The sequence below is a fragment of the Bidens hawaiensis genome, unplaced genomic scaffold (assembly GCF_021521415.1).
Source record: "Bidens hawaiensis isolate Kalapana, Puna unplaced genomic scaffold, B.hawaiensis_p1.1 tig00030873_1, whole genome shotgun sequence".
NCBI lineage: Eukaryota > Viridiplantae > Streptophyta > Magnoliopsida > Asterales > Asteraceae > Bidens > Bidens hawaiensis.
The window spans coordinates 124,931-197,019 of record NW_027495177.1 but is presented as its reverse complement, the minus strand read 5'-3'; the positions used below and the strand labels follow the sequence as shown (position 1 = coordinate 197,019).

Below are 72,089 nucleotides of genomic sequence, written 5' to 3'. Positions count from 1 at the left end.
GCCATGACGAGACACTATTTCATTTATATAAATTTGCGCAAGTCTCTCAGTGTTAAAAGTATTCCTAATTGGAATAAAATGTGCCGATTTGGTTAACCGATCCACGATTACCCAAATCGCATCATGACCTCGGGGTGTCTTGGGGAGATGTGTCACAAAATCCATTGTGATCTGTTCCCACTTCCATTCCGGAATTTCCGGCTGTTGTAGCATTCCCGAGGGTTTCTGGTGTTCCGCCTTAACTCTCGCACACGTCGTACACTTGCCGACGTATGTGGCTATATCCTTTTTCATTCCTGGCCACCAGTAAAATTCTTTCACATCCTTGTACATTTTATCTGATCCCGGATGTATGGAATATTTCGATTTATGTGCTTCATCCATGATCAAATCACGAAGGTCATGGAGGGTCGGGATCCAAATCCGATTTTTGAAATAAAGAATTTCGTCCACACGCTGTTCGAAATTCTTCTCATTCCCGTAAAGTCCTTCTTTATCCAATTGGCCCTCTTTCAACGCCTTGCGTTGAGCGACTCGAATCATATCTGAAATGTTCGACTGGACTATCATCCCCAAGGCTCGCACACGTAGTGGCTTGACTCGATCCTTCCTACTCAAGGCATCGGCTACAACGTTAGCCTTGCCGGGGTGATATCGTATGTCACAGTCATAGTCACTCAGCAACTCGACCCATCTTCGTTGCCTCATATTCAGTTCTTTCTGATCGAATATGTGTTGCAAACTTTTATGATCAGTGAATATGGTGCACTTTGTACCGTAGAGATAGTGTCTCCAAATTTTAAGTGCAAAGATGACTGCTCCCAGTTCCAAGTCATGAGTAGTGTAGTTTTTCTCATGAACTTTTAACTGTCGAGACGCATAGGCTATGACCTTTTTATTTTGCATTAACACGCACCCTAACCCTTTACGGGATGCGTCACAATATACAACAAATCCATCGTCTCCGTCGGGGAGACTTAAGATTGGCGCTTGGCACAATCTTTGCTTTAGCGTTTGAAACGCCGCTTCCTGCTCTTCACCCCAATCATATCTCCGATCCTTTTGAGTCAGGAGGGTTAAAGGTTGGGCGATGCTGGAAAAGTTCTCTATAAATCGACGATAGTATCCAGCTAAGCCTAAGAATTGGCGAATTTCTTTCGGAGATTTAGGCGCTTGCCAATTCTTAATAGCTTCAACCTTACTCGGATCAACGTGTATTCCTTGGTGGTTTATAACATGACCGAGGAATTGCACCTCTTGTAACCAGAAGTTACACTTGTAGAATTTTGCATATAACTTCTCCTGATCCAAAAGCTCCAAAATTAACCTCAAATGTCGCTCATGCTCTTCTTTACTTTTTGAATATATCAAAATATCGTCAATAAATACAATGACGAATTTGTCGAGGTAAGGTTTACAGACTCGGTTCATGAGATCCATGAATACCGCCGGCGCATTTGTTAGCCCAAAAGGCATAACTAAAAATTCGTAATGGCCGTAGCGAGTCCGAAACGCGGTTTTTGGGACATCCTCCTCTTGAATTCTAACTTGGTGGTATCCCGATCTAAGATCAATCTTTGAGAAATAGCTCGCACCTTGTAGTTGGTCGAACAAATCATCGATTCGGGGAAGAGGATACCTATTTTTGATGGTTAACTTGTTCAATTCCCTGTAGTCAATGCACATTCGAAGGCTCCCGTCCTTCTTTTTCACAAATAGTACAGGTGCACCCCACGGGGAATAACTGGGACGTATAAACCCCTTATCCAACAATTCCTGCAACTGGTTGGATAGTTCTTGCATCTCGGACAGTGCAAGTCTGTAAGGGGCCTTAGCAACAGGGCCGGCTTGAGGTAATAAGTCGATTCTGAATTCGACTTGTCGGGTTGGCGGTAATCCAGGAAGTTCCTCTGGAAAAACTTGTGGAAATTCGCGCACCACGGGAATATCGTCCACCTGTTTTTCCTCAGAATCAGCGGCCGTCAGGCTCGCTAGATACGCCACACATCCCTGACGTATATATTTCAACACCTTGAGGTGGGATATAAATGGTATCATGGTGCCGGATTTTTCTCCCTGCACTAATACCTCCTCGTCATCCGACACCCGGATCTTGACGGTTTTCTTTTCACAGTTTATTTCTACCCTATTACGTGCCAACCAATCCATTCCCACTATCACGTCAAAACTACCCAATTCTACCGGTAACAAGTCAATCAGGAAGGATTGTTCGCTTAGAATAAAAGGGCAATTCCGAACAATCCGATTAACTATCATGGTTTTACCGTTAGCAACCTCTACGGTGTAGGGTTCTATGTTTTCACCAATAGGAAGGTTTGCTATCGAAAGGAATCTAACGGAGACAAAACTTCTATCGGCGCCTGTATCAAATAATACAGAAGCGTAATGATCAGAGACGAGGAAGGTACCTGTCACTACGCTGGGGTCCTGGCGCGCCTCGTTCGCTCCCATCACAAATGCCCGGCCTCGCGCCGGATTGGACGACGATGGCTGACCCGCGAGTTGTCTCCCGTTTCCTCCCTGATTCAGTTTCGGGCAGTTCCTTTTGAAGTGATCCGTGCCGCCGCATTCGTAGCAAGCACGGCTAGTGGTCACCATCTGGTTTCCTTGCGTGTTCTGCTGTCGGGCTGGTTGAGTTCTAAATGGTTGCGCCCGAATAGGTTGTGGTTGACGGTTCAGATTGTTCAGATTTGTCTTACAATTTGGTGCGTAGTGTCCAACCCTGCCACACCGGTGGCACACCACCTCCTTGCACACGCCACTATGGTGATAACCACATTTCCCGCATTTAGGAAACGTTCCCCTCTGCGGTTCTTGCCTTCCGCCCGAACTAGTCATGGCATAGCTCTGGGCAGCGGGCCTAGCTCGTTTGTTTTGCTGCTTCTCTCGGATCCTATTGTCATACGTACCTCGCTTTCCCCCAGCCGACTCTCCCGTCGCCTTTATCGATCCGCTCCTTAAGAAATCATACGTGACAATACCAGCCTGTGTCACTGCACCCTCATACGTCTGGTGCCCTCCCGCGTTAACTATACTCCTCACTACTGGAGTAAGTCCCCAAATATAACATTCCACCCTTTTTGACTCTGGGGTGACCAACCACGGCACTAATCGTGACAGTTCATTAAACCGGTTGGTATATCCCAAGTGGTCCGCCCCATGCATCTCTAGGTTCCACAACTCATGTTCCAGTTTCTGCAATTCATTCTTTGGGCAGAAATGTTTCAAAACAAGATCCTTAAGCTCTGCCCATGTCATGCGGTTTGTCGCCGCCTGACCTCGAGTCTGTACTATGGTGTTCCACCATGTCAAGGCATGGTCTGTGAACGTACAGGTGGCGTACTTAACGACACAATCATCGGGACAGTTGCTGATATTTACCACTGATTCTATTTTCTCTAACCATTTCACTAAACCATTCGGTCCTTCCGACCCGTTAAATTCTAAAGGCTTGCATAACATAAAGTCCTTGATTGAACAACCCCTGGATGGTCCAGTGCGGTTGGTCTCTACAGTAGGGATTGGGCCATTACTGTCGGTAGCGACCACCGTAGGCGGTGCGTCAGTACTCGGCATAGTGTTGTCATTCCTTGGAGGATTAGCGTTTTGTTCCCCATCATTATTTATGGGCGTTTGATTGCTCGGAGGGGTTGGATTGGTCGAGTTATTAATACTGGCGGCGATGCGCGATACTATATCCGGTATCGCCGCCTCCAACTGTTGAGCAATCAAACGGCTCACATCTACTTCCGATACTTTCGTTGATCGTTTCGGTGCCATTCTACACAATCATCAAAGAAATATATATAATCAATACCATCTCAAAATATAAAACACAATACATACTTCATTCATTAATAAACATTGATTCATATTACACAAACATCAATTTACATACTTTCAGTCAACATTACACAACTAAGATTTAATACAAAGGGCCTATGTTGGTATCATCCTCGACATAACCCGCAATGGGTCAGTGCTTGAATGATACCCAAAAGTATCGATAATGATACGCCCTACAAGAGACCCCCTATGGGCCAGTGGTTGTACTATAACTAAACAAGATTCACTCCGTGTTAGTATCACCACTAACTACTTACACGGAGTATCAAAAAGCGGTTCAAGATTCTACTATCAACACATCTACACATGGTGGTAAACCAACCCCACCATCACCGCCACCAGCGCCACCAACACCGCCACCATAACCCGCATTCGGGTTTCCATCCGCTCGATCAACCAGTGGGAGTATGAGCACTCCCTCTTTAACTGGTTGATAGCATACTGGTGGTCCAGTATGTTGTCCCCTAGGTACGCCCGCCGCTGAACCCCCACGACCAGGGCAGCAGAGTGCTCGTTCACCTGCTCGGTGAGAACACGTAGCCACCCCGTCAAGTCCCGTTCCTGCCTTGGGAGACCCCACACAGGTAGGGTTGCAGGCTCGGGCTGAGGGCGGGAAGACTCGCCCACATGGTAAGTGGATCGGGGTGGGGTAACAGTGGGCGGAATATATGGGGCACTGATCCGCGCCGTGAGGCGAGGACCGCGCCTAAGGGGAATCGGGCCAGTCTGTGGTGCGGGCGGGGTAGGAGACCTGGTAACCCTAACAGGGGAGGGTATACTAGCACTCCTAGCTGGGGTGGTCTGCCTAGAGGCACTAAGACTAGCCTCTGAAGGCTCGGAGCTGGGTACTTCACTTGGGCTTCCAGAGGCCCCGGAACTGACCTCTTCCGGGTCCTCTTCCGTCGACATACTAGGGTTTCTTTCCATTATTACCTGCACACAAGTTAACAAACATATAGTCTTTTCCATAGTGTAATTCATAATTAAATAAATCATGCACTACTTATACAATTTAGCCACATAATAATATTATTATACATTTACACATATGTTGCCAGTTTTACCTATTTAAGTCCCCCGTGACTTCCCCTGAATTCACTCGTGCAGACAAGTCTGTTATTATGTTCCGGACCATAATAACCCACTTGTCCATCCAAGTTCATCCCGATCTCGTCACAATATATTATTAGTTGATATTCAGATCCTATAATACTTGAGCTACTGGTTATATTTTAGGTATCTTTTAAAGACATCCTAATTCTTTATAACCAATGGCTCTGATACCAAGTTCTGTAACACCCCGTAACCGCAGCGGAAACGTACACGGGATGCAACAGACACATCTGATATCAACAGCATTGCTTATAAAGAAAACACCACTACATTAATTTATAACATATTACATTGTTGCGAGTTGCGTTACTGTCTAGGTGTTACACACATATATTACCAATAAAACATTAATAAGTTCATTACAAAACATAGAGCAGCAAGCTTCCAACAGGTAGCACAGATATTTAAGCACATATCAATCATTCCAACTTGGGCATACCTAGAAAACATGTAAAGAAAACGGGTCAACTACGAATAGTTGGTGAGTTTCACTAATTTAAATAAACACTGACAAATCATTTTTAATAATCATTTATTAACCATATAATCATGCTGGGAACTAAGTTACCCCAGAACATTTCCAATAACTTTCTGGGAACTATGTTACCCCAGAACAATAATAACCCCTGGGAACTATGTTACCCCAGAATAATAATAACCCCTGGGAACTATGTTACCCCAGAATAATAATAACCCCTGGGAACTATGTTACCCCAGAATAATAATAACCCCTGGGAACTATGTTACCCCAGAACAATAACAACCCCTGGGAACTATGTTACCCCAGAATAATAACAACCCCTGGGAACTATGTTACCCCAGCATAATATCAACCCCTGGGAACTATGTTACCCCAGAATAATATAACCCCTGGGAACTATGTTACCCCAGAACAATAATAACCCCTGGGAACTATGTTACCCCAGAACAATAACAACCCCTGGGAACTATGTTACCCCAGAACAATAACACATTATAAACATTTTATATATTCTATGCATCAGTCCATATATATATAAATGTACAAGTATTTCCATACGATCGGTATGTACTTAAATACTTTAAATAAGACATGTTTTCCGCCCCGGGAAAATATAATTAAAACAATTCATTAAAAGGGGCTCGTGAAAACTCACCTTTGGTGAGTCGATGAGTAATATAAGGAACAGCTACGTGCCTGGATCTGTAATATAATATCTAGCCATTACTATACAATTCTCATAACTTAAATATGTATAAATCGGTACATCTGGGAACACTGTTAACCCAGTACTGTACTCGATTCGGGGACAATGTTAACCCCGTGACACTTCTAAGGACTCAGATTATGACATTGCTTAGAGTTTGATAGTCAATTAAAGTGATGAAATTATAGCTCGGTTTGACACCCCGTTTTGGCCGTGGGGCCCGTTTCCGGTCTTTCGGTGCCGAAAACGGTAAAATCGGGTAAAATTACCCAAATCATCCGAATTATTTTCGGATGATTTATTTTTACTTAAGTTACTTAGATTTATGAAAATAGTCTATTTTAAAGTTTTCGTGTACCAGTCAGCTCGCTTATGCGAACTTTGCCGGTTTACACGTTTTAAGCTTTAAATAATTGTTTTTATGTTCATTTTAGCACAAATAATTACCCGTTTAGTCTCGGGTCTTGAAATTTTACTCAAAACTTATTTTGACAGAAAGAAAATTTTATAAAATTTTCCAGATTTATTTTCCTATATTTGCATTTATTTACCTATTTTTAAATCTCATTAAAAACACTAAAAATATCAAAAATATCAAAATACTTTAGAAAAATCCCAATTTTTTCTGGAATGATCCTTGTCATTCTCATAACTCTCTGGAATTTTTCCAGATTTATTTTTGTAAGTTTACATATATTTATCTATTTTTAAATCTTTATAAAATACTAAATATGTCAAAAATATCAAAACACTTTAGAAAAAATACCAAATTTTTCTGGGATGATCCTTATCATCCTCATAACTTTCTGGAATTTTCCCAGATTTATTTTCCTACATTTACATTTATTTATCTATTTTTAAATCTTGTTAAAACACTAAATATATCAAAAATACCAAAACACTTTAGAAAAATCCCAAGTTTTTCTGGGATGATCTTTATCATCCTCATAACTTTCTGGAATTTTCCCAGATTTATTTTCCTACATTTACATTTATTTATCTATTTTTAAATCTTGTTAAAACACTAAATATATCAAAAATACCAAAACACTTTTAGAAAAATCCCAAATTTTTCTGGGATGATCTTTATCATCCTCATAACTTTCTGGAATTTTCCCAGATTTTAAAACTTATTTTTCAAGCCATTTTCACCCAAAACCGAGCTAGAAAGCCCTAGAACTCGTATCACCGAAAAGCCTACTTAGACTTTTCCAACTGAGCTCAAATTTTGTGGGTGACTTTTATATGTTATAAAAAGCTTATCTTAAATTTTCCGGAATTTTTCATCATGTTTTGCTATTTTTCACTATTTTTGGCCAAAACCGAGCATTAAATTCACCAAATATTCATCTTTTATCCAAAAATTACCAAAAATTCACAGATCTCATATTTTCATGTGTAGATCATCTCTGTGAAATTTCGTGACCCAACTCTAAGTACACAACAATCTGTCCATTTTTCATAAACACACAAAAACCGAACTATCTTGTGTTTTCTAGCTTTTGATCGCAAGGATCTCGGTTTCTAGCCTTTGCTAGCCGCTAGATACAACACTTTCAAGCACAACAACACCACACCAAGCAAACTTTACCAACAATCAAGCCATTTCTTTCCTAGTGTCGGTTTTTATGTAAAAACAAAGATTCTAACCGTAAAAATCTATTCTAAACACTTTTAACTAATTACTTGGATCAAGATCCTTTGTATAACTTGTATACATCCTTTGATCACACAAGAACCGGTTCCATCTCGGGTTTTCACCCATTTGTCACTTGGAACCTTTTTGTTCTTGCAAAACAAATCAAACCAAGTAAATAATACCAAAGATCATGTATTATAACATGTTTATACCTTCAAAATCTTGGTTAATACTTAAAGGAAATGGATGATCTTGCAAGAACCCTTGAAGGAGTTAGAGATTTTGAGAGAATTTGTTGTGTTTTTGGGTGTAAAAGAAAAAAATATGAAGTGTGTGTGTGTTTGACCATATGGCCGGCCATGTGAGGGGGTGTGGGGGGCCCCACATCTCAAACCATGGCCACATATCTAGATTACAAAATCTGGATAGTGTTGTGGATAATCTGGTTCAGTTCGTTTCTCGTTTAAACTCGTAATTCGGCTTAAAACGAGCCTAAAATGGTTGTTTTTCGGGTTAAAATAAAATTTATATAAAACTGATTTAAAAACTTTAAAAAAAACTTATCCCATGACATTAAAACATCATATTATTAATAATTACGCATCTTTTTCGGCTTGATTGATCGTCTCTTGCTTGGTTTGGTGTTAAAGGTTTCGTTTAGCGTACCGACGTACCATTAAATCGAAATCCTTTTTCTGTGCTATAATTCACCTATCCCGAAGCATTAATACTTCGTAAATATCACTAAACATTATATACATCGTCTATAATGAAATTCCCGATTCGTTCGGGTTTCAATAATCGTTCATTGGTTAATTGTAATTCCAATACGATTCACTATATAATCGAGTATGATTCGTACTATGAATCATATATACTCGTTTAAACGTACTATAACCCATATAATCAGTATTAAATGACATGTAAATAGTATATTCCGGCTAGGGTATACCTGGATTTGCCGGAATCGTTACAATTGTCAAACACAGAAACTGCTTCCCCTATATACACAGGGTGGCATGTTCTGAGACCAAACAACAACTTTCCAACTCCCACACATGAGCGGAACAAAAGGAGCTCGCATTGAGGGTCCCGCAAATGCGGGAGATAGCTCATCAACTCCACAGCTCGCGAAGCCCTTTTCATAGCTAGTTCACTGATGAACCCGGCATCCCGGCTAATGGCTCCACCGAGGAGTTTCACACCTAGCACCGGTATTCCAATCTCACAGGGAAACACCCCTTCCTGCACCTTAACCCCATTGCACGACGGCCAAAATACTTCGGTTTTCTTAATATTAAGTTCAAGGCCCAGGCGGGGACCCTCCGACCTGATAATATCTAAAGCTTTGGCAACCTCTTTAGAGTCCCCAATAATTGTACCATCATCTAGGTACCAAGCATGAAAGAGAAGCTTACAGGAACTCTGGACTAGATGAATAAGTGGGTGCAGAACTAAGGCGAAAAGAAGAGGTCCCAAAGGGTCCCCCTGCTGAACCCCAGTGGTGGACCAAATGTGGTCATCCCCCACATATAGCCTGGCCGGTTGCCCATATAAAAAGTTCACACATAAGGAAATAGATGGACATCGGGCCCGATCCTCATTCAGAAGGGCAGTCCTATCCACCAAGTTGAAGGCATTACAAAAATCAATTGTAAGAATAGCCAATGACCCATCAGAATGGAACTTACTTAAAAACCTGTTCGTGCTATGAAGAACGGCCTCTGCACCACTAGGGACTCCCACCCCAAACTGAAAGTCGCACAGGTATTTAGTAATATCTTTCCCAACACCCCTCATAGCCACCTTAGAGATCAATCTTCTCCAAATGGCACCTACGGCAATGGGTCTAATCCCATTGTCCGGTTTGAGCAACGGTGTGAGAGGAGCCGACGCAATGAACTCTGCCAAAACCCTTGGGCATTTCCCCCCCCCCCCCAAACATAAATTAACCATCGCAGTAGTAGCCTTTAGTAACCCAACAACGATCGGCGACCCCTCTCCACAAAATGCATCCAAAATATGTTGTGCCCTCAATCCATCTCGTCCGCATGACGTCCCTTTAGGGAAGGATTTAATGCATCCAAGCACACAATCCTCATCAACAACAAGAGGAGGCTCAGAAAGCAATGAAGCAGGCATAACCAGCGGGGGCAAATTGGGATGCTTAGCCACTAACGCTTTCAAAGTGTCATTGCCGAAAGGTGCAACCCCTGAAGAGCATAATACTTTAATGGCGGCAGTAAAATGCCCGTCCGCCACTTTTCGTAAACATTGTTTCAAATTGGCGCATACCGCAAGATCATCGTGCTTAGCGAGAGGCTCCCCATGACTCGAGTTCACCCCTATAGGTGTGGCAAAAAGGGATAAAATAAGCGCATCAAAACCATCCTTAGTACCCCAACTTGTTAGTGCTTGTTGAATACTCTGACATTGCAAAGACTTTCTATTAACGGACCTGCGCTTCTGACGTTTAGAAGGTCTGAAAACACGCAGCGTGCACCGCGGTAACAAGAAAAGTTTCACCCATGCCTCAACAGAGTCTGGCATAGCAACCACCTTACCCAGAGCCGCAGTTAACGCTTGAGCAAATGCCATACGACAACTATGAGGGATGCTCTTAACAGTTGTGATAGGAAGAGAGAAGACGCGGTCAAGGAGAACCTCATCCACCACTATCCCTCCCAAGGGAGCAACATCCCTCATAACATGTGGTTTATCAATCCCCACAATAAACTCCTCCACAGCTCCCACACCCTCATTGTACTTGGTGACTCCATCAGCATAATGACACGTCCGTTTAAGAGCATTTGGACGCATACACACCCCACATAGCCACTGGTCCGAGGCCTTAAAAGCCTCCCCAACCGAAATAAATAAATCACAATCCGTGGAAATGGCGTCCCGTAGGGTCCCTTTCCGCTCATCCGACGAAAAATGAAGTCGTTTGATATGCGCCATTAACCGAGAGATCCCCCTTGACCCCGCCCGTCCATCCGGGAAACAATGGAACCCCCTAAAAGGACATGGCCAAACACCCACCGAACCCACACTATTTTCTAGGGTCTTAGACATAGCACCCTCATCAATTAATCCACCACGAGAAATGATGTCGAACCGACAACCATGTCCGCCTCCCGTGCCCACCTCCCCCGATGGGGCTCCTTTGACAATCTGAGCCCTTAAGAATCAAAACTTTGTTTTTAGTCGGATTGGGTTTGCTATCCAAAAGGGGGTTGCGGCGCAGCTTGTTGCCCGCTTACCTGCCACTTCATTGTAAATCTTTTGGATGTTTCTATGAAATATAAAAGGAGCGAATCATTCAAAGTTTCGTATGAAATTGATTTCCTCAATTCTCCTTTGAAAATTGACTCAAATATTCTATCCTCATAATTAAAATTTGCATTGTCCTTAATGCAGGGAGAAGGACACGACTCAAAAGAAAATAAATTAAAAACAAGGCCTAAAAATATATAAATTGAAGAAAAACAAAAACCTAAAAATAAAACTTAAAAAAATAAAACAAAATACAATGAAAAAAACTTAGCTGGTAATAAGCAAGACTGTCAATGCGCCAGTCCATTTCCATGAATGCGTTCCTTACTCCTCTCGGCATGCCTAAATGACATCAAAATACAAAATCTAGAAAGTAAAGTTACTTAAGTGCCTTTTTGGAAATCACCAATACCAACCCATTTTTCCCAACCTGCAAAGTTAGAATATCAATAACAGTACAAACCATAAGAATAAAAAAAACATCCTAAAAAGAAAATAAACACACAAAAGATACATCTCCTATGAAGTTGCTACGTCCCCACACTTATTCCCCCTCTTACTCTTCTTCATCTTCACACTCATCTTCACTCGCCTCAAAAGTGTGGTACGACTCTGCACTCTCAAATTTGCGTGATCCTGTCATATAAAACGATGCTCCGTAACCATAACCACCCGATCCACTCGGACCCCGCGCACCCTTGTTGATTTTCTCTCATAATCACGATGGTCAATACTTAACCCATTCATCATATGCCTCAAAGTGTCATCCTACCTTTGTTGATTTTCTCTCATAATCATTCTCAAATCATCACATTGCTTGGTCATGTACCCCAGTATTTGATCAAATCCCGACTCCATCCGATCATATAACAAATCAAATGTAAGTGGCTCAGAACGGGGCTCTCTAACCGGAAATCGCATACCCGGCCTCTCTAAACGATGCAAAGACCTTTGATGACGGGTAGGAAGTTCAGCTCGCATAGCTGCGGCGGCTTCAGATTCTGGTGGTGGGTGCACATGTGGACCGACTTCTACTTCTTCCCACGCTAATGAGTCATAAGGCTTTAAAATCCCGGATGACCTCAAATCATTAACACCAATAAATTCCACCTCGGGTCCATTGCTCAATACTCTTGTTTATACCTCGTAAAAACCCCCAAATTTTGAGCAATCAATGTAACATATGGGCCTATATCATGCTTGGCCCTCTTTTTCGTACCATCTCTTCTCCCACGATGAAATGACCAGGCCAACACACTTGCCAAATTAGCTGGCCTCCGCTGAGCCATGACCAATAAGCAAAATAAATCCAACCAACTAATCTTATTATCACCTGAACCTCTCCCAATCAGTGTGGTCGCTAAAATATGGTGAACGTACCGGGGAACCGGGTCACGAATCTTTGAACTAACCGTACTCCCAGAAAACAGAGAACTTGTTATCGTATCCCAAAACGCAGCCAAATCAGTGTTCGCCAAACTCTTAGGTTTCGGGTTTTCTAAAGCATCTCTTAGACACATTTGAAACTCTGGCAACTCAACCTCCTCTCTTGTATAAAAACCACTTGTCACTCCAAAATCGGCAATAGACATCTGATACATGGTACAACCCAAAGCAAAAGATACCGCATTCGACTGACAAAAATTCCCATCCTTGTATTGGAAAGTGCATAAAAACTCCAACGTCAGCTCTTTATACTGCGATACATAAAGACATAACATTTCTTTAAACTTCGGGCCCAAAAGTTCTTCAACCCGTTCCCTTTGACCAATAACATCCAACAACATCTAATCAATAGTTTTAAAAGTAAGCAAATCAGTATCCACAAGACTTTCCAACTTTGAGTACTCATTTGAGTCTTCTAAAAAAAGAAGTAGGGCTCTCACGAATATTCGAACTCTTTCATTTTAGGATCACAATTCCTTCTTGATAACTGATATCCAATCTCTTTGGTGTAGCAATCACAACCTGTGTCGGCTCACCACCTGGGCGCTGAACCGCACCTCGTCTATGTTTACCCGCTCTTTGTGATGGATGATCCTCACTTGACATCCTAAAAACACAAAAAACAGACAAGCAAACAACAAAGCGAATAAGTAAACTAAAAAGTAAAAAATAAAATCTTTTTGTAAAATATTTTTTTATATATTTTTAACTGAAAAAATAAAACTTTTTTTTTGAAATCCGGGTTACAAAATATTTTAAACTGAACTCGTCCGAATGGAGATTGAGTACGAACGAGCGGCCATTTGATCAAATAAAGTCAACGGATATTCCAAACTAGAAAACAAAGTTAAACTAGATAACCAACATTACAACAAGGACTCAATGTACAATACCTCCTCCCGATACTTTAATTGTCCCAATTAAGCCTAAACGCCATACAACTGAACATTGAACCAAAAACGAATGGAAAACCGAATTTTGCAAAAGATATGTTTATAATAACTAGTCGGGATTAACTCTCAGCACTTGTCACATTTCATGTACTAACAGACTCCCCCTTAACAATTCCTGGAGTTCGTTAAGCTTTAGTCCTTGTCGCTTTCAAATGATCTTCACGTGTGTCTTTATACAGGTAGCGCCATACAGACAATACACTACCAGACTCCCCCTTGGCGTTAGCAGTATGTCTCCAATTTTTATCAGCATGAATCTTGTAAACACGATAAGCATCTTCACTCCATTTACTCGAATACTTTGCCATAGCTTATATTCACCATCTTGAGAAGATTTAAGGATTGAATAATCATCGTTTAGTCAAAACTGCAGTCAATAAACACATTCCATCAATAAACTATATAGCTTTATCTTGATTTCGCATTTGAGCATAAAATTGAATGAATAAAAATGTGTAATGAAGCAGTAAATGGGATCATAAGTTGTAAGAATAACTACATTTTTTGTAAGAAAGATCGCGACATGGGATTATATTGACTAGTAACATCCTAGACTTCACTTCAGTTTCGACATTATTATGCACATAATCCAATGATGATTGCAGATATAGTTGTCCACTTTAAACTTTATGCAGATCCTTCAGTAGCTTTACGATACGTATTAAGGTTCAATTAAGGACAAATCTTATGTGGACCCCATCTATTAGACACAATTTTTATATCTCATACGGTGAATGATCGCATGTATATATTTTTCTTTCTTAACATGATTAGCTATGACTCATGCAAAAATAACAAAAAGAAAATAAAGCAGAAGGTTAAAACTTTCCTTTAAGATTGGTATTACTACACACAGATAAGGTTCCATTTTAAAAAAATAAAAAGATAAAATAAGTTGAAGTTGTACAGGGCCTTAACCTCCAGTTCAATACATGACTTTCACATGTTTGTGCTTATAGTATACGCGGAGAAGGTCCAAGGCTTGTACAAAACACAAAGAAAATAAAGCAAAATACTTAGGCATTAACCCTCAGATCGGTATTACTACACGCAGAGAGGATCCAAATAATAAAGAAAAAATAAAGTTGAATTTTTTTACAAATGAAAAGAAAAATAAGTTGAATTTCTTTGCAAAATGAACGTATGTACACACAACAATCTCCAAACCTTTTGGTACTTAAAACAGTTATTAATTGAGCATCAAGAGATAATACCATAGATTTGACTAGCATTTAGGTTTATATCTTTTCAGCACTTATACGATCTGCTAAGCTTATCATACACATCATGTAGTTGGGCTTACGACAACTTTTAGTCTAATTTATTCATGTGTTAGGTCCGCTAAGTCAATGTACTGTCATTTCCCATTTTATATTGGATCACATTTCTCAAATTTTATATTATTCAAAATCAATGACGTATATTGGTATTTTTTATATTTTTTATACAGAAAACACAATATTTTGGATTTTTCTAAATGTACCCCCCCCTAAAAGTATAAACAATAACAAAAATTTGCAGAAAAATAACGAAAAACGAAAAGCGAAAAGAGATTTTCCAACATGGATAAATCTTTTTATGATCTTGTTCACCAAAAAGAAATTTTGCATTTAAAAAGTGTGAATGGTGAACAATTTGCCAGTTAAAAGTTTTATGAATTTTAAATCTTTACAAGTATCAATCAAATCAAACTAAACCAATCTGCCGAGATAATCCATTATCAAAAATTTGATTTAGAAACAATCCATATAACGTTGATAGATCTTCTTGGATATCCATGTACAAAAACTAAATACTTAAATAAGAAACTAGAAGCCATACCATAGTCTTGGGTCGACTAGTATCCTCAACATGATCAACACATGCAGTTGGAATCTTTGGTTTCCAAGCTGATAACGGTTTTTCAGCTTGTTGTCTTAAAAATTTAACATCGTAAGAACTGTGAGACTTTTCATGAGATTTTAACAATGAATTAATATAAACTCTTTGTAGTTTAGCTTTTTGTTCAAGTGTCTCAAATTGGCAAAAGGTTAAATAAACCTTGTTAAACTCATCTGGCAATTTGAGTCTTCTCATGTAAGGACAATCAACAATCAAATGCCCTTTAACATTACAATAAATTCATTTTCTCAATTCAACCAATGTCGAAGATAATTCTATTACAAGCTTAGACGTGGAGGGTTGAACTTTCTCATGATTTTTCTTTAGGAAAAATTCAAGATTTGAACATTGTGCAAAATTGTCTAATACATCAGAACCAGTAGATTTGACGAATTTGTTTTGTTAAAACAAAACTGGTTTGGATTCCATTTGGGGTTTTGATTCTGACTTTTTCCTTTGTCCAATAGGCATCACCGATGTATCACAATTAACAAAAACTAAGTGATCACAATTATAATCTTTTTATACATGCTCAGGTTTAACAAGAGCTATTGGAAAGAGCTCATCAGCAAACATTTTGGCTAAACCATTTAACGTATAAAATTTCCAGTTTTTACCCTTAACACTCGGTTTTGAAAATGATGTTGATATTTTTTCATAGAAAACTTTCTTCTCACATGTCCTTGGTGTAACAACTAATTCTGGTTTACCATTTTTTGATTTCTCAACACATTGTGGTTCACAAAGAATATGATTTTCAACAGGTTTATTTTCATTCTTGTGAACCACTACTGGTTCAACCACATCTTCAATAAGAACATCATTATCAGTCTAACAGAAAACTAGATTGCTTTGAATATGAGATTTTGGAGTTAAACAATTTGTTTCTCTCTTAACAGCCCTCTTTGGATCAACTGGTTTAACTTTCTCCTCGTTGATTATTTTAACCTTACTAATAGTCACGGAAGGATCTACTGTGAGTGGATAGTTAATGTCCACTTCTTTTAGATCTACCGTGTCTGTTCGTATGGTGTAATCATTATGAAAAAGAGGGATTTCAACAAACCCTAAACCAGTTTTATCACTCTTTGGGTGATTGTTGTTAACTTCAACAATTTCATTGAGTTGGAAAGATGAATTTCTAAATTTACCCAATTTATTCTTTAACTCTAGCACCTCATTTTCAAGCTCAGTTATTTTGGTTCTGAGTCTCAAAATCTCTTGGAACTGTTTTTCAATCATGATTAAATTAATTGAAACTTCAGCTTTCAAGTCATGATTACTATCAGACAAGGCATTAATCTTATCTTTCGATTTTTGATCAATTTCAACCACTTGTCGATACTTATAACGAATACATGTTAAATCAAATACTAATTGCTCATTGTGGTCATGAATTAGTTTAATATTAGTCTTGTATTCACCACACTGCGAACAATCAATTTGTGATAATTTTGCAACACAAGTTTCACTAATAAATGAATCGGATGTTTAGAAGATACCTCAGGTGACGTTGGCATGGAATCATTAGATTCATAAAGATAATCAGGAAAAAGAACCTGGATAGGCAAGATAATCTCTATTGCATCTGGATCTTCAGTAACATTCATTGATGATGTGGTCTTGCATATATCATCAGCAAGCATAGACCAGTCATCATCATGAGCTTTCTTCAAATCCATTAACCATCCTTCGTCCACTTCAAAATTAAAAGATTCCATTGATGAAAACTCATAAGTCACCATTGATGTCTGAGACGATTTAGATGATGAAGTTGAAAAAATCTTTTCATGAACTCTCCTAACACCCTGAACATGAAGAATGTCAATCAAGCTCTCTTTAATCTCTTCATTAGATACATGAGCTTTGTTTTCATCCATTGTCTTCAACAGATTCAACCCTTTAGACTTTCCTCAGGCAAGTGCTTGAATGTATCAAACGCGGGCTTAAGACAATAAATGCGGGCATATTGTCGATCAAGAGAAATCCAAATCTCATATGACTTAAGGCATGATCTGAATTCTCCTTTGGATTCGTCGATTTCATATAATACATTAAATGATATTGCTGATTTAAGTGTAGCAAATGCCTTCTGTTCATGATCATACTCAGCTTTTTCACAAGCATTCCGTTCAAATTCTGAATTATACGGACCGCGACCAAATGGACGGTATCCTTCATCACTCAGTGGAGGACAAAAAGTCTTTACTTTTATCGGTATCAACAAATCTTTATCAATCAAACCGATATATACTTCAAAACGAAATTTCCAATCCATGAGATCAACAATATTTGTAAGTTTCGTAACTTTGATCTTTTTATTAGAATAAGAACTAGTTTAGCCGATCGAATTAGTTGCAATTGAAGAATGAAATGATTTCATCTTTGAAATTTAACGAATAAGCGAACTGAGTACCGAAACGGGAATTGGAAAATTTTCTTGATCAAAACTTGAAATGATGTCTTTGATTGAATCAAACTTTAAGCCGTTGAAAAGTTTGATTAAAAGATTCTTGTTAAACCCGTTAAAACCTTCAGCTTGAGTTTTCTCAGTATTTACCAAACTGCCACTGCTGGGTAGTTACCAGACTGCCACTGTTGTAATATTACGAAACTGCCACTGTAGCAATATTACCAAACTGCACTGCAGTTATTTACAAAAACGCCACCAGCAGTTAAAACTCGAACTCTAACAATCTAGCTTATGAGCTGAACCGAAAAAAAAAATATTTCTCCATATATTATCCTTGAACAAGTCACACTCGCGTTGTCGATAAACTTTCGTCAAATATTTCTCTGAAAAACTTCGATAAAACTTTCTTTCGCTTCGGCCCGTTTGACAAATAAAGTCAACGACCAAACTTTTAAACAACTTCGAACTTAAAAAAAACAGCATGTTAATAACAAACTCAGCGTATTTCAGCACGTTTCATCACTAAAATAGCGTATTTCAGCAACTTTCAGCACGTTTCAGTTCGTTTAAGAGAAATTAACAGCTCGTTTTAGTACTTTTCAGCGCGTTTTCAGCGACGAAACAGCAATTTCATTGCGCTTTTGGCCTGTTAAAGCACGTAAAACATTACGTTTCAGCAGTTTTAAGTTCGTTTCAGCGCGTTAAAACACTAAAACAGTCCGTTTCAGCAAATAACATTGCGTATTGGCCCGTTTTGACAGCAATTCAGCAGCTTATCGACAAAAATCAATACGCTCAGCTCGTTTGGCCCGTTTTTAAGCAACAAAACAGCGTATTTCAACAGCGGATCAGCACGTTTATCTCATTAGCAGTAGCAAATAATCGTCTGCGAATAGCAATTCAGTTCAGAATCAAGCATAAAATTTTCAATTTCTGGAATGACCAAATTACCCTCACGACAAAACTTCTCAAAAGATCCCTGGTCACACACAACTTATGTTATGAAAATATGCAGCAAACTCAACCAAACTAATGAACAAAAATCTGAATCTTCAGCGTATGATCACAAGCGTAATAAGCGGAACAGAATAGGAATACCAAATCACGAGTCGAAACATACTTCGAACAAGAATGACATCAAATTGATTACACACATTCACTATTCAATTTAATTGTTATCTGATTATTACGATCCGTTCATGAAACGAATAATGACTGAATTCTATCAGAAAAATCCGAATCCATGAGCCGCCGGAAAAACGGCGTTGGAAAATTCAGTTACCCACCCATATGAATCCTAAACAGTCTAAACGTCAATATCAACCGATTTTGATCCGAATCACTAGAAAATCAAACCGATGAACACGAACACTTCGGAATCAAAATCGAACATGTTAGAAGCAACGATTTCGCACGAGATTCAGCGATTAGACATAAAATCGAGCACCGAAAGCTCTTATACCACTTGTTTCCCGATAAGGATCGATGAACTCGAATCGAGCACGGGGCTTGTTTCGGTACGTTTCGGTACTATCAGTGAGCCAAAATGACCAACCACGTACATTAGATGTAAATCAAAGGCCGCTTGTTTCGGTACGTTTGTTTCGATACTATCAAAGGCCGCTTGTTTCGGCACGGTGCTTTTTTCCCAAAACGGGTTTGTGTCGGTACGTTTCGGTACTATCAAAGGCCGCTTGCATAGCAAAAATTGTGGTTCACCCTTGTGGGATCGGGAGCTTTTGTCCCAACCATTGTAGCGCATGTGTCGCCTAGGGGATAAGGGATGAATTGTAATAGGGGCTTTTAGTCAAAAGGATGAAGATGTAGTCATGTAGAAGAACAACAACAGTGTTCACTCCTTCCATCCGCCATGTCTGCACTTTCATCTGTTCAGCTGTTTCGTTTTCTGAAGCGCCCACAAGGTGTTCGATGAAATGCTCGGTGTAAGTATTTCTATGAGCTTCGGTTCAATAAGCTTTTGAACCGTCGGGTAGCTCTTGTTTCTGTTTTTTTTCCTTCTCGTTGTTGAGGTGGAGACATTGTCTAAGTGTCACACCCCAACCTACGGTGGAATTGCCGGGGCGAACTGATTGCTCACAGCTTTTCAAAGGTTATTATATGCAATATTCAAATTTTCGATATCTATTAAATAAATTCAAATAAATACAAATATTTATACAATATCCAAACAAAACGAAAGTAATCAACAATCAAAGGTCATAAATAATATTTTCTCGTTAATTTTCTTCTAGTATAAAATCCTTAAGTGATCTTGTACTTCACATCAACGAATACCTGCATATACGTTGAAAATGGAATGGTTTTGACACGGGTCTTCGAAAAGAGATTTTAAAAAAAAATTAATTATATACTTAATAGAGACCGTGCCACCCCGATTTTCAGTTTATATATTCTTAATAGAAATTTTTTTAAAAAAAAGTATTAATATTAATTATATACTTAATAGAGATTTTAAAAAAAAAATAATTAACAAAATAAACTGAAAATCGGGGTGGCACGGTCTCGAACCCGCGACCTGCCCCCCTATAAGCCATATAGTTAACCAGCTGAGCTACCCAGCTTAATGCAAATAGATTTAGAAATCTTTATTTAAAAACAATAACAGATCCAATCAGATTTGATTATGAAACCCTAACAATCAAATTGATCAATCCGTTAATGCAAATCAAAATTAACCTTAGGGCTTTTGATCTACATGAAAAACTGATCCTAATGATATAAACAATTACCTTAAACGATGATCTGGAGATGGTGAACGTGAACCGAACAGAGCCGACCAAAAAAGCTTAAGAACGGACATGTAAACGGCCAAACTATTATAATTAAGTATAGGGTTATGATAGGCGACGACTTTGAGATTGTATGTGTGAATTTAATTGCGTTTATGAGATCTTTATATAGAAAACGAGATTAGGGTTCATAGCGTGAGCAATAAGTTGCGGCCCATGATCTGGATCGTTCTAGACGAAATTAAACGAGGGATTAGGGTCGGCTGGATGTGAATTAAGGCTTAGGAACGCTAATTAGACTTTGGTTGATGGATTTGGGCTCAAGAACAAACTAGGGTTTGTATTAAACGTTTTGGGTTCGGTTTTGGTTTAGATCCAAATTCAAAAACGTGTTAAATAACGATACTTACAATTTAATCCTTGATGTTTAAAGATGGACACAAGAATTTGGGCTAAAAGTGTATAAACGATAAAGATTTAATTATATTAATAAAATAATCAGTTTTGCTCGATAAACGCCAATTATATTTATTTAATAAAAATAACTCGAGCATTGAACCGAGTCGGGTAAAAGTATAAGTTCGAAAACCCGAGTTGTTACACTAAGTGTCTCGGTTGAAGTTGTTCTCAATTCGGTGGTTTTTTGGCCATGTCTAATGGTTTTTGGCCTTGCCCCTTTAAGGGGTTCCATTGTTGTCCCGATGGTGTTGCTGGGTTTAAGGTGATCCGAAGTCTTATGCCTCATATTAAAAGTCACCATTTTGGTTCGGATGATAGAAAAGATAGTTTGAGGTGTGCTATTGCTGAAGACCCTTATCTTTTTACCTCTGTTTGCGAAGCCCTTAGGTTGTCTGAACAATGGTTGTGTTGGGAGTGCATGCGTCTTCATTCCTTCCGTCGGGCGTGTCACCATGAAGATTAGGTTATTCGGTTTATGTCAAGGGAAGGGGATGAGGAGGGTTTTATTGTGGGAGTCCCTAGACCGTGTGTCACTATGGGGGCTTCCTCATCTGGAGAGGTATGTGTGGATGTTGCTCTCATTGACCGGGTTTTTTCTCTTTCTATTAAAACTGTTAAGAGCATACCTTTTAGTTGTCACATGGCGTTTTCCCAAGCCTTGACCACAGCTTTGGACAACGTGGTGGCAATGCCTGATTCGGTTGATGCATGGATTCGTCTGCTACTTTTACCTCGGTGTACGCTGCGTGTGTTTACGCCAGTCAGTCGCCAGGATAAGAGGTCAGGCAACAGGAAAACCGGTCAATGCCTCAGTTTACAGCGGGCGCTAGCTCAATGGGGTAACCGTGAAGGGTTTGGCACTCTCATTCAGTCTTTGTTTGCTCAACCTACGATGGAGGGCCCAAACGGTTTTAAGAAAGGGTCTGGTAAAAAAAGCGAGGATAAGGGTTCTAACGTCAAGCAATATTTACGTAAGGTTGCCGATGGTCATTTTATCGCTGCATTTAAGGTTCTATGTTCTTCTAGGGTCTCACCACTTGATAAGAAAACTTTGAAGGCTCTCGAGGATAAACACCCGTGTATGCCTCCCCCTACCATGTCCGCTTTCTTACCAGCAGAGCCTCCCCTTGTAGCAGATACTGACAGTGTACTGGTGTGCATCAAATCCTTCCCTAATGGGACATCGTGTGGGAGAGATGGTTTTAGGGCTCAGCACCTTTTGGACGCCCTTTGTGGGGAAGGGTCCATGATTGCGTCTAGTCTGTTTAGGGCGACTGCAGCTATGGTTAACTTATGTTTGAGGAGTGGGTGCCCTAGGAGTTTGGCGGGGTTCGTTGCATCTGCTCCCTTTACGCCTCTTCTCAAGCCCGATAATGTGATTAGACCTATTGCAGTGGGTTCAATCTGGAGGAGAGTAGTCTCCAAGGTGGCTATGAAGGAGGTGGGGAAGGATATGGCCAAATATCTTGGCGACTTTCAGTTTGGGGTCGAGGTTCCAAATGGGGCTGAGGTAGTTCTTCATAGTGCGAATAGGTTTGTAAATGCGCACCACCGAGACGGGTTGTTGGCTTTGCTTACCGTCGATTTTTTGAATACCTTTAACCTTGTGGATAGAACTGCTCTTTTAAATGAGGTAAGGAAAATGTGTCCATCCATCTCTGCTTGGGTTGATTTTTTATACGGGCAGCCAGCTAGCCTTTATGTGGGAAATGATAATATCGGGTCTTCCACAGGGGTTCAGCAAGGGGATCCCTTAGGGCCTCTCCTGTTTTCCCTTGTTTTACACCCCCTTGTCCACCGGATCAGAGATCGCTGTAAGCTTCTTTTTCACGCCTGATACCTGGATGATGGGACCCTTATTGGAGATGCTACTCAGGTTGCCAAGGCTTTAGACATCATCAGAGTGGAGGGCCCATCTTTGGGCCTCCTTCTCAACATCAAAAAAACTGAAATTTTTTGGCCTACATGTAATGGGGTGAAGACTCAAGAGGGTTTATTTCCGCGGGAGATTGGTATGCCGGTGCATGGTGTGAAACTTTTGGGTGGTGCTGTTAGTAGAAATGAGGAGTTTATTAGTGGTTTGGCCCTCAAAAGAGCAAAACGTGCGGTTGAGCTGATGGAATGCCTCAAAGGCCTTCGTGACCCTCAAAGTGAAATCCTCCTGCTTCGTTCGTGTATAAGGGTCGCTAAACTACTGTTTGGGCTTAGGACGTGTCAGCCTTCCTATGTCGGAGGAGCCGTCTCTGTTTTTGACACGGGTCTTCGAAAAGTGATCGAGGACATTGTTGTTTGTGGTGGTGCCTTTTTTGGGGACCTCCAATGGAGGTTAGCTTCCCTCCCAACCCGTTTTGGTGGTCTTGGGATTTGCTCAGCTGAGGATGCATCTTCCTACGCTTTTGTGGCTTCAAGGGCCCAATCTTGGGTTCTTCAAGACCACATCCTACGGGAGTGTGGGGGTGGGTTGTTTGACTCTGATTATAGGGGTGCGTTGGATACCTTGCATAGTTCTCTTCCTGATCTTGATCTTGGCGGTTTCGACTTTAAAGACACCGCCCCTCCTAAATCCCAGAAAATTTTGGCGAATGCCTTATATGGTGAAATCGTCAAGACAGTTGAAGAGAAGTTCGCTTTATCCCCGCGGCAGCGAGCCATGTTTGAGTGTTTATGTGCCCCTCACGCTCAGGATTTCCTGTCAGTTGTTCCCATCAAAGGTTTAGGGCAATGTATGTCGGCAGTGGAATATCGGGCCATCCTCAATAACAGTTGATGGTACCCCTTTTCCCAGTGGATGACCCGTATGTCCCGAATGCCGAAAGGCTTGTTTGTATTCTTTTGGGGAGCATGCAGTCCATTGCAAAGAATTACCGGGCTTTAAATATCGACATGATCTAGTTCGAGATGTGCTTTACGACGTCCTTAAGCTGGCCGGGATCTCGGCAAAAAAGGAAGCCCCGATGAACTTCTTAACCGATCCTTTAGATGGGAGATCAACCCTACGACCCGCTGACATTCTTGGTTTTGGATGGGAAAAAGGGAAGCACGCGTGCGTTAATTTGACAGGTGTGTCCCCCCTCGTTGGGCTACGGGACCACAGGTTTGTGGTGGGTCATGCGATAAACAAGGCAGAGGCGGGTAAAGTAGCTAAGCACGAGAAAGCTTGCCTTGAGAATCAACACGTGTTCGTACGGTTTGCTTTTGACACCTTTGGCGCTCTCGGCCCTGACGCGGTTCAGTTCCTTAAGCGGGTTCAGCAGGTGGTCAGCAGTAACTCCGCCCTTTCTAAAGGGAACGTTGTGTTTAGTAGGGTAGGGTTTGCTATTCAGAAGGGGGTAGCGGCGCAGCTTGTTGCCCGTCTATCTGCCGTTAGTATGTAATTGTACCGGTGTAAAAGTACTTTAACATTATAATAAGATGTAAATAATAACTCGTTGAAGCTCATTAGAAATATCGGCAGCGTAACATTACAATTCTATGACTTGTAAAATATGAACCCTTGTAACTAACTTTACAATGACACTAGTTATATTAACTGCTCATCCGTTATATGTAACATTCCGATTCATTACTTGTTTCTTCATTCTTCATCCATAAATAATCCTCATTCGTTATATTTGTCTCCCATTTGTTAGCCATTCCTTGACTTAGGCAAACTCCATTCCCCATAATGAATGAGCCTTGTACTTTAACAAATGAACCTCTCTCACTAAGACATATATAATCTAACGAATGAGCCTAATTACAAAGACTAAACGACATGTCGGTTCAACTCTCAACACTTGTCACATTTCATGTACTAACAGACTCCCCCTTGACTCTTGCTGGAGTTCGATAAGCTTTAGTATTTGTCGCTTTCAGTTGATCTTCACGTGCGTCTTTATACAGGTAATGTCATGCAGGCAATGCACTAATAAGAAAGAGTTCGAATATTCGTGAGAGCACGCTACTTCATTTTTCTGAAGACTCGAGAAAATACATAAAATTGGAAAGCCTTGTTGATACAAATTTGCTTACTTTTAAGACTATTGATTGGAGCTTGTTGTTTGCAATGTTATGTCATAATGTGTCGCAGTATAAAGAGCTGACATTAGAGTTTTTATGCACTTTCCAGTACAAGGATGAGAATTTTAGTCAGCCGAATGCAATATCTTTTTCTTTGGATCGTACACATATCATATGTCTATTGCCGATTTTGGGGTGGCAAGTGGTTTTTATACGAGAGAGAAGCTTGAGTCTCCAGAGTTTCAGACGATTCTATGAGGTGGTTTTAAAAACCCGAAACCAAAAACATTGATTTGGCCGCGTTTTGGGCTAAGATTGCAAGTTCTCTGTTTATGGGAGTATGGTGAGTTCATTGATTCGTGACCCGGTTCTTCGCTACATTTATAAAATTTATTTTGCTTGTTGGTTATGGTTCAACAGAGGCCAGTTCATTTGACAAGTGTGCTGGCGTGGTCATTTCATCGTGCGAGAAGAGGTGGTACGAAAAAGAGGGCCAAGCTTGATATGGACCCATGGTGGATTAATTGCTCAAAATTTGGGGGTATTTACGAGGTATAAACTAGAGTATTTAAGAAAGGGACCCCGGGTAGAATTTACCGGTGTTAATGATTTAAGGTATGCCGGGATTTTATAGCCTTATGACCAATTAGCGTGGGATGAAGTAAAAGCCGGTCCACAGGTGCACCCACCAACGGAATCTAGAGTCGTCGCGGCTATGCGAGCCAAACTTCCAACCCATCATCAGGGGCCTTTGCATCGTTCAGAGAGGTTGAGTATGCGGTTTCCGATTGGAGAGCCCTGTCCCATCCCGAGCCACTTACACTTCATTCATTATATGATCAGATGGAGTCAGTATTTGATCAGATGCGTGGATATATGATTGGGCAATGTGATGATTTGAGGAGAATTATGAAAGAAAATCCAACAAAGGTAGGGTGACACTTTGAGGCATATGATGAATGGGTTAAATATTGGGTTGCCTGATTTGTTTCGCCAGAAGGGTGTGCCGAGTTCGAGTGGTTATGGTTATGGAGCACCGTTTTATATGCCAGGATCACACAAGTTTGAGAGTGCAGAGCCATATCACACTTTTGAGGCGAGTGTAGACGAGTGTGATGAAGATGTGAAGAAAAGGGGGAAACGAGGAATAAGTGTGGGGACGTAGCAGCAACATAGGAACTGTATCTTTTGTGTGTTTATTTTTCTTTTTATGACGATTTTATTTCTTATGGTCTGCATTGTTATTGATATTCTAACCTTGTAGGTTGCGAAGGATCACACGAGTTTGAGAGTGCAGAGCCGTATGATACTTTTGAGGCGAGTGTACACGAGTATGATGAAGATGTGAAGAAGAGGAGGATGACGAGGAATAAGTGTGGGGACGTAGTAGCAACATAGGAACTGTGTCTTTTGTGTGTTTATTTTTCTTTTTATGACGTTTTTGTTTCTTATGGTCTGCACTGTTATTGATATTCTAACCTTGTAGGTTGCGAAGGATGGGTATGTATTAGTGATTTCCAAAGAGACACTTAAGTAACTTTATTTTCTAGATTTTGTATTTTGATGTCACTTAGGTATATCGAGAAGAGTGGTCGTGTTTGTAACACCCTAGATTTAAGCGGAATACGCACGTGTGTAACGTACAGATCACTCATAGCTCGTAACACTATTAAAGCGGTAATAATTATATCATTTCATTTCATAACGTAACAAGTAGACAATTATTAATAATTAAAATAAAAAGAAACACTCCATCAAAACAATAAATAATTTCTTTATTCAAATATCCTAAGGTATACTAATGATCTTCATCCTTAGCATGTCATCGATTCAACCTGTAGCACGTTGAAAATAATATATTTGTCAACAATTAAGTTGGTGAGTTTTCATAATTTTTTGAGTATACATATATATAAGTTTTTGAGTATACATATATATGAAAGGCACGATTCAACATTCGTAATGTAATAATAATCAACCGTAAAGTAAATGAAATCAATTATTGTCGTCCTCCCGTTCCTTTAGCCGAGGCCGTAGTAATAGAGGAAATGAGAACCACCATACGAACAACAGAATTCGTAACTTAGACTGCGTAGGTAGGTCCCGTCGGACCCTTCCACTATGTGTATGTGTATGCGTTTGCATAACTTCTACCATAAGAATAGTAAACACGTTGCAAGCATGTTCACGTATAATCATAAACAATATGCAAAAATAATATTAACATGTACGCTAATTGTGAATCAGTTTATAAATAAGCACATAACTAACGAGATAAAACTTGTGACATGCTACACCCCAAAAATATTAAAAGCATTAAAACGGGGTTATGAATAACTCACATGGAATAGGGAATATGGTAACGAGAAGATGATAACAATTAACACAACTAGATGGTTCCGCGAGACGTCCCGGGTATTTGTCCTAGATATTAAACTATATAAGAATAAATATCTAAAACATTGAAAACGAACTAAACACGGGAGTAAACATGGGTTTATACTATATTTGGGGTCGTTAAAGGGTTCACATAAAATTTATGTATAAGAAAATTTTATTAGTTTAAATATTTAAAACTATTATTATCATCTATGTTATTATTATTTGTTATAGAAAAAAAAGTATATATCTTTAATTGATTATGTATATATATATATATATACATTTATACTCAAAAACGTTTAAACGAGAATTTATTATTGAAAGTTTAATAGAGTTTGGTTCGTTAAACAAGTGTAAATATTATTTGGTGTTAATATAATTAATTTTTTTTAAAAAAATACATTTGGTTAAACAAACTAATAAAAATGAAAGAAGTAAAAAGGAATAATAAAAAATACCAAAAACCGGACCAGGGGGGATTCGAACCTGCGCCCCTGGCCGGGTCTCGATTATACATCATGAGCGCTGGCCAACTGAGCTAGTGGCAGATTCGTTTAGTTTATGAAACACAAAATATATAACCAATAATTTCAGTTATCCCTAAAACCATAAGAACCCTAGAACGAATCAAACCCAATTCGAGGTCATTTTCCCTCTGTCATATGAAATTGACAGAAGGCTTTTAATCCCCAGTTAAAACCAATCCTAAAGGACCTTTCAATTACCTTAAACGAGCAACAAACGGCGATGAACGCCGAGGCTTGGGTTGCGTCTTGAACCCGAACACAAAAAGGTTTTTGGAGAGCTTTTGGGGTAAAATTGTTATGTGGTTTTGCTTAGCGACGTTAATAGGATGGTGTATGACTCAACCAATTGGATTTTCATCTCGTATTTATAGTGATTCATGGTTAGTTTCAGTCCGTGGTTTGAGTTAAAAAAATTGATACGATTTGATACAAATTAGTTTTCAATTACGCGTTTTACTATAATAGGAAGGAGCGTGTATGATAAGGATCAAGCTAATTGATCAAATTCCGCGATTTATGGGTCAAATGAATCAAAAAATTTGGAAAGGGTGGGGGGGTGCTGTTGGCGACGGGGAGAAGGAAAGTGGGAGCGAAAAAGTTTTGTTAAATTGCTACAAGGTCCCTCAAGATTGATTTGGTGATAAAATGTGGTAAACAGTATATTGTAAGGGTTATAGGTGCACATAATACATACTTTAAACGATTAAATATATTTTCATACGAGTCACGCGTAAATAAAGATAAAACCGAATAACATAATTAATAACTCAACGTTTCATTAAATGCGACGATCCGATTACAAATGGGTAATAAAACGAGTACAAAAACTAAATAGAATTTGAAGAGTGTCACAGTGTTTGTTCAGAATGAGAGAATGAGGTACTAAAAATGGTGAGCAGTCAGTAAGGAAGGCATTAATGGAAATAGACTGGCATAGTGACTATCTCGCTTATTACCAACTAAGTATTTTCCACTGTATTTTGTTTGTATTTTTTTTTAAGTTTTATTTTTAGGTTTTTGGTTTTCTTTAATATTTATATTTTTAGGTTTTGATTTTTATTTTTTTTTTTGATTCGTCATCCTTATCCCTGGAATATTTGAGTCAGTTTTATATGAAAAAAATAAAAAAATAAATTTTTTTTTGAAAATGTCCATTGAATGATATTTATCGGAAATTGGTTTTTCAAACTACTAATAATATGGGATAATATAAAAGAAATCTCACTTAACTTGGGATGTAGTGGTAGGTTCAGCCTTGAGAATAAAAAGACAGTTTGATAAATGGGTCACGAATAGATATGATTTTTAGTGGCAAACACGTTTAGTTAATGGAAAATATGTGATGAAAGGTTGGACCATACTTAATGGAATACATGTCGCGTAGAACCTAGAGACCAAATTTCTATAAAGTTCACGAATTTGAGGAGGTTTAAGGCACACTACACTATATAAACACCCTTAACCTTAAACTTGAGCCTAACCCTCGTTCATCGGCCGATTTTGGAGTTTCATGGAGCTTATGATTGCATATTTTGGCAGTTTTGAACGCAAGGGATCAACCGGTGAAGTGCTACTTGATCAAAGTCGAAGACTACGGGTTTAATCGCCTTTAATCCTTCGTTTCTATTGTTTTTCACCATGATTTCTTCTACGATTGTTTTGTTTGAATTTCCGATGCTAGGCTAACCACTTGTCACACCCCGACCAAAGGCGGCGGAACATGCCGGGGTGCAACGTATTGCACAAGAACACTATGACACCATTGAAGTAACAATATTTACTCAACTTGTTTATTCCATTCAATAATCACAAATACAACTAGTCCAAGATAAAATACAAACAATTTCATATAATCATAAATTTATTAAAGTATCCTAAATGTATAATCTCAGTGATGAGTCTTCAATCTTCACGAGCAACCTAAGAATAAACCTGAAACATGCGTAAATATAGACTTGATCAACACGAATGTTGGTGAGCAATACACTAGTTTTGACGTATGTATATAACGAGGCAAAAATCACAATTCACATGTGTAAATAGAATAATGCAACAACCATTGTAAATGTAAAGTAAACAACTGTGGCTCCTTTCTATTTGGTAACAACCAAATCACTCGGAGAATGATGTCCTATTATAATAGCACAAGGCTAAAGTAGTTAGGGTGCGTATGATCGTACTTATTGAGGCTCAACAACAACATAAATATAAACACTCGTGCTTTAAATATAATCTTTAAAAGAACACGGAACATTGAGGTAACGCGAAATAATAAAAACTTTGTAAACTGTTATCGGATAAATCTTAAAACAACATTTGATTTGAAACTTTATGTGCAAAACTCATTAAGGTAATATTGCTTTAAACAAAAGGGATCATAAATGTAATAAGCATTGCGGTAACGCGATCTAGCGAACACGTAAAATAGTTAATTAATTTTTGAAAACAAAACCCATTATTAAATTTCGAGTGTGTCTAGTTGTTATGACAATATCATTTTTAAATGAGGAGTTATAAAGGAAAAAAGTATTGTGAGTAAGCATAAATCATATATTGGAAATAACGGTTTATTAAAAAATTGAAGCTTTGAATACATGGAGTCGTTATATTACTTATAATAATAAAAAATAATTTTAGTAAGGGAAATATGGCTTACGTGTGTATGTAGAGGCTTAGGCTTTAAAGGTGAATGGTTCGGGTGCCTTTTGAGGAAGGAGTGGGTTCTCGAATGTCTTGTGTATTTAGCTTTACTTGAGTTTGGTAATTGTGAGGTTTGCTTGAGCTTGATGGGTTGGGTAAGTTGAGTTTGACTATCTTGGGCTTGGATACGGTTTGTATATGCATTTTGTGAAGATGGTTCATATGGTTGTTGTGGTATTTAAACTTGAAGGTTGGGTAGAAATGGTATGACAACATGGTTTGTGGTTTGACATAGTATGGGTCAAAGGTTTAAATTATAGTTCAGCAGACTTTGGTTGGTGTGAGCCGAAGGAATGAGTTAATGCGATGCTTGTCAACGTTTCTTAATAGTAGGATAGTGAAATGGGTAGGTGTTATTTAGGGTAAAAGTGTCGGTTGATAGTGTACATGTAGGATTTGCATGGAGCTTGAGCTGGTGTGGACATAGTTTAGGTGAGTTAGGTGTTGTTTCTCTTCATTGTTGGGGAAAATCGATTGCGTGTGGATATATGGTAGTGGACGGAGGGAGTTGTAGTGATGAGAGTAGTGGTAACGAAAGGTTGGTTGTAGTGATGGTTTGAGTGGGGATGTTAACTGACTTACGTTTGAAATGGAATGTATCATAATTTATAAATCATTAAATTTAAATTGAAAAGGTTAAAACATTTATGAAATTTTGTGGACCAAATTTCAAATTGAAATTTCTATGCGAAGCCGAAAACTCTTAGTGAATCCCCATGGATTATTCGTGTTTCAATAACAACGTGAATATTTCGATATAAATGCTATAGACAAGGGAAAAAATATATATATACACATATATATACATATGAGGTGTCGGACTTTCTTTTAAAACTTAGGGTTTTATAGGAAGATTGAGAAACAAGTTAGTGAACCAACACAATTTCCTTGCTTCAACGACTCCCACTAAAATAAGTATTACCATGAAAACGTCGTGTCATGCTTGCCTCGTCTTAAATATTTTTATAAGAGAAATTTCTAATTAAACGAATCCTTTTAATGTAAATAGTCCATTATTTGTTAAAACTAGAAAAAAATAAACAAAAATTGTATATTGAATATCACTATAAGGAATAAAACAAAATTGTTATGAGAAATCCACAAAAATCTTTATGGGCATAAAATTTACTATGGGGCTACAAAATAAGTTTATTGTATATTACAATTTGTTATGAGGTATCAAGGTATAAAATAAGTATATTGTATATTACAATTTGTTATGAGGTATCAAGGCAACTTTATTTTTATTTATGTTTTAATTTAGTTATATTAAATTAATTTTAGTTAAATTAAATTGTTGTAATATAAATATTATTATTTTATTTGAAAAGTAAGAGAGTGGTGAATAGGTGTCCATTACCATGGAATTGTGAAAAATATTGAAGTGAAGTGTGGTATGATGTGGCGATGACATGACACTGTATTTTGTGTATTAAAAATGATTATGAGAATTTAAAGTAAACAATTTTGTGAAAAGAGGAAATCAAGATTAATAAGATTGTCATTACACTAGAATTGTTATGAAATGTTGTATGAGAAAATCAAAAAATTAAAAATTATACAATGATAATTATTTGAGAAATATAAGTAAAATTTGTCATGAGAAAATTTAAAATTATTGAAATTGTATGTTAAAAGTTTTTTTTTTTTTTTTTTGTGAGAAATCATAGTGAGCAAAAATTATATAATGGAAGTTGTCATGAGAATTTAAATTGTACAAAATAAAATTAAAAAAATCCAAATAGACGAAATTATGTAATGAAAATTGTTGTGAGAAATCAAGATGGGGAAACTTATGTAATAAGTTTACAATGTGAAATCAAAATATAAGAGAATTAATCGTAACGAAAAATAAATCTATGTAAATGGAAAATTCGTAATGAGAAATCAATATAAAGGAAATGACTAAATAAATACTTGAATAAATAAGCCCTCCAAAAACATTTATATAAAAAATATATAAAATTTAACTATGAGAACGTTCATGTACCACCATGAATTTTGTTCAAATCAATAAATCTAAAACGTAATTGCAATAAATGGGGATTCAAACATGTGTACGTATCACCGTGTTTTACACGTTTTGTCCCAAATATCGTAATAATAACAATAACAAGTAAACAATGCGGCAATCGAGATGTTGAAAACATTAGTCCACATATCACTGTGGCTCTTATGCTTCAAACAAAAATATATAGAGGCAATCGGAACGCTTGCATTCTACAACTTAAAGTTGTTGACATATATAACACGGTTTGTTGGCCTAGAGGAAGAACATTACAATTCAATCATCCCAGGTTAGTAAATCACCTTCGATTCTTGGAAAATTTTTGTCAACTGATCGTTTCATAGTGTTTCTCCCCCCTATGGTGGCTACAAACACATCATAAATTCAACCTTTAAAGGATTTTAAATAACGGGATCCAAATTAAGTTTGTGATCCATAAAAACATCATAAAAACAAACTTTTTGTGGTTAGGTAAGGATACCTTAGTATAATATGAGTGTGTGTGTGTGTGTGTGTGTGTATGTGTATATATATGAAAGTAAGATAAGGATACCTTAGAATATTTTGAGTGTTTGAGTATGTGTATATATGATATTAAATGAAGTAAATAAGTAAACAAATAAGTGCAATGAACAATCAGGTACGACAATCACGTATAAGAAACACGTATAGGGACCCTAAAGCAAAAACTATAATAAGCTGTTACGTATAACCGCCTATCCTATAGTCATGGCTTTGATACCAATCTGTCACACCCCGATCAAAGGTGGCGGAACATGTCGGGGTGCAACGGATTGCTCAAGAACACTATGAAACTATTGAAGTGACAATATTTACTCAACTTGTTTATTTCATTCAATAATCACAATTACAACTTCTCCAAGATAAAAAACAAACAATTTCATATAATCATAAATTCATTAAAGTATCCTAAAGGTATGATCTAAGTGATGAGTTTTCAATCTTCACGAGCAACCTAAGAATAAACTTGAAACATGCGTAAAAATAGATTTGATCAACACGAATGTTGGTGAGAGATACACTACTTTTGACGTATGTATATAACGAGGCAAAAATCACAATTCACATGTGTAAATAGAATAATGCAACAACCATTGTAAATGTAAAGTAAACAACTATGGCTCCTTTCTATTTGGTAACAACCAAATTACTCGGAGAATGATGCCCTATTCTATTAGCACAAGGCTAAAGTAGTTAGGGTGCGTCTGATCATACTTATTGAGGCTAAACAATATCATAAATATAAACACTCGTACACATAATCAATTTGAGGCATAAACAAAGATCGAACAAATATTCGTACAACACATAATGTTGAATTGTGTATTTGATAATGAGATCATAAAAACAAGTAAGTTTGAATTTGGTACGCATGCCACCCCCAAAAGTATAAAAGCGTAAAAAGGGGGAGTGTGATTACTCACTTGTAATAAGTATTTGGAAGGATTAGTTTGCGATAAAACTGAAAGGTAAGTTCAACGAGCGAGACCTAGATTGAGAGGGTCTTGGGTTCGAAGATGGTCTTAAAAGCTTTAAAGTAAAAATAATATGACAAGTAAGATAAATAATTAAAGTTTGAGGGTTAAAGTGTAAATACATAGGAGATTAAAGTAATGGTTTTTTAAAAGTAAGTTTGCTCAAAATCGGGTCTCGGTATTCTTGTCCATAAGTTTTACTTAACCTTTGTTAAGTAAATATGTGGGGATAGGTTTAATGCAATAGCGCATGACTCCTTTTTAGATATACCAAAAGGGGATTTTAACGAGTGTTCGGTTAGTCGGTTCGGGTCTTGATTAATTATCAAGTCCGAAGCCGACATTCCAAAGTGATAAATATCATGAGATAAATTGTATATAATAAAGACTTAACCAATGTTGGAAGTTCTATTAAGGAGAAACTCCAAACATCATTGTTAAGCGAGTATTTGGTTTAATCGGTCCAAGCTTGTTATAAGATCAAGTTGGATCCGACATACCAAGTACTTTAAGATTTATAATTAGTTTGTAAAAGATCTTAAAAAGAAAATGTGAGATTCGGTGGCCCGAAACGCAACTAGTGTGTTTTAAGCGAGTGAACCCGGTTTAGTTCGGTTTGTTTGGTTTGGTTGGTTCAAGACTTGGTACGTGACCAATCTTGGGTCCAACAAATCCATATTATAATAACAAATTCAAAAATGTAAATAAAAGAACTTAAGCACTTAAAACTTACATACAACTTGTTTTAAAACAATTAAATAAAGAGTTAAATGAAAGTTTGGTTTCGGTTCGGTCGTAGACTCGGAATGAAACCGAGGATGGCTGCCACATACCCAATATCATAGAACTTATTAAGTAGCTTTAGAAATTATAATACACAAATCTTACATTTAACACATTATTAAATTATTTTAAATATATAAAGCATTTAAACAAGAGTTCGGTCTTGGTTCAGTCCTTGACTCGGAATAAGACCGAGGATGGTTGCCACATACCCAATACTATGGAACTCTTTAGAATAAACTTAGAAATGATAATACTCACGTCTTACACAATATGTCAAAAATAAAGTATTTAAACAAAAGTTCGGGTTTGGTTCGGTTCTTGACTCGGGATGAAACCGAAAATGGTAATCACATACCCAAATACCATTGAACTATTAAAATAATTTGAAAACTAACATAATTAAGAACTAAAAAATATTAATAAGCTTAAACAAAATTAATGCATAAACTAAAGTGTTTAACAAGGATTGCAATAATCCTCCATGTAGCCTTGCCTAGCAATGCACCTAAACCGACATGGCCGACGAAGGTAAAACCAAGGAAATAAGGGAAGTATGTTTTAAAAAAGATATAATACAAGATTTTATTAACAACAATTAGTTAGAAACAAAGATTAGCATGAGTTTGACCTTGAGAAGTCAAACTACAATAAATGTGAAATATGAGTTAAGAACTTAGATGGGGAGAGTGTTTGAGGTGAATGAGCAACCAAAAATGGAGGAAATGGTCTTGTTTATATAGTGAAGGAGTAAGGGTTTGGGTAAAATGTTTCTTTCAAGGTTTACATGCATTTGGATATGTTTAAAAGGTCAAACATGCACAAAACATTAAGATAAACGAGCTGGTGACTTGAAGGTAGGCATGGGCACTGCGCGACCACCTTGCCCTTAGTGTCCACGTGGCGTGGCGCCTTTGGGGGGAGGGGGTTGGTCTTCAACTTTGATTTTTGACGATTTGAGTCCCTGAAGTTAGTTTTAAGTCATTTTTAGCCATAAAATGGTGTTTTAACGTACCGAAAAGGACGTTTCGCAATCCAACAAGTGTGAAACAAATTCGTAACATAAAAACCACTATTTTTATTTATATCAAAGAATCCAAAAGATGAAACGGGTCGGGTTTGCTGTACAAGAACAATAAGATTTAAATCAAAAATGACGAATGTCACAGTCTTCCATACTTTAGAAAATTTCGTCCCAAAATTAAAATAAATTAAGAAAAGAGACAATTACTAACGAATTTTTTTAGAATAGTAGGAAGAATAATTTTTAACTAAGAAAATTAACGTCAAATCCTTGCATGACTCGAAAAACGCCATAAATGAGAAACATAATATAGGTTCTTGTATATAGGATGTACCAGCGGCGTATCCACCATGCCTTTATCATCTTGCCTTTATATCGTTTTTCTGCTATCATTCTCTGGTCCGAGTTATCGCACACAACCGTACTTACAATGGCCTCCATACGAGTATTTCGATAATTAAGTGTGCACCCATAATTATTTAGATCGCCGTTTGGTTCGCATGGTTCGTTCCATTGTGTGGTTTAAGAGACATATTTATTTTAAAATCTTTAAATATTAGAAACGTAAATAAAATCCGTTGAATTTTTACCAATAATGACAACCCAATACTAGCAGTTGAAAATAAGTAGGAAAAATGGGATAAATAATTGAAACAACAAAAAAAATCTTAAGATATAAATCAAGGTGAAAATAACAATTCGGTTTAAATAAGTATAGATGATCGAATAAAAAAAAGAAAATTTTAGGATAACAATATGAAACGAGACTTGAAGTCGAAGGTCATCAAGATAAGATAAAAAAATCAATGGTTGTAAGTCGAGACATTGAATTACTATAAAATTGGTAAATGAAACATGATAATGAGATCTCCGATAAGTGAAAATGAGAAATTTGATAAATGGAAAGTGAGGTTGGGATAAACAAAGATACCATTAACAATAACATCGTATGGTGAGTTTCATAAGTGAACCAAACTTGAGGTTATAAGCATTTGAGGATACGACTGCATGAAATACGATTTAAATATCATAAGGATGGGGTGGGTTTTATGGGGTAGCGTAATCCATATATTAAACATGAAATATCAATTGTTTGACTAAACAAAACATCGAAGAAATATGATAAAATGCGCACACGGCTTCTGTTGTGAAACATTTCATATAATCATGATCATAGAAACGGCTTCCAACAACGCCAAAAATTATGGACAACCATGCATAGGTCGTTAATTGTGTAAATAAGATCATGCAACGAAATGCATAAAATATCATTTAAAACGAACAATATAAGCGCGATAGAAATATCGTTTAAAATAAAACGAAATTGTAGTGTAACTGAAATTTATAGTAGTGCAAACTAAACACACAAATTGTTATCGAATAATCTGGACCCGGTCATGAATAATCAAAACACAAAAATGAAATCTCGAGTACATAAAGTTGTTAGAGAAATATCTTGTCAAAATGTGAAGAACATCATAAGAAATGAGATTTGGGGTAATGATGAAGTATATAAATCGCATATTGTAAATCATCGAAAAATAAAATTTAAAACAAAACTTCGAGTAAAGTGGTTATACCCATCCAACAAACGAACACAATAACTAAGCATCATGGTAACGTGTAATTAGAGAAATTCATAAATTGTAATCAAGTAAGTCTCGATGGTTAAGTTCTTAGACAAAATTTCTTGAGTATCCAAAACCGTTATGATAATATCGCTTCTACTTAAAAAAAACGTAAAAGAATTAAGATATGTGGAAATGTGAGGTAATGAAATGCATAAATTGTTAACGAAGGATCCAGGATAAACAAAATTCATACCAAAATATTTTAAGGTTGTTGTGAAAACATCCTCAAAAATATAATCTTTAAAATAACACTGAACATTGAGGTAACGCGAAATAATAAAAACTTTGTAAACTGTTATCGGATAAATCTTCAAACAACATTTGATTTGAAACTTTGTGTGTAAAAGTCATTAGGGTAATATTGCTTTAAACAAAAGGGATCATAAATGTAATAAGCATTGCGGTAACGCAATCTAGCGAACACGTAAAATAGTTAATTAATTTTTGAAAACAAAACCCATTATTAAATTTCGAGTGTGCCTAGTTGTTATTACAATATCATTTTTAAATGAGAAGGAGTTATAAAAGAAAAAAGTATTGTGAGCAAGCATAAATCATATCTTGAAAATAACGGTTTATAAAAAAATTGAAGCTTTGAGTACATGGAGTCGTTATATTACTTAAAATAATAACCAATAATTTTAGTAAGGGAAATATGGCTTACGTGTGTATGTATAGGCTTAGGCTTTAAAGGTGAATGGTTCGGGTGCCTTTTGAGGAAGGAGTGGATTCTCGAATGTCTTGTGTAATTAGCTTTACTTGAGTTTGGTAATTGTGAGGTATGTTTGAGCTTGATGGGTTGGGTAAGTTGAGTTTGACTATCTTTGGCTTGGATACGGGTTGTATATGCACTTTGTGAAGATGGTTCATACGGTTGTTGTGGTATTTAAACTTGAAGGTTGGGTAAAAATGGTATGACAACATGGTTTGTGGTTTGATATAGTATGGGTCAAAGGTTTAAATTATAGTTGAGAAAACCTTGGTTGGTGTGGGCCCAAGGAATGAGTTAATGTGATGCTTGTCGACATTTCTTAATAGTAGGATAGTGAAATGGGTAGGTGTTATTTAGGGTAAAAGTGTCGGTTGATAGTGTACATGTAGGATTTGCATGAAGCTTGAGTTGGTGAGGGCATAGATTAGGTGAGTTATGTGTTGTTTCTCTTCATGGTTGGGGAAAATCGATTGCGTGTGGATATATGGTAGTGGACGGAGGGAGTTGTAGTGATGAGAGTAGTGGTAACGACAGGTTGGTTGTAGTGATGGTTTGGGTGGGGATGTTCAGTGACTTGCGTTTGCGTTTTTAAAGGAACTTGACCAACATTACGTGTGAAATGGAATGTATCATAATTTATAAATCATTAAATTTAAATGAAAAGCTTAAAACATTTATGAAATTTTGTGGACCAAATTTCAAATTGAAATTTCTATGCGAAGCCGAAAACTCTTTATGAATCACCATAGATTATTCGTGTTTCAATAACAACGTGAATATTTCGATATAAATGCTATAGACAAGGGAAAAAATATATATATACATATATATATATATATATATATATATATATATATATATGAGGTATCGAAAATTTGTTTTTAAAACTTAGGGTTTTATAGGAAGATTGAGAAACAAGTTAGTGAACCAACACAATTTCCTTGCTTCAACGACTCCCACTAAATTAAGTATTGCCATGAAAACATCGGGTCATGCTTGCGTCGTCTTAAATATTTTTATAAGAGAAATTTCTAATTAAACGAATCCTTTTAATGTAAATAGTCCATGATTTGTTAAAACTAGAAAATAATAAACAAAAACTGTATATTGAATATTACTATAAGGAATAAAACAAAAATTGTTATGAGAAATCCACAAAACCCTTTATGGGGATAAAATTTACTATGGGGGTTCAAAATAAGTATATTGTATATTATAATTTGTTATGAGGTATCAAGGTATATAATGAAAATCGTTATGAGAACCAAATTACGTAACAATAATTTCACCATAAGGCTATAAGGTATGGATGCCATTATGCCTATGAAAATGTTGATGTGTCATATGGTGCCAACGGTGAGCACCACTCCACTCAAATTGGCACCGCCATCGGTGAAGTTTAGGAGGTGAAAATGCCGATTCTTTTGCCGTTCCATTTGAGAAGTGAGATATTAATTTAGAAATGAGATATTAATAATTTATTCAAATTCTACCTACCTTTGTTGACCATTTCATACAAAAAGTAAAGGTTTTTATTATTTTACAATCTATCCGTTATCAAACGGTTAGTTTTTTTATAATAAATATAATTATAAAACTTACCAAACCATATAAATAAACTCCTTCTTTTTCTCCTTTTTTCATATAAAAACTTACAAATTTCTCTCAACTAAGATGGATTTTACATCCGATGATAAGTCGAGTTCGATCGTTTCGCTTTTTATCCACACAATCGTGTCTGCTGCAGCCGCTACCGTAACGGACGAGGGAGAAAATTTGACACCAAAAACGAGAAAAGCTGCTTTTAATAGAGACCGTGAAGCGGGTCACGAGCGCCTACTAGCTGATTACTTTGACAACAATCCGGTATATGATGAATAACTGTTTAAGAGATGTTTTCGTGTGAGCAAAGAGTTATTTATAAAGATAGCTAAAGATTTAGAAGTGTACCACTCGTTTTTTAGACAATCTATGGATGTGAGAGGTCGTTGAGGTTTTACAACCTACCAAAAATGCACTAATGCACTACGTCAAATGGTGTACGGGACAACGTCCGACGCTTGGGACAAATATTTGAGAATGTCTGAGAGAACAGCACGAGAAAGCATGTACAAATTTTGTAAGTGTGCCATCGATATTTATCGGAACAAAAATCTGAGGAAACCAAATTTGAATGACATTCAACAATTATACGAAGCACATGAATCTAAACAAGGTTTCCCGGGAATGCTTGGTAGCTTGGATTGTATGCAATGGGAGTGGCTTAATTGTCCAACTGCTTGGAGAGGTCAACGTCCGATGCTTGGGACGAATATTTGAGAATGTCCGAGAGAACAACATGAGAAAGCATGTACAAATTTTGTAAGTGTGCCATCGATATTTATGGGAACAAAAATCTGAGGAAACCAAATTTGAATGACATTCAACAATTATACGAAGCACATGAATCAAAACAAGGTTTCCCGGGAATGCTTGGTAGCTTGGATTGTATGCAATGGGAGTGGCTTAATTGTCCAACTGCTTGGAGAGGTCAGTACATGAGAGGTGATCATCGTCATCCAACAGTGTCTTTGGAAGTAGTAGCTTCACAAGATCTGTGGATATGGCATGCGTTTTTTGGTGTTGCCGGTTGTAATAACGACTTAAATGTTTTGAAACAGTCACCATTATTCAATGACATTGAAAGCTAGGTGGCACCAGATTCTTCTATTGAGATTGATGGAGCAGAATATAAATATGGTTATTATCTTGTTGATGGTATTTACCATGATTATGCCGTGTTTATAGACTCGTATTCAAATCCAATCGGTGAAAAACGTAAGGTATTCGCAAAAGCTCAAGAGGCTGCGAGAAAGGATATTGAGGGAGCATTTGGTGTGCTTACAAAATGGCATATAATAGCTAACCCGGCACGAGCTTGGGAACCAAAAGGGTATCAACTGTAATGTATGCGTGTATTATATTACACAATATAATGATAGAAAGAAAAGGCAAGGCAATTTGTACGTAAATTGAAATGGATAATCAACAATAAGAAGCTAGCGATGAACAAAGAATAATAAACTATCAAGAAATCCGTGACGTGGAAACACATCATAACCTTATGTCGGATTTAGTTGATCATATTTACGACCTACCTATGAATTTGTTTTATATATTTTATTTATATTAAGTTTAATGTGTGTAATTTTAGTTTTGTTATATTTAATTTTTAATTAATGGATTTAATTTGGTTTTAACCCCCAACTAACTAACGACTCATCACATTCAATTTGCAATTCAACCGTTGTGTGTACAACGGATAATTTCACAACCTTCCACTATGTAAACTTAAATCACTCCACTGTGTACAACGGATAATTTTCAAACAAATAATTACCTTTAAATCACTCCACAGTATATAAACTTAAATCCTTTCTCAAACGAATACCTTCAATGAATCTAAACAACTCACGACACCCGTTTCGTGACGTTTATCAATCGTCATTTGAGTCGCCTATTTGGCTTCATGTTCCGCCATTTCAATGGACGCAACAACATCGAGTATCCGGTGTAACACCGATGTCTGGTGCAAGCGAATTTCCCGATTATCAACCGATGCCCGACTCTCAACCGATACTCGACCCTCAACCTATACTGGACTCTCAACCGGTACCCGAAACTCAACCGATACCTAACACTCAACCATCTAAAGTTACTAAAAGAAAAACCACAAAAAAAAAGATGCACCTAAAGGATCCGGCCCGGCCGCGAGTCAACATTGGACTACCGCGGAAGAAGAAGCGTTGGAAAAGGACGCGGTAAGTTTATTTTTATCTTTATTAATAATTTTTTAAATCTTAATAAAGCATAACAGACATTGTTTGTGTAGGTTATCGGTAACTCGCAAAAACGGACCGCTTTTTGCAAAGACGTTACTAAACGGTTTTATGAAGTTCAAAACCGTGAAGAATATCGATCCGTTCATCAAATCAACACGAAGTGGCGTGAATTGAGTAGACGAGCCGCAGGGTTTACCGGTATCTACAACAACCTTCGCAAGAACCCCAAAAGCGGTTGGACCGGTGACAACATTCTGACGAAAGCACAAGAGAAATACTCATTCATTGAGGGAGCAAATTTTACTCACTTTTCATTTTGGCCTGTTGTAAAGGATAAACCGAAATGGAAAGTGGTGCCTAGAGTGGCTGAGTATATTAATGGTGGTGGTGTTATTGGCGGTTCGAAACACACAACATCTGATACAACAATTTCGGTTCCGACGCTCGTTGTCAACGAGATCTCAACATGGATGATGTTGATGACATCCTAGACATAAATGAGCCTACCCGCCCTCTCGGGCAAGACAAAAGCAAACGAGCGACCGGAAGCTCGTCATCGAATTCTACGGCGGATAGATTGGAATCGTTGTCAAACAAGTTAGATGCGTTTAACACCAACTATACGGAAATTGAGGAGCGGAAACTAAAAATGAAAGAAAAAATGATAGAGGAGATGAGGAAGCGGGAAAAGGCGGCGACAATGAGAGAGGACTTTAAAATCCTCCAAACTAACATTGACGTTGTTGGTTTTAGCAAGATTATCAAAGTCCAAAATAACAATTTATTAAGGAAAATGCAATGGAAATAAAGTTTTAAATCTTGTTTAACCATAACACATAAACCCGTTTATGTTAAACTCAATCCAGGATCCATATACGATTATGCATGCTAGCAAAACATAACCATAGAGTGTTAACATACATACCTTCAAATCCGAGAAAGAAAGGGATGAATGAGGTTGAATGACGAGCTTCCAAAGGAGGAAACCTCAAGCTTGTATACCCAACGAGCTCCAACAAACACCTTGGTTGCTAGGGTCCTAACACTTGATGCAAGAACCAACCCTTTTTTGTTCTTTTTCTTCTTCTTGTTCTCGGCTTCTATGGAGAGAAAGAAGAGATAGTTGTGTGTGAGAGAAGGTGTAAAATGTTGATGCAACCAAGAGATTATAATCTATCAATTACACACCTTGGATGTATTGGAAGAAACAAAAGGAGGAGAGAGAGGAGGGAAGGTTTTTCCCACCCAAATTTCAAATCACCTTTTATTACTTACTATTTATTTACTTATAATGTTTATATTATAAAACATAACATAAGTAACATGCAATATGTTATTTAACCAAATTAAATAACATCTCTCAAAATATAAATTATCCATATAATTTATTTAACACACTATTATAAATATTTACAAAACCATTTTCAAATATTATAAGTGTTGATATTTATTAACTAGATCATATCTAATAATAAATATCGTGGTGTTTGTCTAGCTTGTTATTGGGTATGACCCGACTTGGATCATAATGTACTAGCCACATCAACTCTAATGTAAGTCTTGGGCAGATTGATTCCAACAATCTCCCACTTGCACAAGATGCATATAAGATTGATGCAAATAGCAAATACCGCCTAACAACGGTTTACTATCCCTTATACGCATGACGAAGTGCCATTCAATAACATCATCCCCTTCAAGTCCCATACTTGAAAATGATTTAGGTGAAACTATCATTTATCGTTTTGTCACAAATGTCATGTTAAATCCAGAGACACAGAGTGATCATTCTCTGTTGATTTAACTAATCAGGCCTTAGAAATTTAACTCTCAACGAATAAGAGGGAAAAATCCCCTATTGACCACATACGTCTCACACTATCACCTTGTACTATACTTGAGCTTAGCCTTATGTACTGACATTTTTCTAAGCAGCGAAGAACTAAGTCAAAGTATAATAGTCAGTGAATATCAAGACCTAATATGTATCTCAGGTCAGATGATACTATGATATTCGCCTTTACTCAAAGTTACTTATGATCACAAATCACAAGGATTCCATGCAGTAAAATTGAGGGCGGGTCATGTACAATACTTATCCCATAAATATCTATGAACCTTGGCAGCAAACCCTTTGCTATATTCATACCTCATGAATATCTACCAATCCAAATTCATAATAGTCTTACTTTCATATTTGTTCCCACAAGTATGATCGACTACGGGCGTTTAGAATAATATAATTACTCACGGATTTAAACATGCTAAAATGGAACATAACTCAAGAACATGACCATAACAAAAACCATATGATTGAGTAAAAATATATTTGTTCCGATATCCAAATACAAAATTTGATCAAATCTAATCACTAGAATATCGAAGTCCTAAGGTGCAAGTATGACCCTCATGCTTCGGTCTTTCAAGGAGCTTCGTGAGTGGATCCGCAATGTTTTGATCAGTGTGAACTTTGCAAATACATATCTTTCCTTTTTCAACTTCATCCCTTATGTAGTTGAATCTCCGCTCAATGTGCCTAGTCTTTTGATGTGCACGGGGTTCCTTGATTTGAGCAATCGCACCCTCGTTGTCAAAAAGATTTCTAGAGGGTCCTGAATGGTCCGGACTACCCCTAGATCGGAATTGAACTTTCTAATCCACGCAGCTTCTTGAGCTGCCAAGGAGGCAGCGATGTATTCTGATTTAGTGGTGGACAAGGCTACCACGTCTTGTTTTGCACTCTTCCAAGAGACACCACCACCATTTAGAACAAAGACATATCCCGATTTTGATCGAGAATCATCTCGATCAGTTTGGAAACTCGCATCAGTGCAGTTTGGAAACTCGCATCAGTGTAACCCTTTACAACGAGTTCTTCCTCACCAGAGCCATATATCAAAACATATCCTTAGTCCTCCTAAGGTATTTCAATATGCTCTTAACAGCCATCCAATGGCTGGTTCCCGGATTTTGTTGGTATCTACTTGTCATTCTCAAAGCGCATGACACATCCGGTCTGGTGCAAATCATGGAATACATGATGGATCCTATAGCATACATATATGAGATTCCATTCATTTTGTCTTGCTCATCGTTTGAGCTTGGACATTGAGAAGCACTCAATATTGTTCCTCTTTGAATGGGTACGAAACCTTTCTTAGAGTTGTCCATCTTGAACCTTTTCAAGATTTTGTCAATGTATGCACTTTGATTCAAACCTATCAACCGCCTTGATCTATCCCTATAGATCCTTATTCCCAGAATATAGGCGGCCTCACCAAGATCCTTAATGGAAATACAGCTTCTAAGCCAGGCTTTTACACCTTTCAAGGTTGGAATGTCATTTCCAAATAGTAATATGTCATCGACGTATAATACTATAAAGGTAATGATGCTCCCACTAGCCTTTTTATACACACAAGCTTCGTCAGCGTTTTTGATGAATCCAAATTTCTTCACTTCATCATCAAAACGGTGATTCCAACTTCTAGATGCTTGTATCAATCCATAGATTGATTTCTTCAACTTGCATACCTTATTAGGATGTTGTGGATCGACAAAACCTTCAGGCTGAACCAAATAGACATCTTCATTAAGATGCCCATTTAGAAAAGCAGTTTTAACATCCATTTGCCATATCTCATAGTCATAATATGCGGCTATGGCAAACAATATCCTTATAGACTTTAGCATCGCCACGGGTGAGAAAGTTTCATCATAATCAACCCCTTGAGTTTGAGTGAAACCCTTTGCTACAAGTCTAGCTTTATAAGTATCCAAGTTTCCATGCATGCCAGTTTACTTCTTGAAAACCCACTTACTTCCAACCAATTTGGAATTAGGAGGTGGAGCAACCAAGTCCCATACTTGGTTGTCATGCATGGATTGCATCTCAACGTTCATGTCTTCCAGCCATTTATCACAATCAGATTGTGACATTGCATCTCGGTATTTGGTGGGTTCATCAGAATCTACCACATAGAATCCATCCATGAAAAATCCATATATTTCAGGTGGGGTGCTAATTCTACCAGATTTGCGAATGTTTTGTGTGTTTTGATTAACCATTTGATCATCATCAACAACCTCTTGTTGATTACTATTTTCAACCAAACGTGTATTGGTTTGTGGTTCTCGATCCTCTTCAAGTTCCACATTTCTATTTGCTCCTTCCCTAAGGAACTTTCTTTCCAAGAACACAGCCTTTCGAGCAACAAACACTTTATGCTCGTTTGGATTGTAGAAATAATATCCCATCGAATCTCTGGGATATCCTACAAAATTACACATAGTGGATTGGCTTTCAAGTTTGTTTCGGGAGTTGTTCTTGACATAAGCCTCACAACCCCATACCCTTAAATATGATAATGATGGAACCCTTTCATGCCATACTTCAAAAGGTGTCCTTTCCACTTTCTTGGTTGGTGCCATATTTAGAATACGCGGAGCAGAGATCAATGCGAAACCCCAAAACGATAGAGGTAATGAGCTTCTAGGCATCATGGATCGAACCATATCCAATAGAGTTCGATTCCTCCTTTCAGACACACCATTATGTTGTGGTGTTCCGGGTGGAGCAAGTTTTGAGACAATCCCACAACTCCTTAGATGATCTAGAAATGCATCATTGAGGTATTCACCACCTCTATCAGATCGAAGTACTTTGATTGTTTTGTTCAGTTGATTTTGTACTTCATTTTGAAGACTTTGAACATTTCAAAGGCCTCATCTTTGTGTCTTAACAAGAACACATACCCATAGCGACTATAGTCGTCGGTAAAGGTAATGAAGTATCTTTCACCATTTCTTGTCATTGTCTTAAAAGGACCATATACATCCGAATGTATGATACCTAATAAGTCTTTCGCCCTTTCATTAGTTCCACTAAAGGGCTCCTTGGTCATCTTTCCTAATAAACAAGATTCGCACTCATCAAATGAATCATCATTTGATTTCAAAAGACCATTCTTTTGAAGTGTACGAATACGATCCTTGATTATGTGACCGAGGCGACAGTGCCAAAGAAAAGTTTTACTCAAATCCAATTTGAGTCTTTTGGTGTTAGCTTGGTACAACGAGTTATCAATGGATGTATTATCATGAACCAATTCATAAATGCTATTAAATGGCATTGCTTTAAAATAAAAGACATCATTCATGAATACATAAAAACCATTGTTTACAAACTTGAAATCATAACCAAATTGTCTTAATACAGAAACAAAGATAATATTCCTAGTCAAACTGGGAGAATACAGAATGTTTTTCAAAAGAACTTCCAAACCATTCGGAAGCTTCAAAAAATAATCTCCTCGGGCTTGGTAGTCAACCTTTGCTCCATTGCCCATGAAGAGACTTATATCTCCTTTATTGTAATCACTTCTTCTTTTGAACCCCTGCAATGAATTGCAGATATGAGTTCCACATCCGATATCCAATACCCATGTGTTAGAAGAAATAATATTAAGATCAATTTGGATCATAAAAGTTGTACCTGAGGTTTGCCCCGCATCCCTCTTAGCTTTCAACTCTTTGAGATAGGTCGGACAATTTCTCATACAGTGACCTATCTCCCCACAACCAAAGCACGGATCCTCAACGCTAACCTTTAGCTTCTTAGGCTTGGATTCCGCCTTTGCCTTTCCCTTGAATCCCTATTTGACTTGCCCCTTACCAACGACAACCTTTGCCTTTGGTTCCGGGTGATGCCTTTTTCTTCAAGCCACCCTCATTGATCGTGAAAACGGGTAAAACCTTTTTACCCATTCCGGCTTCATCTGTCTTAAGCATTGCGTGAAGCTCACCAATGCTTTTGTCCCATCCGTTCATGTTGTAGTTCATAATGAATGTCTCAAACCTTTTAGTTAAGTCGTTTAGGATCAAATCTGTGGCTAACTCTTTTGAGACGGGACAGTTAAGCCATTTAAGCCGATCAATGTGGCTTTTCATCTTAAGTACATAAGATGAGACAGATTGGGTTTCTTCCATATGACATGCATGAAGTGCTCGAACCGTTTCGAAGCGCTCTACCCTAGCTTGAGTAAGGAACATTTCCTTAAGCTGGGTGATCATGTCATACGCCCCATGATTCTCGAAATCCTTTTAGATCTCGGGAATCATTGTTCCCAACATGAGGCAAGAAACTTGCACCGAATCCTCGGTGTATTTCAACCAATCCGCATAGGCATCCAAGTAGTTGACATCGGGTTCATCGGGAATAGGATCGTCCAAAATATAGGACTTCTTATCTTGTTTGTGAACATTTCTCAAATTTTGATACCAATCCATAAAGTTGTTAAAGTTTAGACGATCCTTGTCCAAAATAGATCTCAGTGATAGATTATGCACATGAGGGATCATAGCGTTCTAAGGATTGTTTGCGGCCATCTATAAAAGAATTTAATAAAGTTCAATTTAGTATTTTCGATATCAATAAATTTTAATCATTAATACCCTTTAATGTATCCAAACCAATTATTGATTAAAATCTAGAACCCAACGTTTCATCCGAATAGTAGTTAGGTGACCTTTATCCCACTATTCGAATTAAAAAGGTAATCAACGTTTGACGATTGCAACCCTTTGCAACTTCTAGTTTTATGGGATCGGTTAAACATCATATGTTTAGTTGGCATGTTTAATCCCATCAACACCTTTGAACACCATGTTTCAGTGACCCTATAACCATGGTTTCCAAATCAAGTCATCCTACTTACACACAAGTGGTTAGCTGACCCTTATCCCACAAGTATTGTAAAACCACCTCAAGATCACAAGTTTTCTTGAATGTGGTTAGGTGACCCTTACCAAACATCAAGTCTACAAGTGACTTAAGTGTCGTATAAAAGGATGGTGTTCAACTTGTTTTAAAGGGATTTTAGTTTTCAAAAATTCTAGAATGGAAAACTATTTAATGTACCTTCCATTTGCATGCATTCAAATGTATGGTACCTTTGAAAACCAGTTTTCAAATTCCTTTAAATAAAACCCATTTTATTATGAAATCATTAATAGTTAATAAAACCAATTTTATCACTTAATAATTTCAAAGGAATCACTTTTATGCTAGTTGTCAATTTTAATTGTTAACATCCAAACATGAGAAAACAATAAACATAAATCAACCACACAAGCATAAAATACAAACACAAGTCCATAACCATAACCACCTAGAATGACAACACTTGTTGACCAAAACAAGTGTGCCAAAAGGTCTCTCCTAAGGGACGAGAATGACACAAGGCATGTGTCGGTGAACTCCCACTTGATCCCGCATCCATATGCTTCAAGTGTCCACCATGTGTTGTGACTCTTCCACTTTATTTGGGCTTCCATTTGGGCTCCAACTTCAGCTCCTAGCTTCCATGGGCCTCCAAGTTTGGGCTTTGGTCATTGGGCTAAAATCCCCTCTTGGACTATGAGGTCTATTAAGGCCCAAAACCAAAACCGTAACCTTGTTGCATCTTCTTTTACAAAAGAATATATCCTAATACATTTTTCTCTAAATAAAAGAAATACAACTAATCTACTAATTATTACAAACTAATATGAAATAAATAAATAGATTACAAACCCAAATAAATGAATATTACAACCAAATTGAATATTGAATAAATCACAACACAAACACACATCCAAAGGTCATGGCTAGGTTATGAACATCCAAATGCACATCCGAATATGCAAGGTCTTAGAAGACAAAAATGGTTCCCCTCTTACCCATAAAACTTTCGACCAAGAGAAACAAAACTGAAAGTTTCGGGTTTTGTCCAAACAAAATAATTAATCATCCATATGACTTAATTCTTCAAGATTATCACATGCATGTAAAGTATAACCTTAAGGAACCAAGGGGTAAGCAAAAAACAAAAAACTTTCAGCTATATGGTGAACCACACCATAAAACCTAAAAATTTTAGATCTATGAAGCATGTATCCATATAAGTGGCTCTTGATGCCATTGTTGGGTTTTAGCAAGATTATCAAAGTCCAAAATAACCATATATTAAGGAAAATGCAGCGGAAATAAAGTTTTAAATCTTGTTTAACCATTACACATAAACCCGTTTGTGTTAAACCCAATCCAGGATCCATATACGATTATGCATGCTATCAAAACACAACCATAGAGTGTTAACATACATACCTTCAAATCCGAAAAAGAAAGGGATGAATGAGGTTGAATGACGAGCTTCCAAAGGAGGAAACCTCAAGCTTGTATACCCAATGAGCTCCAACAAACACCTTGGTTGCTAGGGTCCTAACACTTGATGCAAGAACAAACCCTTTTTTGTTCTTTTTCTTCTTATTGTTCTCGGCTTCTATGAAGAGAAAGAAGAGAGAGTTGTGTGTGTGAGAGAAGGTGTAAAATGTTGATGCAACCAAGAGATTATAATCTACCAATTACACACCTTGCATGTATTGAAAGAAACAAAAGGAGGAGAGAGAGGAGGGAAGGTTTTTCCCACCCAAATTTCAAATCACCTTTTATTACTTACTATTTATTTACTTATAATGTTTATATTAAAAACATAACATAAGTAACATGCAATATGTTATTTAAGCAAATTAAATAACATCTCTCAAAATATAAATTATTCATATAATTTATTTAACACACTATTGCAAATATTTAGAAAACCATTTTCAAATATTATAAGTGTTGATATTTATTAACTATATCATATCTAATAATAAATATCGTGGTGTTTGTCTAGCTTGTTATTGGGTATGACCCGACTTGGATCATAACGTACTAGCCACATCAACTCTAATATGTGTCTTGGGCAGATCGATTCCAACAGACGACACGGACGAAAGGCGTAAACGAGCATTAGAGGCGTTGCAAGCTCAAATTGCCAACAAATATGTGTAGTTATTTTTTTTTTCTCTTTCTTATTTTACCTTTTAAGTTAAGTGATTTTTACTTCTTGGTATTTTATCAATGAATGCAAATTATTTTTATTTATGTTTTAATTTAGTTATATTAAATTAATTTTAGATTTATTGATTTGAACAAGATTCATGGTGGTACATGAACATTCTCATAATAACAAGTAAACAATGCGGCAATCGAGATGTTGAAAACATTAGTCCACATATCACCTTTGCTCTTATGCTTCTAACAATAATATATGGAGGCAACCGGAACGCTTGCATTCGACAACTTAAAGTTGTTGACATATATAACACGGTTTGTTGGCCTAGAGGAAGAACATTACAATTCAATCATCCCAGGTTAGTAAATCACCTTCGATTCTTGGAAACTTTTTGTCAACTGATCGTTTCATAGTGTTTCTCCCCCCTATGGTGGCTACAAACACATCATAAATTCAACCTTTAAAGGATTTTAAATAACGGGATCCAAATTAAGTTTGTGATCCATAAAAACATCATAAAAACAAACTTTTTTGGTAAGGTAAGGATACCTTAGTATAATATGAGTGTGTGTGTGTGTGTATGTGTATATATATGAAAGTAAGGTAAGGATACCTTAGAATATTTTAAGTGTTTGAGTATGTGTATACATGATATTAAATGAAGTAAATAAGTAAACAAATAAGTGCAATGAACAATCAAGTACGACAATCACATATAAGCAACACGTATAGGTACCCTAAAGCAAAAACTATAATAAGCCGTTACGTATAACCGCCTATCCTATAGTCATGGCTTTGATACCAATCTGTCACACCCCGATCAAAGGTGGCGGAACATGCTGGGGTGCAACGGATTGCACAAGAACACTATGAAACTATTGAAGTGACAATATTTACTCAACTTGTTTATTCCATTCAATAATCACAAATACCACTTGTCCAAGATAAAATACAAATAATTTCATATAATCATAAATTCATTAAAGTATCCTAAAGGTATGATCTAAGTGGTGAGTTTTCAAACTTCACGAGCTACCTAAGAATAAACCTGAAACATGCGTAAAAGTATATTTGATCAACATGAATGTTGGTGAGAAATACACTACTTTTGACGTATGTATATAACGAGGCAAAAATCACAATTCACATGTGTAAATAGAATAATGCAACAACCATTGTAAATGTAAAGTAAAAAACTATGGCTCCTTTCTATTTGCTAACAACCAAATTACTCGGAGAATGATGCCCTATTATATTAGCACAAGGCTAAAGTAGTTAGAGGTGCGTATGATCATACTTATTGAGGCGAAACAATAACATTAATATAAACGCTTGTGCACATAATCAAATTGAGCATAAACAAAGATTGAGCAAATATTTGTACAACACATAATGTTGAATTGTGGATTTGATAATGAGATCATAATAACATGTAACTTTGAATATGGTACGCATGCCACCCCCAAAATTATAAAAGCGTAAAAAGGGGGAGTGTGATTACTCACTTGTAATAAGTAACTTGAAGGATTAGTTTGCGATAAAACAGAAAGGTAAGTTCAACGAGCGAGACCTAAATTGAGAGATCTTGAGTTAGAAGATGGTCTTAAAAGCTTTAAAGTAAAAATAGTATGACAAGTTAGATAAATAATTAAAGTTTGAGGGTTAAAGTGTAAATACATAGGAAATTAAAGTAATGGTTTTTAAAAAGTAAGTTTGCTCGAAATCGGGTCTCGGTATTCTCGTCCATTAGTTTTAACCTTTGTTAAGTAAATATGTGGGGATTGGTTTAATGCAATAGTGCATGACCCCTTGTTAGATATACCAAGACAGGATTTTAACGAGTGTTCGGTTAGTCGGTTCGGGTCTTGATAAATTGTCAAGTCCGAAGCTGACTTTCCAAAGTGATAAATATCATGAGATAAATTGTTTAAAATAAAGACTTAGCCAATGTTGGAAGTTCTATTAAGGAGAAACTTCAAAAATCATTGTTAAGCGAGTGTTTGGTTTTATCGGTCCAAGCTTGTTATAAGATCAAGTTTGATCCGACATACCAATTACTTTAAGAAAACATTTATAATTAGTTTGTAAAAGATCTTAAAAATATAATGTGAGATTCGGTGGCCCGAAACACAACTAGTATGTTTTATGCGAGTGAACCCGGTTTATTTCGGATTTTTTGGTTTGGTTGGTTCAAGACTTGGTATGTGACCAAGCTTGGGTCCAAAAAATCCATATTATAATAAAAAATACAAAAATGTATATAAAAGAACATAAGCAATTAAAACTTACATACAACTTGTTTTAAAACAATTATCATAAAGAGTTAAACGAAAGTTCAGTTTCGGTTCGGTCCTTGACTCGGAATGAAACCGAGGATGGTTGCCGCATACCCAATACCATGGAACTTATTTAGTAACTTTAAAAATTATAATACACAAATCTTACATGTAACACATTATTAAATTATTTTATATATAAAGCATTTAAACGAGACTTTGGTCTTGGTTCGGTCCTTGGATCGGAATAAGACCAATGATGGTTGCTACATACCCAATACCATGAAACTCTTTAGAATAGTCATAAAAATGATAATACTTAAGTTTTACATACAACATGTTAAAAATAAAGTATTTAAAAAAAGTTCGGTTTTGGTTCGGTTATTGACTCAAGATGAAATCGAAAATGGTAACCACATACCAAAATACCATTAAACTATTAAAATAATTTGGAAACAAAAATAATGAAGAACTAAAAAATATTAACAAAACTAAAGCATAAATTAAAGTGTTTAACAAGGATTGCAATAATCCTCCACGTAGCCTTGCCTAGCAATACACCTAAACCGACAAGGCCGGATAAGGGAAAACCAAGGAAACAAGGGAAGTATGTTTAAACAAGATATAATACAAGCTTTGATTTACAAGAATTAGTTAGAAACAAAGATTATTATGAGTTTGACCTTGAGAAGTCAAACTACTAAGAATGTGAAAGATAAGTTAAGAAGGTAGATGGGGAGAGTGTTTGAGGTGAATGAGCAACCAACAAGGAAATGGTCTTGTTTATATAAGGAAGGAGTAAGGGTTTGGGTATAATGTTTCTTTCAAGGTTTACATGCATTTGGATATGTTTAAAAGGTTAAACAATGCACAAAACAACAAGATAAAGGAGCTGGTGACCAACAGGTAGGCCTAGACGTTGTGCGACCACCCTTCTCTTGTGGCCGCACGGCGTGGCGCCCCTAGGGGGGGTCTTTAACTTTGATTTTTGACGATTTGGGTCCCTGAAGTTCGTCTTAAGCCATTTTTAGCCATAAAAGGGTGTTTTAACGTGCCGAAAAGGACGTTTCGCGATCCAACAAGTGTGAAACAAATTCGTAACATAAAAACCACTATTTTTATTTATATCAAAGAATCCGAATGATAAAACGGGTCGGGTTTGTCGTAAACAAATACGATTTAAACCGAAAATGACGAATGTCACACTATTATAGGCTGCCTAGGCTATCAATGAACCTTTGTTAATGTTGGATTTTGATCGGGATTTACTTTTTGCTATGGTATTATGAGTCAGTAAAGAGTTTGGTTTTATTAAATTGATGCATATGTGTGCTTGGTTTTTGTTGATAAGTTTTGATATTCCACATAATCCTTGGTGATTGTTTCATAGAATAAGATTTTGTAAGGTCATCTACTGTGTGTTTTTGACTAGTTTATGATTAATTTATAATAAGACATTGGAACACTATTATTAATCAAACAAATATAAAGTGTGTTGCTAATCTAGAATATTATAAGTTGATAGATCATTTGACAGGTCTTTATTGATTAAGATTGCTAGATTTAGTTTTTCGTAACAAGTCCATATAGGCTTGATTGGTTAACATTGTATGTCGAGTCAATTGAATTATTAAACTATCTTTGATTTCTGCATTGTCAGGTAGGATTTTTTATAAAGGTACTCTTTCATAATCAATCAGGTAACAGTAAGGGAGTCTAATATTTAAAACTTGTTTGCTTAAAAAATCATTAGAAAACTCATAGGTGTCTTCTTGAGAAGGACAGGGTCCTGTACGGGTTTTCACTTAAGTGTCTATTTTATGATCACAGTTCCATAACAAGTATTTCCCGATTAACTGATAACTGCAACTTAGGGGATTCTAGCCTAGGTGGTCTAAATTACTTGTCTTTTCTTAATTAGTATTAATAATAGTTTAATCTTAGTATTTTATCAAAACCACCCTCAAATAATATAAATAAATAGTCGTGTCAGTTAGTCAAGCCTAATTAGCTAGTTTACGTAATTAAAAGAGTCTCGTGGGTTGGATATCTGGACTTATCTTTACAAGAGTCGATCGGTTCACTTGCCGGCTAGTATAGTCGTGTTTTAGAGAGTCTAGAGTATTAATTAGTGTCTATTTTAAGCTAAATTAGTTAATAGTTATTCAACTACTTTTTGCTCATCAATTTTTCAGCGCCGTTGGCGGGGAGACAAGTAACGACTTAAACTCGGATTTAACTCATAGATTACAAGTAACCACCTTGGCTAGAATACTAATGCATCAATTATCAAATTGTAGGACAATGCTAAGTTATGGAACCTGAATCTTAACATATATACTTAGAGGGAAACCCAGCAGGACCATTTACCATTCTCAAGGATACACCTATGGAACTCTAATAAGCTATTAAAATTATCAGTTTAATTAGGCTCCCTTACGGTCGCAAATTTATTTTATGATTGTACCTCTATAAGAAATCCTACCTTACAGCGCAGAAATCAAAGGTAGTTTAAAGAATTCACTTGACTAGATAAAGAAAGCTGTTAAATCAAACGTAGACAGACTCCTTACAAAGAACTAAATATAGCAATTTAAATAACCACAACTTATCATATAATTTATCACCTTATAGCTATTTAGATTAGAAGCACACTTTGGTCTACTTTATTTTTTAATATTGTTCCTATGTTTTATTGCAAAATGTAACATTCGTCAATTTTTGAACCCTAAAAACCCGAACCATTTATTTCATCTTTCGTTCCATGTATTTTTCGAACGTTCGTTGTTAAATAAGATCTACGAACTAATATTTTATCTGAATATTTATTGCTCACTTTATTACGTGCACTCGATTTTAGTTCATTTATTTTATAAAATATTATAACTATGATTCATGTACAAAATTCACCCTTAACTATAGTTTTAACATATATTGCACCCACCTTCAAACTCTAGGGACTAAAATGCAATCATCCAAAACATGATTTCTTGTCCCCCCCCCCTTTCACCATCGTTAAAGCCGACACCCCCCGCCACATCTTTCTTAATCCTTAATTCACGGCGAAATCAACGTAATTGACATCTCCAAATAATTGCTTGATCATAAACGCCTCCTACCGACAGTCTAATTGTGGTAAGTGATAACATATTGACAACTTTAGACTCATTTCTAAAACTTAACAAATTGCGGCTTTGATCACCCTCATTTCACTATAAGTACTCGATTAAACGATACCACACCACCCCTACACCAACGGCATTCAAACCCCTAACTCAATTATATTAAACAAAGCCATCCCGACCAGTTTCGAGACCAAGTCAAAGTCGGGCCTTTTTGTTCTTCATTCTTCATCATATCGTTACCATTTCAAGTAATTGAATCATGTATTCAGTTCTTCATCTAGGGTTTGAATTGGGGAAGAGCAAGCTCAAATATTGTTTATACATTAACTTTCTGATCTTATAATCAGCTTAAGACGCTGGCCAAATGGTCAGTGCCTGTTCGGTAAAGTCTGAGAATCGGCTGGGGGCGCGGGTTCGAGTCCTCATGCCCGGTTTTGTACTTTTATTTTTTAAAACCTTATTTTTAAGATATGAAATCTATTATATATTTGTAATATTTAATAAATATTAGTATAGCAAAACCGAACACTGGACCCGGTTTCTTAATTTATTATATATATATATATATATATATATATATATATATATATATATCCTTTAGTAAATTATTTATAAATATATATGTTTATATATATCCTTTAGTAAATTATATATATATATATATATATATATATATATATATAATTAAAGAAAAAGAACTAACATATTATTTTCACCACTCGCTTAATAAGCTATATTAATATCCTATTGATGCTCGAAATAAATGATCATGTAACTTTTTCATTATATATATTATTGTATATAATATATAATATTATTTTTTTATTGAAAGATCGAACATAAAATTTCGTCATAATAAGAAATATAATAATAATAATAATAATAATAATAATAATAATAATAATAATAATAAACTTAACTATCATAATAAATAGGCTAATAATATTCTAATTAAAAGTTTAGTTAAAACCTGACCAAATCCGAAATCCGCCACTTTTATTATTTGCTCTTAGTTTTTATTATCGTTAACAACTAGAAACTTTGTCGACGTGTCCCGACGAGCTCAGTTGTTTATATCTTAATTTTTATCACCATCTCGTCTTCGTTAATACACTCGTTAATGTGAGTTTCCATACCCCTTCTTATCTTTTTATATCATATTAACATTACCTATGTTTTTTGACCACATCTATTCAAACACAATTAATTATATGATTATGTGTGATGATTGCATGATCTATGACTATGCTCTATGTGCTTATGTGTTTATTTTATGTTTGGTCGTTGGTATCTCATCCTTATCGAGTGTGATCATACATTTACCCAACTACATTGAGTTTGTACTAATAGGAACAGGTCCACATCTATTTAGTTGATTACATTTTCATATAAATTGTAATGCTCAACATTAACATATGAATTATGGTTTTTATCAGTATATATGTCAACTAAAACTTATGTATTTTCACTTACATTCGTGTTGACAAACTCTATAGTTATACATACTACAGGTACAAGTAATTGATATTCTTTAAGATCGAAGAAATTAGTTTTACCTTAGGATATTTATTCAAAATACAAAAGCATGATGTATTTGTTCTTATTATTGAATTCGTGTACTTGTTTAATGCTAATGAAATTAAATAGTTATTGTCACATTATTTAGTGTCTTTTGAGCTACTGTCCAGTCAATACGTTACGTCCCGGCATGGTCCGCTACCTTTGGTCGGGGTGTGACAGATTGGTATCAGAGTCAAAATCTATAAGACAGGTGGTGAGATTTAACGACCTTGTAGCATGCTTAGGGTCCCTATACGTGATATAACTTTACATGTTTGCACCCTAAATTATATTGTTAATTACAGTAGCTTAAATATTATTTAATGATTTGATATTATTCTTGTACACAAAAGCGCACACAACTCCGAGGCTATGCCTCACTCTCAAAATCGTTTTTAAAACCCCATATATTATTTTAAATTGGGAAATTCCTTAAAAATTCCCACCATTTTTACTCCCCTACATTTGAGGATGATTCGTGTGACGATTATGTAGTAACTGTAAGGGGGACCCACTTTTTCTTGAACCCTTGCCACCAAGGCTTGCGAGCCTAAGGAAAAGCAATGAGTATAAATCTCAATCAAACGTGAGACCCGGTTACTTTCCTGGAGTGTTTGGCGATGGTGTGAAACTTACTAAGCCAAAGCATATCACACCAAACGTCCACGAATCTACTAACCTCATTGTATCAAACATGGTCATGTGAAAGCCACACCCTTAAATTATAACCAAATTCACAGTGATACATGGCTAAACTTGGTTCTTCCTTATGATGTTTTTGTTGAAAGAATGGGTGGGAAAAGCCATGGTGATACATGGATACCCTAACCATTCACCTCAGCGCTCTCATCTCGTTTTTAATCATTTTAAATATGTTGTTGAAAAATTAAGCCATGCTGATACAAGGATATTTCAACATTGAGATTTTTGTAATTTTTGATTTTGTTATGAATGATTATTTTCTCAAGCTCATGATGATTCATGTACGTCTGAACCCATTATTTAAGTTTTACTATTTCATTTAGTTTTCAATTTCATCAATATTCCAATTTAAGGTTAATCAAATTTTTATTTTGTTCCCTCATGAATTTTCACAAAATTCAAAATTTCACATAGTTATACAATTTATCCCAAGACCTAATATATTTTCACGTTTCATCCTTGTAGCATGTCTTCTTCCGGCCTCATCAACCGTAACCGATGCATCGGCAACTCTGGCCGTAGCATGTCATCTCGCCTTGCTAAGTGAATTGTGGAAACCCTCCCAACAATCATATCCCAGCTCCAAACCGTGAATGCTGCTGCCACACCCATGAATCCAACCCAATTTCTTGCTGCATCAAGCAATTCACGAATGCTAACCCAACCGATTACGTTTGAGCCGAGGGTGCTACCACCCTCCTCCAATGGTTCGAACATATGGAAACTGTGTTTCTCCATTGTGCGTGTCCGAAAGACAAAAATACCACCTACGCCTCAAGCGCCTTCAAATCGAGTGCCTTCAATTGGTGGAATGGTAAAAAGTATGCTCTTGGGGCTGAGGTTGCCATGGCATTGCCATGGGACGATCTCAAGAAACTCATGCTAGAAATGTTCTGCCCAAAATATGAATTCCGTAAGTTTGAAGATGATTTTTGGAACTTGAATCAAGAAAGCGGTGATAATACCGCTTACAATAATCTATTCCATGAATTGAGCATTCTGATCCCGCGTATGGTCACTCCTTTGGAGCGGACCATTGTAAAATACACCTCGGGTTGCCTTTGCAAATCCAAGATTCCGTCCTGAGCCGTGACCCAAAAGTCCTTCATGATGCCATCACTCTACCCTTCATGACCCAAAAGTCCTTCATGATGCCATTACACGAAAAAGTCTAAGAAGCCCAATGTTAAGCCTGCACCCGAGCCCACTAAAGAATCCAAGACCGAATCCTCTAAGCCCGAATCCTTAAGCACAACAACAACTCTCTCCACTATCTTAACAATAAAAGAAAGTCCAATTCCCAAATATATGTCTTGGCCCAATCACAAGCCCAACAAGCCCAACCCACCAAGAAGCCCTAAACAAGACCCCACCCTTTATGTAATACGTGTAATCTCACCATTCGCCTAACCTTAAGTGTCGTCAATGTACCTATTGCGGTAACTTTGGTCACATCTTTACGAAATGCCGTGTACTCAAGCAACCCATAACTCAACTATTTACCTCACCTCTTACCCAATCCTAAACTTACCTTCTGCTCAACCATTTACTCAAGCACCCTCAACTATTAGAGCTTGTTACAATTATGGAGATACTAGCCATTATTGCAATGCATGCCCAAGACTCGTACACATGAACCAAATTCAATCCTACCCAACCCAAGCCACTCAATACCAAGCTATCCAAGCCCGCCAAAACTCATCCAACCGAGCCCAAGTTAACCAAACTACTCAAGGACAAGTGTGATACTGCCACACCCCAACCTAAGGCGGAAATGTCGGGGCTTGAGCTAACTGCTCACAGCTCTCAAGGTAATATCATGCAATAATTAAAAGGTGACAATATCTATTTAATTTAATTAAATATACAAATATATTCAAATATAAAGTACTAGTGGGGCATAACGAGTGAATACCGATGTAAAGTATCTTACTCGGGATAGTTGATTTTTCGGGGTTGATGATTGATTTGATTAACAACATAGTTTTTATGATTAGACTTACGCTTGTTGTTGTTGTTGTTATGAGGATGAGTAGAGGTAAATGAATTTAAATTATCGGAAAAGAAGTTAATGAACATGATTGAATTATGTAACATCCCATTTTTCTAGTTCGGTTAATAAAATGAAAATACGAGTTATTATGAGTCGGGCTAGTGTTGGGTCAAATGGATATGGGTTATGGACTTGGGTTAGGAAGGAAAGAGGAAAATACCATGGGCTTAAGCCCATGATCCATAATTATATAAACCTTAATTACCCATTTATCATTCATTTACACATATTCCATACACCACCAAAACACACACTTAAGCTCTCTCTCTCTCTAATTTCTCTCCTTTCTTTAGCCGAACCAAGATAGAAACTGATCCCTATCCAAGGTAATGATAGTATGATCTTTTATGAGCTTAAAACCGTTAGATTTAGTCACGAAACGACGAGCTGACACTGTTAAACCAATAAAGTCATGAGATCCGGGTGGAATCGGGTATAAACCGAACCTAAGATGAGCTTAGGGGTCACCCTAGCTCAGATCTGGATCGAACGGGATGAAAAACGGTGAAAACGGTGGAAAACGAGTTAGATCTCGTTTTTCCGGTGAAGCCGCGGTTTTCCGGCGACGGTGGCGGAAAGGCGGCGGGTATCAGAATGATGTGTCAGAGAATGTTTCTGACATTCTCTGACCTAACCCTAATTCATTAACGGGAAGTTAACGAATTAGAGGTAATTCGTTAACGGGAAGTTAATGAATTAGAGGTAATTCATTAATGGGGAGTTAACGAACTAGAAGCAATTCGTCATGTGATTCATTAAGGAAGAAGATAACTAATTAGCTCATCCAGTTCGTTAAGTCAAGATAACGAAGTAGGCCAGGATAGCGAACCAGATAACGAATTAAGTCATGTTCAGATGACGAATTGGAATAACGAATCAGATGATGATAAGGGACGAATCAGGGTAACGAATTAAGGAAGATCACATAATGAATCAGAGGCAATTCACTATAACAAATGAGTTAACTAATTAGAAAATAATTTAAAATCCTAATGGAAAATGTGTTAAGACAGATAATGAAAATAAAATTTTAAGACAGCTAATGGAAAATGTGTTAAGACAACTTAACCCCAGCCAGGGGCTCTGCCCCTTGGCCCCTGCTAGGGGCTGCCGCCCCTAGAACCCCGCTGCCAGGGGCGCTACCCCCGGACCCCCGTTCGTTGAGGGTAATAATTACACTAGAAACACATTATAGGTAGTGATAGTTAAATTGATACGTGTAATTGTTATACAGTTATTCGCGCATAGCTAAAGAAAGGAATAACAATTAATAGTGAACGTAACCACGTTCAGGTGAGTTTCTAGCCCCACTTCCTTGTTATGTTTTCGGGGCTGTGTGCATACTCGATGTGATAGTTAATACACTTACCTTAAGCGATAAGTATGTGCTTGGTATGATTTATGTATGATGATTGCTTGACGGTGCGTGAACGATCTTCGGATATTTCATGTACCATCAGGGGGTAGTTAAAGATATGATTGATATATTTATATGATGTATGAATGATGTATATATGTTATGTATGTTATGTTGATAGTACGTGAACGATCTTCGGATATTGCACGTATTATTAAGGAAGGTATGTAAAGACATGTATGATTTCAGTTGCACGAAACATAAGGACCAGACCCTAATAATATCTGTGAGGATAGGGACCAGGCCCTAATTATATATGTGATGTTAGGGACCAGACCCTTATAATATATGTGAGGTTATAGGGCGGAAGGCTCTTGAGTAGTATGGATAGTTATGCATGTAAAGTAAAGTATGAATGATGTACACACCTTCGGGCATGTGTGCAAGTGTGTGAACTGATTGTATGACGTATGATTAACTAGAACTCACTCAGCGTAGCTGACTTTTAGTATGCACGCATGTGAGTAGAATGAGGCAACTGCTTGAGGGGAAACACATGGCATGGAATTGAAGACACTGGCGTCTCAAGGAAATGTTATATTATTTAAAAGACAATGTTTTACGTTTAAATAATTTAAATGCTCGTTAAGACAAGAATTGATGGTTATGTAATATAATGGTTTGAAGTTATTATTATTCCGCGAAGTTTTAATTAACTCTGATATTTAGAACCGTGGTTATGAGTAAATCCAACGTCCAAAGTAGGGCACCGGTAACGGGGCCTTACAAATTAGTTGTATTAATGTTTTGAAATTGACTTCACATTCTAGAGATTGTAGCAGTTAACTCCTTGGCTATACGAGTAGCCATACGGTGGTCATAAGAACCAAGTGATTGATGTCAAGGACGACGGTGATTTCATAGGGAAGACTTTCTATGAGCATCAAAAAATAAAATTTATAAGGTGAAGGATAAGTTGAGGAAATCATTTAAATAATAAAAGTTTAACTGTTTTGGATAACTTATAACAACTTTGCTTTAAGAAGTGAGGGTATTTTCGTCATATCATGAGTACTAAAGATAAAAGTTTATGACGTAAGGGTACATAGCATATATACTTATGAATTGATGAAGTCAAAATGATCAACGTGATAACTAGATGAGGAGATGAGGTCAGTTTCAAAATTAATTTTTTTTATTTGATTAGCAAACTTTATAATAAACTAACGAAACATAATTGTGTGCTGGCCTCCCATGAGCTTACCATGGCAGTTTGAATGGCCCAACGAAACTAAAAAATAAAAGTAACTGAGTTGGACCGCCCATGAACGTTACATGGCATTTTAAATAGTCCAGCAAATTAACGAATTAACAGTACAATAGAGTTTGTCGGCCCATGAGCGTTACATGGCGCTTTTATCGACCAAACTAAATAAAAAATAATCGAGAGAGAAGTATGAGTAGTTGGAGCATCTCGTGAACCACCACACATGATAAACCCCAACAGAAATAACATTCAAAAAAAGATGAGGAATGGATAGTAGGAGTGCCTATGGATACCATGGATTTTTCACCCAACTAACCATTTAAATAACAAAACACAATAATCGGAATTTACCGAATTTAGCCATGAACCACTGTGAATTCGGTCGTATTACCTAAAGTCAACCTAAGGTGTCAGTCGTATGACAGCTATTTTCCACTTTGGACAAGAGGAACTTGTTATACTACCTAGCCTTAAGGTGAAAGAGAAAAACAAATGTAGAGAATTCTTAAGGAATTTCTCAAAAATAAAAGCAATCTACTTGATTTAAAATATTTAAGATAAAAAGATATTTGAAGGTTGAGACATAGCCTCGGAGTTGTGTGTGTGTCCGCGACAATATAATAATAAACAATCATTAATCAATTATCTAAGAAACATGTAAAAACTTACTTTTGAACACATAAGGAAAACATATAAGAACGTATGAGGCTCCTAAGCATGTTACTAAGACACCACTAATGACCTATCTTAAACCTTGCTCTGATACCAATCTGTCACACCCCAACCTAAGGCGGAAATGCCGGGGCGCGAGTTGATTGCTCACATCTCTAAAGGTACTATAATGCAATAATTTAAAGATGACAATATCTATTTAATGTAATTAAATATCCAAATAAATTCAAATACAAAGTACAAATCATTTGAACACACAATGAATACAAATCTAAGTCTTGATTATAATTTTTCTAACTTAAATTCTTCACTAAGTTATCACCAAATCTTGCGACTAGTTCAAACAATAACCTGCATATGTGTATAAAACAGAAAGGTTTGTCAACAACACATGTTGAGTGAGTAAAAAAACCAGTTTAAGACACTACAATAATAATATATAATAAAGAAAGAAAATCGCTAATTGTTCTATGTGAGATAAGCAATCTAACCATAGCATATAAATAATTCATACAAATATAAAGATAGGGCTAAATCGTTGGCATGTGTCGGGCATTGGTTACCAAAGATGAGTTGTCAGTCCTCGATGCCAGATGAACTGGATGATTGCTACTACGACGGTCGTATGATCATACTATAATTAGAATATGTTGAACCTCTCCGAAATGTATTCAAATAAAGCAAGTAAACAAATAGAAAATTAGGCATAAACTGATATACACACAAGGATTAAGCAGTAGCGGTTTTAAATACTAGATAATAGATAAATATTGTAAATATGCATATGTCCCCAAAAGGATTTAAAATAAGTAAAAAGGGGAGTGATTACTCACCTCGATGATTAAGCGAGTAAACCAAAAGAATGAATAAACGAATGAAGTTCATGCGATGAGTGATCTGACCCAAACAGACCTAAGACATATACATAAAGAAATAGAATCAAAACCGAGTACGTAGCCATTGGAATCCATTCAAACGGATGTATAGAACTTCGGTTATGAGATTTTTAGCAAATAAGCGAGTTGGTACTGACTAGAATCCAAACAGCGAGTTGGGAGTCGGGTTTTAGTCAGTACACTCAAAATTTCAAAAAAAAACAAAAAAGTATTCTGCCCCGAAAGCTAACTTTGACCAGAAGATAGAGAAATCGAATAGTTAATCTTGTTGACTATTTTTGCCCTTAAACAGGTCGGAGTCAAACTGACACGGTAAATCCCCTCAATCATGTAAATTGATTGAGGGCTTTTTTAAAAGAAATAAAATCATACAATATTGAAGAAGACAACTTATCGAAACGAGGATTGGAACTAAGAGAAATTCATGGTCAAGGAGGTCTTGAAGCTTAAAAGTCAACGACGGCTTGAAGAACTTGATTAATCTTGAAGAAACCGAAAATAGTGAAAGGAAATTTCGAGGGATAGGAGGGAGGATGGCTGGACTTCAGTAGTTTTTAGGGTTTAGATGTGTTTTTTTTTATTCAATATTGAGTGTTATAATGCATTTATGAAGAAATTCACTCGATTAGGAAAAAAAATAAGCTATTAATGAGAAAATATGGTATAATAACTAACCAAATTCAGTTTGGAAAACAATAAAAACTAATTAGTATGTTTACAACATTAATTTAGATATATTGGAGCTTAAGTTTGGTTAATTTAGTTGAAAATATGCAAAAACCCGTCCATGTACTTCCATAAATGTGATTTTTAGCCGTTTTGAGTGAGTTTAAAGGTTATTAAGCATAGTTTAATGAGTTTCAAAGTTATATGAATATAAAATAAGTCTAAAAGTTAAATACTAATAAATATAAGATTTTAATAATTTGAAATATCCGAAATATATTCACGAGTCGGGTAAACGAATACGAATTCAAATGCGAAAACCCCGAGTTGTTACAGTCTCCCCAACTTTAGGGAATTTCGTCTCAAAATTAAAGGATGCTATAACAAAACCATTAAATTTTGAGGAAATGAAAATTTTAAAATATAAATTAATAATTTATTATAACACAGAACTTTAAAGAGTGAAAGACATGATTTTTAGAGAAAACAAGAATCTTAATACCTTTTGGTTATAAATAGAAGATAGTCATTGTGTAAAATATTGTTAAAATGAATTGAATTTTTGAGTTGTTTTAATAAAATATTAAAATTTCAAAAACATCTTTTTGGATATAAGGATATAAATCTTAAGAGTTAGAAAGGAAATGATTCCTTGTAGTGGATATTGAGATAGGTTATGTTTGAACGGTGGATAAACAACATAAACAAGAAGTACGGTATCGTAAATGATTGTCTTTGGAAAGTAAGAAATATTTTATTGCTTGAGATAAAACGCTTAAAATTGATGGGTTATTCAAATAGTATTGTTTTAAAACCAAATTTAAACAAAAAGTTTCTATAGTGTATGATTGATTAGACAAAAATATTTTTAGATAAAAAATGACGAAAGCAATAAAAGTCTTCTTTGAGAAAACTTAATTACGATTGATTTGGATTCATCTTGTTTAATTGAATTTTTAATAACTTGAATAATTGGTGTTAATTTATTTGAGATTGCTTATTATGTTGAACTTGTATGCGTTACAAAAGCGGTTTTTGATTTGTTGGTTTGATAAACACAAGCCCGATAAATATGATTAAGTCGAGGACACTCATGGCGTAGATGACTAGGGTTTCCATAGTCGTAGCAAGCATGTGTAACAGATGTGTAGGGTTAAGTAAACGACGTAGACCATTGTGGTACGTCTTGTGCACTAGGTGATGTAGGGCAAGTATTTGGAAGGACTATCGAAGCGATTACATTGAGTGCAAAAACGACATGTAGATTGAGTCGAATGATGAAAAATACTAGTGGGGCATAACGATTGAACACCGATGTAAAGCTTCTTACTCGGGATACTTTGATTTTGTCGAGGTTGATAACTGATTTGACTAACAACATAGTTTTTATGATTAGACCTACGCTTGTTGTTGTTATGAGAATGAGTAGGGGTAAATGAATTTAAATTATCGACAAAGAAGTTAATGAACATGATTGAATTAGTTCTATTAATGTTTTGAAATTGACTTCACATTCTAGAGATTGCAGCAGTTAACTCCTTAGCTATACGAGTAGCCATACGGTGGTCATAAGAACCAAGTGATTGATGTCGAGGACGACTGTGATTTCATAGGGAAGACTTTCTATGAGCATCAAAAATTAAATTTTATAAGGTGAAGGATAAGTTGAGGAAATCATTTAAATAATAAAAGTTTAACTGTTTTGGATAACTTATAACAACTTTGCTTTAAGAAGTGAGGGGATTTTCGTCATATCATGAGTACTAAAGATAAAAGTTTATAACGTAAGGGGTACATAGCATATATACTTATGAGTTGATGAAGTCAAAATGATCAATGCGTGATAACTAGATGAGGAGATGAGGTCAGTTTCAAAATTAATTTTTTTTATTTGATTAAGTTAACTGTACAATAAACTAACAAAAGATAATTGTGTGTTGGCCTCCGATGAGCTTACCATGGCAGTTTGAATGGCCCAACGAAACTAACAAATAAAAGTAACTGAGTTGGATCGCCCATGAGAGTTACATGGCATTTTAAATGGTCAAACAAATTAACGAATTAACAGTACAATAGAGTTAGTCGGCCCATGAGCGTTATATGGGCTTTAACCGACCAAACTAAATAACAAATAATCGAGAGAGAAGTATGAGTAGTTGGAGCATCCCGTGAACCACCACGTATGATGAACCCCAATAAAAATAACATTCAAAACAAGATGAGGAATGGATAGTAAGAGTGCCCATGGATACCATGGATTTTTCACCCAACTAACCATTTAAATAACAAAACACAATAATCGGAATTTACCAAATTTAGCCACGAACCACCGTGAATTCTGTTTAAAGTCGACCTAACATGTGGGTCGTATGACAGCTGTGTTCTGCTTTGGCCGAGATGAACTTGTCATACTACCTAGCCCTAAGGTGAAAGAGTAAAAACAAATGTAGAGAATTCTTAAAGAATTTACCAAAAATAAAAGCAATCTACTTGATTTAAAATATTTAAAAAATGATCTTTGGCGGGTGGGCATAGCCTCGGAGTTGTGTATGTATCCGCGAAAATATAATAATAAACAATCACTAATTAATTATCTAATAAAGCTGTAAACAATTAATTTTGAACACATAAGGCAAACTGAATAAGCACGTATGGGGCTCCTAAGAATGTTATTAAGGCACCACTAACGACCTATCTTAAACCTGGCTCTGATACCAATCTGTCACACCCCAACCTAAGGCGGAAATGCCGGGGCGTGAGCTGATTGCTCACAGCTCTTAAGGTACTATCATGCAATAATTTAAAGGTGACAATATCTATTTAATTTAATTAAATATACAAATAAATTCAAATACAAAGTACAACTTATTTGAACACACAATGAATACAAATCTAAGTCTTTATTATAATTCTTCTAACTTAAATGCTTCACTAAGTCATCACCAAATCTTGCAACTAGTTCAAACAATAACGTGCATATGCGTATAAAACAGAAAGGTTTGTCAACAACACATGTTAAGTGAGTAAAACTCAGTTTAAGACACTACAATAATAATATATAATAAATAAAGAAAAACTCAAACTATAACATATAAATAATTCACACAAATATAAAGATAGGGCTAAATTGTTGCCATGCGTCGGGCATTGGTTACCAAAGATGAGTTGTCAGTAAGCTCGATGCCAGATGGACTGGACGATGGCTACTATACTATAATGAGAATATGTTGGACCTCTCCGAAATGTATTCAAATAAAGCAAGTTAGCAAATAGCAAATTAGGCATAAACTGATATACACACAAGGATTAAACAGTTGCGGATTTGAATACTAGGTAATAGATAAGTACTGTAAATACGCATATGTCCCCCAAAGGATTTAAAATAAGTAAAAAGGGGAGTGATTACTCGCCTCAATGATTAAGCGAGTAAACCAAGAGAATAACTAAACGAGTAAAGTTCATGTGATGAGGGAACTGATCTAAAAAGACTTGAGACTTATTCATATGAAAATAGAGTCAAAACCGAGAACATAGCCGTTGGAATCAACTCAAAAAAATGTACAGAACTCCGGTTATGAGATTTTTAGCAAATAAGCGAGCTGGTACTAACCAGAATCTGAACAGCGAGTTGGGAGTCAGGGTTTTGGTCAGTACACTTAAAATTTCAACAAACAAAAAACTCTTCTTGCCCGAAAGTTAATTTTTTGCCCTTAAACAGGTCGGAGTCCAATTGACACGGTAAATCCCCTCAATCATGTAAATTGATTGAGGGCTTTTTTAAAAATAGATAAAATTCTACAACATTGAGAAAGACAACTTACCCAAACGAGGATTGGAACTAAGATATATTCATGGTTAATGAGGTCGAGCAAGCTACAGTACCCGAGTATACTATGTTTGCTGGAATAAGTCTTATGACAAAGATTGTAGAGATCAAGAAGAACAGGTTTGCTCATGGTATATTTCTGAGCAAAGTTCGGTTATATCATGAAGATTGAAGTCTGCTTGAAGAATATTTTCTTAGAAAAATATTTAAGTAAAAGCTTACTCGAAGGAATGTTCAAGCACACTCGAGGATTACAAGGTCTGCTCGACAAGGATAAAAGCTTACTCGAAGACCTATTTGACACTTGTAATAATTTTGAATATGTTTGAATATGTTTTAACAATGATTTGGGTTTCTAGAAGGTTTGTCAGGTGCCTATAAAAGGAATACTAGGTTACATTGATTAGGCCGGCAGATTACACACTTTTCTAGAAATACTAGATATTTTGTACGGAAAGGTAGCGCACCTGACATTATACCTGAAACCCTAAATGCAATTTCCTATTGTAGTTCACTGAATATTATAATGGAAATATTTTGAGTTTATATTGTGTTTTCCATTTCAAGTGTTATTAAGCAACACCCTGATATTAACTGATTCCGCCGGTTAGTGTCTAGGGGTTTTCACATATTCTCATTTCCTGATCGTTCTTGTCAAGTGTTTGTGTGGGTTAAGAGATTTTTCAATCCTAACAAGTGGTATCAAAGCTTATGTTAGCCCCGTGAAAACCGTTGTGTTGCTTAAGAAGTGTGGAAACGTTATTTCATGTTATACAAAAAGGATCCGATTGCAGAACATGGTACGTACACACGAGACAATACTTTAAATGAATACTTTATAGATAACTTAAGGATGAATACATTATAGATGAATACATTATGTCTAGAGAGAATCTAGCATGGAAACGGTACTTGGATAATTTAGGCTCGGATCTCTACCTAATGTGCATAGGAACTGTGTATATATAGGCCTAGGCCCCATTCGTTAACATCTCTAACGAATGGGGTATTCCATCACCAATGAGCTCCCATTCGTAATATCTCTATAACAAATGGGGATTAACTTAATGAATGATCATCCATTCGTTATATCTCCATAATGAATGGGACCATAACTTAACGAATAGCATAGTCTAAAACGAATGGACCCCATCTGCTATACAATCCATAGCGAATGGCCATATTACATTAAATATAAAGACTAGACTATCTCTAACTTATTCGATCGACTACGGACACCAAATCATGCACTTACAAGAAGTTTGATTGTGAAGTTTTTATTGAATATGAGGTGACTTAAGCAAGAAGACGATGATGTAAGCAGAGCACTATTTCATTGAAAAGTGATGTCAGCCACTCTGACTCTTATTTCTTCATATCTGGTCTTGTTTAAGGGTTAAAAGTATTTCAATCCAAGATTACATCTTTTTGATTAAATTTGTGTCTTAATTTCGGTCAGATTTATATGTTTCCATCAGATTTAAGGATTTGATTCATAGATCTTAATATTTCAGAATTCTTTAAATAGTTTTCAAGTTTTTAGTTGATTTCATTTCAATTTCAGTTTTAATATCAAAATACCAAAAATATTTTATTCACTCTTAAGATAAAAATTTCTAGAGGAAAAATAGAATGCCAAGAAGTGTCTACTAACAAAATTCCTAGATTGTTAGGATAGAAAAATTACATAAAGTGGAAGGTATTGTTTGAAGCTCCTATGAGCTACAGTGATACTGAACTGTGGAGTTTCGTCAAAAATGGTCCTTAACAGTCAAGCAGTTGAGAGACAAATGAAGAAAAGAGATAAAAAAAAGCTCTCTCAATGCTGAAATTAGGTCTTTCTTGGGAAATTCTGACTAGTGTGAACCATCATACTACTGCAAAGGGTATGTATGATGCTGTTTTGGAGATGTTTGAAGGAAATACTGAGTTGAATGAAATAAAGAAGGACATACTGATAAATAAAAACTGGGCAGATTCAAGTTTAAAGAGGGTGAGAGGCTGAATTTATGTTGCAGAGATTTGTAGCCATTGTTAATGAGATAAAAACAACTGATCTTGCTATCACTGACTTTAATCTAAAAAAAAAAACTATTGTCATATTTATTTGCAGAGTGGTACACTGCCAGCAAGTTCATAAAGGAGAAGGGCCAATTTTCCCAATTTCAAGCTTGATGATGTGATATGTTTCCTTCAAGCTACTAAACATGAGATGATAGAGAATAACATGATTAAAGAATAAAAGCCAAATTTCAAGTGGCAAATGCCTAGATTGCTCCAATGGGAAATTTGTCCACAAAGAGTCAACAACAGATTCCTATTATTGAAGAGCTAAATGGCTTCAATGTTGAAATTCCTAGAATTTATCCAGTAAGCCAAGCATCAGGTAGTCAATCTGGCAACAAAGATTCAAGTTGAAATAATTGATGATGGTGATTTCTCTTCAATGGCAAGTGGGCATGCTCTTTATGTTCCAAGCAATTCAGGACAAGGAAATGAATATCAAGCCTTATTCTCAATGTTAACTGAATCATACAATGCATTTGTTGCAAGAACCTGATCCACACAAGTGTTGTCCAAGAAGACTTAGAACAAATAGATGCTGATGACTTAGAGGACATGGATTTAAAGTGGCAAGATGCTATACTAGCGTTGAGAAGTAAAAGATTATACAACAGGAAATGGAGATCAACATATTCTGGTCCCAATGATAGGATAAGATTTGATAAATCAAAGGCAATCT

The 72,089-nt window shown here is 36.4% G+C and overlaps 1 pseudogene; it reads left to right on the top strand.

Annotated features, from left to right (window-relative positions):
* The first annotated feature begins 39,920 nt into the window (after nucleotides 1-39,920).
* On the top strand, nucleotides 39,921-42,558 carry LOC143581316 (uncharacterized; annotated as a pseudogene).
* Nucleotides 42,559-72,089: the final 29,531 nt, after the last annotated feature.